General features: G+C 43.8%; 1 protein-coding gene across 1 annotated transcript; it reads right to left on the bottom strand.

Annotated features, from left to right (window-relative positions):
- Positions 1-31,159: 31,159 nt before the first annotated feature.
- On the bottom strand, positions 31,160-56,891 carry LOC120844876 (caveolin-3). Its single transcript, XM_040216873.3, has 2 exons — positions 56,715-56,891; positions 31,160-31,522 (listed from the first exon to the last, which is right to left on the bottom strand). Exons 1-2 carry the CDS (start codon positions 56,889-56,891, stop codon positions 31,160-31,162), a joined length of 540 nt encoding a protein of 179 aa, XP_040072807.1.
- Positions 56,892-61,658: the final 4,767 nt, after the last annotated feature.

Raw genomic sequence — 61,658 nt, forward strand, 5'->3', positions numbered from 1 at the left:
CTCCCTGCGTTTCTTAAGCTGTCACTAACAAGTTCTCCATATATACGAAATGCAGGGTGACCCAAGAGCACGTTCTTCTGTAAAATGAGCCAGAAAAAAAAAAAAAGAAAAAGAAACGGCGCTTGCACATTGAAAGTTCGACCCTTTCTCTGATGTGATATGAGCAATTCAGTTTTACTGTATGAAATTTCAAGGCGCAGTTCTCTTTCCGTGATAAAAAAAAAAGTAAGCAAAACACTTTCGCGCGTTCGCAGACGACTGAGTTAGCGACGCTATTTACTTGTGGCGCCATTTCCCGAAAAGTGCAGCGAGCAGACAACGCACCTCGTTGTCTGCCCGCTGTTCCTATCGCGAGATGGCGCTTCAAGTAAATAGCGTTGCTTACTCGGTCGTCTGCAAACGCGCTCAATCTTGACTTTGGCAAGTTTATTTGCTCTCATTTTTTTTACGTGAAGAGAGCTTACTTGGAAATTTCACACGATAAAATTGACGCGCTCATTGCACATTCGGTGAAAGTTCGAGCTTTCTTTGTGCAGGCGCCAATGTTTCAGGCTCGTTTCACAGTGGAAGTTCCGCTTGGAAAACCTTATATTTTTACTAATTGTTTTTTCGATTGGATTGAAGTGAGAATGACTATGAGTGAAATCGCCACGAGGACCACCGTGAGAGAAATTTCCAATTGCAGCTTATCGTTTGAAGCAGGATACCCTGCATAACGATATAATGTCTTAACGGTACGTCCTTGTTCTCCTGTTTGTTAAAAGTTATGCTGGTCATGGCCTGTGCTGCCATACTTATGGAACTATTCAACATCTCTGCGTCTGCTAGCATTTTCCACGCCATACGTCACGTAAGTTGGTCACCTTCATTTTTGTACTTATATAATATAAATGTACGTGATACCTCCATTTCGATTTCTTGTCGTAATACGTGGTTGACAATTACCTTGTTCCAGAGAAAGAAAACGCGGTTAATGTATTGCATTATTGGCTTGACATCGAGTAACCTTTTGGAGGTAACGTTGGGAGTGGCGACATTCTTTATTCCGCCGTTTCTTCCCAGAGTAGTAAGTATTCATTTTAATATTTTCTTTCATACAAGTCGGAGAAAGATAATGCGTTCTACACTTCAAAATAGACTGATCTCACCGAGCATTCCATGCATGCGTGATGCCGCCATACCTGTAGCCCACAAGAGGCAGACGCGACTGAACGGTACAACCCATGACGTCTCGTGTCCTGCTCGCACAAACCCTCAACGGGCTTGTCTGGCGTGCGGAAATGCTGCAGTTGCCAGAATGCATGCCGACAGCGGTAGCGTAACGACACTGGCTGGTGAGATCGTTCTATTAAATGAGGGCGTCCGCCCTTTTTGTCAGTGTTTTAGCACGATAGGTTTTAAAACATTTCGAAACACAATCCAAATGAGACATTTCATTCTTTCCGATTCCAGCACGGCCTGCCCAGGGTGGCATGGGTCAGCAAGGTACTGCTTTCGGTCAGTCTGGTTGAGACACTGATTTACGATATTCCCATCTCGTCAATCGATCGAGTTTCAGAGAAGAAAACTTATATTAGCATCAACGGCATTCTGAGGGGGAAATGAATACACAGCTGTTTTAAGGCCACTTTACTCTGCTATATTCGCTGACAGTTAAAGAAACGTAGGGCGTAGCTTCTTATTTTCGTGTTTCTTGATAGGGAATTTGTCTGTTGTCGTTTTATCGACTAATGGCACAATCGGATTGCCTGCGGAGAGATGATAAGATTTGTAAGACTTGCCAAGCCCTACACTTCTTAAGCTGTCACTTACTAAAATTTCAATTAAAAACAAACAAATTACCTCTCCCACCACCCCCCCCCCCCCCAAAAAAAAAAAAAAAAAAAAGAGGCGGGAAGAGGGAGGCACTGTACCGGCCAAGATATCGGACCTACACGAATTGCTAACCTAAGCAAAAAATAAAAAAGCATAGTTTTATGTATTTACGTCTTTTTTAAGAAGAAATAAAAACAACAACGATTCTTATTGCGCAAAAACTAAAGGCTAAAAAAAATATAATAAAATAAAAAAGGAGCGGAACGTTTTCGGTTATCTCTTTTCTTCGACTATAAAATTTTTGTTTTGTTTTTCTTATCACGGTATTAGACACCACCTTCAATCGTTGTCACCTGAAAAAAAAAAGTTTTGCGCGTTGTTTGTATGCCGTAAGAAGTAGTTCTTGCAAGATTTGGTTGTCGGAGGAAGAAGCGATGCCTTTGGCGTTTGAAACACTTGTATTACGTCTTGCTAAGGTAACATGTATCTAATCTAAAATGTGTCTACATATATCTTAGTTCTCTACATACAGGAGGAAACTAGTAATGCTCCACAAAAAGTCGGACTTGTTCTTTTTTTTTTTTTTAACTGCGGTTCTTGAAGTGAAAAGAAGTACAGACAGAAAGTAGTTCGATAAACGTTAAGACGTCATCTACCGCAGGTTACCGCGGGTTACATGTACTGGACACGAGTGCTGTTTCCGCATTCAGCAAGAACTCGTTTTCTCACTCACTGAACGCGAGTTCTAGCTGAAAACATGCGTAGTTCTCCCGTTCATAATATTTCCCTCGTTGGCTCTTGCTAGGCGACGAATAAAATGTAACAATGTGACATTTTGATCTGTACACTGGTTACACGCCAAATTCGAGCTCAGCCGAAGTTGCTATCGGATGAAGCGACTCAACCAGCGTCAAGTGTGCATCGCCACGGTGCTGCTCGTCATCCTAATATGTTCTACAGCGCCGACTAAACCCACGCGCAAAAAACGCGGTCAGGTCCTGCGTTTTATTTTGTGTCTGGTTAGTTAACATCGAGCACCGTGTTGATGCGCCTTTGGCGGGTCGGCACCATCCAATCATATATCGTTGGCTACAATCGAAGATAGCATGGAATAGGCAGTCTTGGTTAAGTCAATTTTAAAAGTAATTCGTTACAGTTACAGTTACTTTCAGAAAAAAGTAGCGAAGTTACCGTTACAGTTATCGCAACAAAAGAGTAACTCGTTAAGGTACAGTTACTTTTAAAAAGTAACGACGTTACTTTTCAGTTACCTTTCTACAACAAAAAATTAGGAAAAACTAGAAAACGCCTTTCACCAAGTTTTATTGCATAAAATTAAAAAAGTACATTTCTAACGTTTTTGTTAGCAACCACCTTCACCACAGCAAGATACTCTTTGTACGCCGGCCATGGTAGTTCTTCTTTGTTCCCATCAACATCTCTATCCTTGGTAGCACGCACATTGCTGGCTCGTTGATGGTTGCGCTGGGTTCATAGAGCCCCTGGACATACTTCAGTTCGTACCCGGCAAGCCAGAAACAAAACCCGCGCAAGCAGCAGTAAAGTTTGCCTCGACTGTTGACACCACGCCGGAGTAGTGGCGCAAATCAAAATACGAAACATGCGCAGTACCCTCCGCGTGTATCGTTGTTTCACGGTTCATTCACCCGATTAAAAAGCGTTTTCGAAGAAAAAAAGAAAAACCGCAGCATAGATAGGGCTTCAAGATACTTAGATGGAAGTGTTGAGTCACAAAGCACAAGCCCGTTTTAAGCTAACTAGATCTTTTTTACATAAAATCTACACGTGGCTATATTCGGGTCGTGACTCGCGAGAAAGAACGTATTCACAAGTTTGTGCAAGGCCGACTTGACACTCGAAATGTCGGAACAGACAATTTGGAAAGTGCAAGGAATAGCTAAATTGTACTTGTTCAATGATATATTATTCATAAAATACTGGAAAGTAACGACAAAAGTAGCATCATTACTTTGAACGTTACCCGAGAAAAAGTAGTAGAACTACAGTTACAAGTTACATTTTTATAAAGTAACTCGTTACAGTTACGAGTTACCAAAAAAAGAAACGAAATCACAATAACTCATTACTAGTAACGCGTTACTACCTAAGACTGGGATTAGGTGGTAGGTTGAGAGCAAGTCGTCTGCTTCTTCCTCATGGCTTGCGGTGACGTGAGAACAATGTCCAGGTATAACTGGCTTTAATTGAAAGGATAGTAGGTAGACTTCAAAGCTAGATGCTTCGAGGTCTACCCACTATTTTGTTCAATCAGCCAAAAGGAGCTTGGCCTTCTCACGTGATCGAAACCCCTGTGCAAGTAGCAGACGAACTTGCGCACCGCATTGGTCTGCACAATGTAGTTACCTTCTACCGGCTTGCAATACACTTTTCGCCGGAATACCCAAGCATAAAATGGAATTCTTAAAAAGTAGATACTCATACTGCAGGTGTTTGTATTATCTGTGGAAAAGATGAGAAGTCAATAATTAAAATAAGGCGTTCACGAACGTGCGTGCAAAGCGCCGTAGGTGCTGGGTACTGCTGCAGACGCCTGCACGCGCAGCGGGAGGGACTACACTCGCGCACGCTCCTTGGCGCGTTGTAGTTCAGCAAAAGGTCTACCGTTTGAACTGCACCGAGCAGGCGAATATTCGTGTAAACAAACAAACACAACAAATCTAGTTTATTTTCAGACCCTGTTTTCTCGCAAGATGCTTCAATACCATCAGCAACTGGCAAAGGTACGACTAAAGGCGAGGTCTGGAAGCTCTTTAAACGTTCCCGCCCCGAATGGTGTTTTTTGGCAGTGGTCTGACTCGTATGACTCCCTTCGCGTGCAGATACGACCGGCGATGAGTCGACTTTGCGATCAGCCCCACTCGCAAGTCGAGAAGATGGCCTCGGAACACGAAATGGGGTCGGAGGATGAAAGAGATAGGCGGTCAGCGACGGGAAACAAGAAAGCGGAATCGCCGCCGTTAAAAGTCACACACGGAAAAAAAGCTGCGAGGGCTGCCAGCGGTGGACACGACCACCGATAACAGTTCTTGGACAACCTTCGTTTCCGTTAGCTCGTCTTTTATTTTTGTCTTCGTTTTCTGGCGTGCTTGGACGGAAAACACGCTTTTAGTTAAAAATCATAAGGGCAAGGTTTTATACACGACGATAAGGTCGAAAGAGGTGTTGAAGAGAATCGCTTCATCCAACAAACACACGCCACACGGGTGGACGGTGGCTTGTGTTGTGTAATGTGACAGAAATTAGAGTTCACTGATATGAGTATCCAATAAATACGAGATATACAATGCTCTCTACAGGCTTTTGTCGAGCTATTTGGTACGAGCTTGTTAACGTAGGGGCTGAATATTGACGAAACACTGAGGTAAAGGAGTCTTTATGCACTCCTTTGTCTCCGTGTTTCACCGATATTCAGCTGTCCGCATTACTAATATGGTCTTTGATTTTTTTGTTATTGGTAGCATTTTATAAAGGCGTTTACTTGCTCGCTCACAGACACTGCGTTTTTACGAAGCTGCATCTTTATTGCGTTGCTGCGATTTCGTTGACGATAACGTATAAATAACATCAGGTATAGGCCAGCTACAGATTTTGACGTTTTAGGGGGTTGTAATCAGTGTTTACCTTATATGTAATAGTGGGTTTAGAAAAGGTGCCAAAAATCCTTAAAAAAGAAAAAAGAGAAAACGCCACCCAAGATTGGCGTTTAAAAGAAAGCACGACATGTTTTTATATTTTTAGTGTTGTGTGCGAAAATAATCCTCCGTTTTGTTAAATACGTTTTTTTTTTCTTATTTTGAGAATTTTTTCCTGCTTAAAGGAGCGATGCAACAATTTTTGTACTTTGCGCCAATACCGCTTAAAACGGATCCCTAACGTTAATGACCCATGAAACACGCGTTCGTTTTTCACCCCACGCAATAGAAGTCCCAGAAAAAAATCAAATAAAAACGAGCAGCGTTCACCTCCTCAACTCGCAGTCAGAACAAGCGGCCACGTGATCTGGAGCCGATTATATGCCGCCAGTGTTGATCATAGCCACGCGCTGAGGTTGGCAAAGCGCAGGACACGCGCTGCGTTCCAGACATTGTTATGGCTCGGCTGTTGTCGTCGTTGCAGCGATTGGACACGGGTCACTACCCGAATGCTTCTCGAGCTAGCAACTATCACGAGCCCGAGTCGAGTGCCCACGCGATGCTCGGGTCCAATCTGTGAACCGCATTCAAATATCGTCACTTGGGAGTACTGCGATCCCCACGTTACGTCATCAAATTTTGCAAAGGAGAGATTGAATGAAAATGATCGCCTTTGTCCTTGGAATTACACCGCAACAAAGGAGTTTCTTGGCCAGTGGCGTTGCGTGTGACTATCCTTGAGTCCCAGGTATGCCAGTAAGCTCGTGTCAAGTGAAAAACATTCCAACTGAATATCGTTGCACCGCTCCTTTAAAGGGGCCATGAAATGATTTTTCAACTTCTTCCTCAGCTAAATTCCTTAGCTCAAAAACGAAATGAGAATTCGCGTGGTCGTGATGTGCTTGCTTGGGCACCAAATGCGATGACTCCAAGCTACCACCAACTACAACCGTGCTTTTTAAGCCCACCACTGAACTTGTAATTCGCAAGGGATGATAAGTGTTGTTACAGCACTGATTGGCCACGGACGCCAATACAGACACTCGTCGACGGATTGATTGTTGACGAGCGCACACGTCTGGGTGACGCAGTGTTCGTGTCAAATACGTGAGCTGGGTTCGGTTGACGAGCTTGGGAATCCCGGATGCATTCATGCATCATAATGAAAAGGCGGAAAGCTTTCATAAGGAAGGAGGCAAGAAAAATTCCGCTATTGCTATATTTTCACATTTGCATACCGAAAAGCCTACCCTAGTGTATACAGTTTTCATTTGACCACTAAACAATATGCGACTGTTAAAATCCCAATCCCAAATCTTTAATCTCAGCCCAAAAATAATTTCATCGTCCGTTTAATATACTTTAATCAAATAGTTTAATAGAGGAATACAGGAGACTTCATGAGAGTACATAAAAACTGTTGACAGCGAAGATCTGTGGAAACACGCGTGACGACAACCGCGGTATTCTCTTCGCATCCACGACCCTGTCAACCTCACCTCATACCGAGGCGTCACCTTCGCGGGCTTTGGCGGCGAGAGGAGGGGGTAGGGGAGAGAGACGTCGCCAAATATACCACTCAACCAGGGTTGGTACATAACGCAGCTGTCGTTCTGTCTAAAAAAATTGGGATCTGTGTATGTTTATACAGCCTAGAACTTAGTCTGCCTGAACGGGCAACTTGTATCCCAGCTGTAGATGAGCAATTTAGCCAGTGCAGTACAACCGCTAGCGTGGGGTCTTTAACGTGCACCACGCAGTAGTGATACGGACCGCACGCCGGTACGATGCTCATGCAGATCGAAAGGGACATGGGTGGGGATTGAGCCCAGGATCCCTGGGTTCTGCAGCGCGAGCTTTCGCTCCACGTGCTCCGAGCTGGTGTGCGCTACACCACTCGATTCCCCCTGTCGTTCTGTCTAATGCAAATGAGTAGCGAGTCTTGTACTCCCCTAGTAAAGCACTGGCTTTAATATACGTTGATTGAAAGGGGTAATAACTAAAATATTCTTAATCTGCAAGGCCAAATAAAGACAATCGATATATACACATGGTTGCCGCCTCAATCCCATTTTGCTGACGGACCTCCGCTGTCAAAATTTCGATGCAGTAAATTTGACTTTTGGTTCAAGGAGGAGCAATATCATCACACTCATATTAACTTTCTCTCCTAGACAGAAAGCCGCCTCGTTGGCTCTGATCGTCATTTGTATGCTAGGGTTGTCCACTGTCTCTGTTTCACTTTTGTATCTTCCTACAGCATTTTCGTTTAAATATAATTCATGACGATAACGTACGTGGGTTTAGGTCGCACTCTAGTGAAGTAAAACCTTTGACATATGCCCACGATGTGGCTGTTTTTTGAGTAAACAAGGAGAGCGCGAGCAAAGTTATAGCGATAACTAAGGAATTTTGTGCCACAACCACCAGCTCGGTAAAGCAGGAAACGTGTTCTGGCTTTTGGCATGGAGAGTGGGCGTCCGCACCAATTTTTTACGAAAGCATAAAGTAGTACACCATGCCGATAAAGTATCTAAGTGTGCCTTTAAACTGCTATCGAAACAGCAATAAATTCTGGTTCGAAGAAACAGCAAAGCTGCGCGAGAAATCAACAAAGTGGGGTGTGCGCGGATCATCAATCTTTGCTAAAGCAACAGTTTGTAATTTATTATTTCCTGCGAAAATTCGATGTGTGATGCAAGTGTTGCATGGCTTCCAACAGTGGGTCCAAAAGATGCCCCGTACTTTTCCTGTGTTTGTGTGGAGCTCAACGTGGGAGCGGCCTAGTAGACGTTGCCTTTTCCGTTATGTTCACTCCGGGGGAGTCGGTCTGTCCCATGTCTTTCTACGGCAGATTGTCAACCGTTTTCTGCTTCTTCGAAATGCAGCGGATATTTTTAATGCGAAAGCCCCATGGAGGGAGCCGACGTCATGAGTTTGAAGTGCGAAAACGGCACCTAGTTTCCCTGATCCCAAAGGTCCCACTGGCTGGCGCGCGGCGACGAGGTTCCCATTGGCTGCTGCGCGCGCGTCAGAGTCAACGACCACCGCCAGATGGCGCTGCGTGTCCGTGCCACCTAGGGTGCCTACATGTCTGTCTGTCTCAGGGTGAAGACATCCATTGTTGCCCCGAGTGTGCCAGCGCGTGACGCTCTCGCGCACTCGGCGCGTGACTTAGGCGGTAAAATGGCGTCTATGCATTAGCCAAAGCTACGCGCTCGAGCTGAGCGGCACCGGATTGCGCGCGCTTCAAAATGCATAAAAAAACGATTGGGCGGAAAAATGGCTGAGATGTCACCACTCAAGCAAAAGCGCGCGTGTGTATGAAGGCACTCTAGTGCCACCAGCGCGCTAATAAAACTAACCGCCGCAACCCCTTATTATGGGCCCCGCGCCGGTTAGAACGGACACGTTGGCGCGCGCTCGGAGGCTTCTGCTCGTCTCGCAGCCGTACCAACATGCCGTCGCCTCTAGCATCCACATCGTCGCCGGTGCTTCTGCCACAACTCGAAAACATTACTCGCGCCACAAAACTCCGCGGATCACTTCGCGGCGTTCCATTGGACATTCATGCTTTCGCATTCACAACTCATCAAAAATGCTTAAATGTCTTCCGACTTTTTTTTTTTTTTTTGCGACGATTTTTTTAAGTTGTGTTGCCGCAGGAGCGTACTACTATACGACATGACAATGTTGTCGGGTCTGCATGCCATATGACGGTGTCGCATGGTGGTGCGTCATGCTGATATTGAATCGCAGCCGGTTAAAGGGTATTTCGTCCAAAGTGTGTGCTTGTTGAAAGAGGTTGATATGATGCACTTTCTTGAACTTGCGTGGCTGCCAGTCTTGGAAAACTTGGCAACTTGCAATCTAAAGGGGTTTTGTATTTGAAGAGAAACACTAAATCGTCTTCAATTGGCCTTTAGGATAACGCATATTGAAATTATTTTTCAAGTTGGTGCATGGAGGCTGCAAAAATTAATTTTCAAAGTACCGCTGAACCGGGGCGTGACGCTGGTACCGCGGCGTAACGTCATGTTAGGATTTTTCGGAATCTCCGCTCTCGCGCATCTTCAGCGCCTGTCAGAGCTATGCACGCACACTCTTGATGTTTTAAAAAAATGTCAGAAAGAGATGTCAAGACAGCTGTCAGTGCAGGGGATTATACCTGGTAAGCTTGCAATTGCACGTGCTGCCCAAACGAGCGACACGCGCTTGGCGGCCCAAAGATCCTAGTATAACGTCACGACAAGTCGGATGTATTTAGTGTTGTCTCCCCTTTAGTTACATCTTCAGACAAAACGAATATGATACTCAGATTCATGGAATAAAGATATGTCAAAATTTAACTCCAACTCGTTTTTTTATTCAAGAAGTGTTTCAGCTTTCCTTTAAAAGTGTTTGAACATTTCTTGTCAACCAAAATCAGGTTAACCGATTTCAGCCTTGTACATGTGTAAATGTTCCTACGAAAGCGATAAAAAAAAAGAAAAAAAAAAGCGTCGGCTCTGAGGCATAGAGCCGGCCTACGGATCCCCAGGTAGTGGGTTTGAATCCCGGCGGAGGATCCCGTACTTCGACAGTGGCTTATTGCAAAGAAAATGCCGTGTAACCGAGATTTCGGTTGCACGTCGAAAGATTAGACCACCTGGGGGGTGGACTAAATTAATCCTCAGACATCTATGTGGGCGTTCCAGATGCCCTTCGATGGCTTAGCACGTAAAACTCCCGAATTGGACTGTTCCTATAGACGCTTTCAGGCAGCTGTGCATGGGCGCCGCCATAACCAACCTTCAGTCTTTGTTTCCTTTTATTCCGTTCGCCTCACTTCATCATTGCCACCGCAGGAAAGGTTATTGCCATTTTAGGTGCTACTGTGTCCTTCTCCCTAGCATAGGCCTTTGTGGAGGCTCGTCCACGCCCGCTTCAGTAGCTGGACATCTCGGTAGGACGCGTGTTTAAAGCGTTTATACTCCTTTCACCCTTAAAGGGGCGATGCACTGATATTTCTATTTTGCGCAAGTACCGCTTAGAGCGAATCCCTGACGTTAATGATCTGTGAAATACCCGTTCGTTTTCACCACACGCAATCGAAGTCGCAGAAAAAAATAAAGAAAATCGAGCAGAGTTCACCCCCTCAACTCGCAGCCAGAATAAGCGGCCCCGTGATCTGGAGCCGATGATATGCCGCCAATGTTGATCATAGCCATGCGCTTGGGTTGGCAAGGCACAGGACACGCGCTGAGTTTCAGACATTGTTATGGTTCGGCTGTTGTCGTCATTGCAGCGATTGGACACAGGACACTACCCGAATGCTTCTCGAGCTCTAGATTATCACGAGCCCAAATCGAGTGTCCACGCCATGCTCGGGTCCAATCTATGAGCCGTATTCAAATATCGTCACTGGGCGGTACTGCTACCGCCCAGCTATGTCATCAGGTTTTTCGAAGGAGAGATTGAATGAAAACACTCGTTTTTGTCCTCGAAATTACAGCGCAACAAAGGAGTTTCTTGGTCAGTGGCGTTGCGTGCAAGTATCATTGAGTCCCACTAGAGCCAGTAAGCTCGTGTAAAGTGAAAAACATTCCAATTGGATATCGTTGCACCGCCCCTTTAAGCTGAGACTCGAAGCTCCTCCTCTAGCGCGAGCTCGCTGGCTTGCGCAGTGCTCTGGTTACGCGCGTGCCTGCGCTTTCACACTTGCGTTAACAAGGGCAGAGAGCTCACGTTGACGGCAAAGCTAGCGAAGCTTCTAGCTTTCCGTCAAATATAAAAGAGGTGCAAGAGCACTTGATGGAGATTTTAACAAGCGGCACTTTCTATTGTAATGTAGCAGAGATATCACTACGTTCAATTTAGAGTGTGAAATTGCGACGTAATGTTTCGTCACACCATTACGTCATCATGAAGTCACCTGGCAGTGTGACGTCGTGCGGTCAAAACAACACTAGGAAAAAAGGTCCGTGGGGGGCACCCACAGAAAACTGTCTCTTTAAAAAAAAAAAAAAAAAACACTTACGAAACAAAACGCAGTACAAGTTAGTATTCGGTTCGCAAACATCGGGGTCTCCATTGGAACGCCAACTTCAACCTTGTCGCATTGTTCCTCGCAACACTGCTGAAAAAACGACACCCGAACCTGCAATTTGGGGTTGTGACCGAGCGCCGTCACGCAGGCAGGCAAGAACGAACGTTACCTGCCCCCCCCCCCCCCCCCCCCCCCCCCCCCCGCTGCCTAACGTGGTGTCATCAACGCGCCCTGCCCCCTCCCGTAAAGAGAAAGCTGAAAGTAACGAATATAGGCGTGCACGGAAGCCCCGGCGACCGTCTCGCCATCTAATAGGACGCGGCAGCGTGGCACACGCCTTTACCGACCGTGACGGCTCGTGAGGTCACGTGGTTGCGGCTGTCATCACGTACCCACGTGACACGGTCGCTCTTTGACCTAGATCCACGGGCGCGGGATCAATGGTCGCTCCGCGCCACCGCGACACCGCCTCAGTTGCAACTGTAATTTCGGTGCCCCGAAGAAGCTAAGCATTCACTCTGAGGCTTTGTGAATATTTCACGGAAAGCAATAAAATAGTCACTAAATATGCCTCGCTTCAAACTAACGGTGCTTCAGCCAATTGCCTAAAATCATGCTTGCCAGTTTTCCGACGATTTTTTTTTTTTTTTTTTTATCGTAGGAAACGCTTTTCCCTTCTCTAGAAACGTTAAAACAGTCCGCAACAGAGAAATGCGATATCGCCTGAGCTTTGCGACTCCATATGTATAGCTCAGGAAGCTGCATTTTCATGTAAAATCGTCAAATGCGCCCGCTCTGCAGTAAGCACCGAAATGGCGGCACCCGCAAAAGAATCGGGGAATAGCGGAGCTCATTTATGACCCGACCCTATAATAAACGATACTGTTGAAATTTATGTCAATCAGATGCCTTCCTCCTTTTTTTTTTGTTTTCCTTTATTTTATTTTTTTCATGTGCGAATTTAGGTTCCCTGTTTATGGTCCAAAGGTAAATGTTCACTTTAAACTGAGGTCTCTCAAAAGATCAACTAAAAGTTTATAGTGGTTTCTTTATATTCTTCGGGAAAATGCATGGTTACAGGGTTGGCGCAATCTCTGTTAATTCTCGCCATTTGCTTCGTTATGGAAAAGTTTGGTTTCATACATGAGTGTAATTTATTTGCTCTCTTGCATAAAAGCAGCACGTGTAAAGTAATATCCTCGTAGCGAAAAGATTTTAAATACTCCCTGCTGTCAATTTTAACTTTTATTGTGGCGAACTAGACAAGCGCAGCCGTCGTACCATGCCATTCCCCCCCCCCCCCCCTCCCCCCCTTTTTTTTCCCCCGTTGAACTTTGGAATTGTCTTGTTGTAGAAAAAGAGGCCCGGAACGGGAAGGAAACCCTTTCTACAAGGCACATCTTTTCTTGCTTTAGCGGTCTTTTAAAAAGTTAGAAAGATGACAAAAATTAGACTGCGGAACCTCTATACTCTGTTTCACCTTATGATGTACCGCAGGAAAGGCTACAAGCGCTAGCTCCTTGCTCTAGGGCATGTCTCGGCGGCACAAGCTCTCGTGCGTTAAGAGCAGCTCCCAACGCTATGAGCTAGCGCTTTTAGCCTTCTCTGTGGTACAACATAAAATAATAAGCATAAAAAAACTGATTTTTTTTGGTGTGCTGAGCGCGTTTACACAAGAAGGATTTCGTTCCCAATCGGAATAAAATAGACAGTTTTAGTAGATCACGGTACTCGGTAACGATGCGATACATGCGCTAAGGCAGCTGCGGAGCATCGGTATATAAGTAACGTTATCAGAGTCATCGAAACGATAATTTAAAACTAGATATTATCTCGCACAATAATCCGATAAGACACGACTAAATGCATAATACATATAAGCAGTAGTCTACATTATAATTGGGATTACATTACCAAAGCCACTTTTGAGGCATGCATTTAACATAAATCCAACAATACCCGGTAATATACAAGGGGATCGAATGTTGGTCTTCGTGCTTGGGATTGTGATGTCCCGTGCAGGTCATCATAAGCGTGACGCTGCGATGTCTCAATGACGGCACACAATATTTGGGGTCATGATGTCACTTGACGTGACCTAAGCTACCACGTGACACTGTGACGCCATGTCACGTGATCACATGACGTATGGTGACGTCACACAATATTTGGTGTCATGATGTCACTTGACGTGACCTAAGCTACCACGTGACACTGTAACGCCATGTCACGTGATCACATGACGTATGGTGACGTCACACAATATTTGGTGTCATGATGTCACTTGAAGTGACCTAAGCTACCACGTGACACTGTGACGCCATGTCACGTGATCACATGACGTATGGTGACGTCACACAATATTTGGGGTCATGACGTCACTTGACGTAGTCTAAGCTATCACGTGACACTGTGACGCCATGTCACGTGATCACATGACGTATGGTGAAGCCCGATGACGCCATGATGTCGCAGAGGAGCCGTAAATGCTACGCATTTATGTCGCCTTTTTTCCCAAAAAGGATTTACCCTTGCCCTACGCAGTCAAAAATGCGCACGCATTAATCGATGAAACAGCCAATACCCGTTGCCTTTACAACGCGCGACAATTCTCCTTCGCGTGCGATTGGGAGGCAAACATAAAATTATGAAAAATGCGAGTGCCGCTTTCACGTGTGCCGAGGTGAATTGTGTCGACCTTTCTCATCATTCATAACGGGCGCCCCTAAAAGGGCCTTTCGGATTTTCTCGGGACATCGTTCGATAATTGCGATGGAACATTTGTTTCACTCAAGCTCACAGACAACGCCCAGTTCGGATGGCAAACGCCGGACTGACTTTCCGTGTTCGGGATAAAACTGTCGGACGAGCGTGATGGAACGGGTCGGCATGACGGGGACCTCGTAAAATATTCCGCCGCTGGCTTAGGCGACTCTTCTCGTAAGGGCTCATGCCGACTGATTCGTGCAGGTGGGATTAGACGCTGGAATCGAGGTCGTTGTTGCCAGATTATATGTACGGTTTAAGCTAACTGAATAGCCGGGATGTCTGCATGAACGAATTCTGCTACGTCTGGGCCGCGTGGTGTGGGCCAGTTAATTGTTGCCTAAGCTATTGTTGAAGGGTCTACGCTTCTCACATTGAGGTTGTCATTGACCATGTGTTGGTCGTGCTATCATGGCCTGTTCAAAAGGGCGGACCATGTTTCGAAAAGCAATAAAAATAACAATTGATAACGCGTGTTATCCTTAAGAGATTGGCTCGACACTATTTTTTGTTTGTATCTGCTTCTTTTAATTGCCGAAGAACGTCCGAAGGTTATTTTGTATGAGAACTTGCCACTGGCGACAGCTAATTTGTAACACCGGCAAAATAAAAAAAGTATAATTTCGAGCATTCTTCAAGGCACACAAAACCTCAATATCAATAAATTATGAACATTCTATAACGTAAATATTAACGACGCTTTTTTGTACTTAGAGAAATCGGGTTTGAAAACGTCTGTCTCAAATGATTCTACAAGAGTGAAATAATTTTGAATTCTACATGAGGCTGAAACCACGTTGGTAGCATCCACATAGAAAGTACGCCGGTGACGGAGATTGCTTTCGGTTACATCATAGTCCGAACCCTTAATATTTTTTGAAAAAATGCACTGGAAGATGAAAACAAGGTCAAGCGTACAGGGCCCGGTCACAAGGTCTGTAATGTGTACAGTCCCGAAAACTCCGTCGCACGCACGTACGCACATGGATTGTAGAATCTTCAATTAAAATAAATACATTGAGAAAATAACTTTTGCATTTGTTCCACACTCTTAGAACCAGTAATACGGGGGCTGTTTGAGATCCATGAAGTAGGGAAATTTAATATAAAAAAATTAAGCAAAAAAAAAAAAAAGTTAAAAATAAAACGGGAAACACGAAAAAGAAAATTACACTCCGCAGTTGGACGTTAGTGTGCATCCAAATGAGATCACTTGCATTTACGCTGTGAAGGAATTATTTGATCGGTAAAGTTAAATGCTAGTTTGAATAGTTAGAGTGCGCTGCGTAGAAGAGATTCTATTTCGTGAAACGAAAATAAAAGTTTTCTTACGAAAGCTATACATCACATACACACACAAAAGATAATAATGCAGTGTTGGTCACTGCCAAGGACCCGTCTCAGGAGATGCAAACCGCATAGTATAATTGATAGATAAGTCACCTTAAGCTATTTTCCATGGGGAATCTACAATTTTAGTGCGCTCCAAAGTAAAAAAAAACAAACAAAAAACCTAGCAAACTTTTTATGATTATTGCCACAGCTAAAAGAAAACCGAAATCAAGCCGGAGTTTTACAACTGGAGCCCATGTGTATGGGACGCAGTAGGACACTACATTTCGGTTTAGATTTGTACAAAAGGGTCCCTCCATGCCAAAGGAGACGGGGCAATTATTTTCATGTCTGAGATTTCTACTAAAAAATATTTTGGTAATAAAGCCCCTGAACTCCAAAAAAAATTTTTTTTTTTTGTGAAAAGATAAATTTTATTTTTGCTGATATTATGCTCTAAATGTCTGGAATTTGCATAAAACCCAAGTAATTGAGAAAAAACATTGCAAAAAAAAAAAAAAAAGGTTGCACACCACACAAGTTTGGGTGGGCGCCTAATTACGTAAAGGAGCTGGAGAACAATTTCGGTGCTCTGCTTAAATAATTTGGGAGTTGGTGTCTCGACATTTCTTAAGTAAAGACCAAAAACCGCATTTGCCTGCCTGTCCTAGTTTTTATTTTAAAAATTGGCGAAGATTGAGGTTTTCGGCACCTCTCAACTCCTTCACCATCTGAAGGAGTTGAGAGGTGCCGAAAAGCTCAATCTTCGTGCTCTGTGACGTGAATGGGGGACGCGCGGGGTTCCGGTGAAGCTCTCCTTCTAAAGCCATCAATGAGCAGCGAGAATTCACCCGCTCGCAACCACGTGACCACGTGCTTGCGCAGCGCGATCACTTATGGCGAAAGGAGGAAAGTCTCGTCCGGCTCCGCCCCCGTCCCCCTCCGGCTTCTGACGGCGGTTCGCGGTAGCAGATAGACGGTTTTGTTGACCTCGGATAGATGGCGCCACTAAAAAAACGGATAATAAAAGTTTTGCCGATGATATCAGGTTTATGACGCATTTATATTTATGTAAGAACGACAAGATTTATAGAAAAATTACCGTTATCGAGCAAGTGTTTGCACAACTTCCTATATTTTTACAAGTCCCCCATTGACGTCATGCTTTGTGGTTCTCATGACCGCCGCTCGCGGCTGCAGGTCGGGAAATATTCTAATTTTTGCCTCGCAATTACGCGGCGGATTTGTAACATTTCTGAAGGAAGGAGATGTGTTTTCGGTCCTTTGTGACAAGATAAAGAATGTCAAAAGTAAAAGGTGCAAATTCTTTCAACATTATAATCGTTGCACAGCTCCTTCAATAACATGACCTATCATACACTAGAATAAAAACACTCAAAGACGCCATTTTGAGTGCAAAGAGGAGCTCCAAAAAGAAAAACCTTAAGATCTTAGTTTTTAAATTTAACTTGGAGTTGGGTGTTAGCTACAGTACTTTTTTCGTTTGTTCTCATCGAACTAATAATTAATTTGTATGTGTTAAATTTTCAATGTCTCACAAAGTTTACCCTTTTAGAGCTCCTCTTTGGTGCTCAGCTGAGCAGAATTTTGACTTATGTAAGGTTTTCTATTTAATGTTAGTACTTACCTCAATATCTGAGCGCCAGTGAAGCAACAATGTTTATCCTAATAATATTTATTTATTTGGCACTGGCGTGATTTGCAAGGTGTGTGAGCTTCGCCCTATGTATCGACGGAGAAGATACGTATACCATCTAGACTCCCAGACAAACTTAAGTTAAGAGGAAAAAGTCTAAGTAACCCGGCATGAATCACTGAAAATAGAAATGAAACTTAAACACATGACTAACACGTTGGAAGCCTTACACGCTACAAAATGCTTTTTTATTATACGAAAGAGTCCGTATGCACACAAAATAAACCGTACTTCCTAAGCGTCAGATTAAATGTCGTACATATGTATATGCACTGCATATCTGTTTCACATAAGAAAATATGACAATTACATGTCAAGTTCGGTATTTCAAATTCAAAGCCGAAAGCAAAAGGCTTCAGAGGAATTCTCTAACGATCTGCATTCCCCCGTATTGGGAGGAAGTAAGCGCTGGGGTGCCCGCACTTGTGGATAGGGACTTCGAAGTAAATTTTTTTAAGTACACTACTTCAAATTTTATTAATATTTATGGTTGGACATTGAGGTAACTGCCAACGATAAATAGAAAACCTTACATAGACCACAATTCTGCTCAGCAGAGCGCCTGTGCGAAGTTCCGTTCAAAACGCTCATAGCACGAGATTCGAGTTTTAATAGCGGCCAATCAAACAATATATTACAATTTTTGTTGGTAGTTTCTGATAGACTACTATATTTACTAACTGTGAATAAAAAATAAATAAATAAATAAAAAGGACTTTTTAAAAAAACGATTCCAAACTTGACAGTTTTTCGAAATTTTCGTTATTCATTCACATGTAGCGCATTAAATACTTATCACAATATATTGAAATTATACTAAAAAATAAGAGCTTATTTGGAGCTTTACGGTGCTATAACGATCATAAATATATGTTATGTCACACAGCCCAGCTTGCTGAACTTCATCAAATATCGTTTCAGAGAGGCGGTTTGACAAAAAAAAAAAAAGCATAATGTATGACCTAGACGCTTAATTAGCATGAAAAAGTCTATGTCTACAGTGTTCCCAAAAATTATATTGATTCAACGTAAAAAGTAGAAAAAAGGGATGGAGTGAAATATGGCACCTCCGATAAGCTGGAAAAACGTCAGTTTCCACCTTGACCGGTTCAACGGGCCATAACTTGAGAAGAAAAAATCCGAAGAAATTGCCGTTTGCGTCTTCTTTTATTACACGAATTTCCCCAAAACATATATTTCTTTTGTATAAATTAAAAATTCGACCCTAAATCCGTGCCTGTGTTGAGATGAAATCACCCATATACACAACAAGGCGGTAAGTTGGGCTAGTTGGGTTAACATCGTCAAACGTGAAAATGTGTGAGCGTACCGTCGGTGCACTTGGGGATGATGAGGTCCTTTTTATCAGGGAGAATGGCAGGCATGTGTGAGGGTGATGACGTGGTAGAAATCCTGTCGGTTGGGTTGTATAATTTTTTGTGTCTTTATTGGTTCTTTCCTATGCTCTGTGTTTATTTTTCTGGTGCGCCTGAAAATTAAACTTTTGTTGACAGTCAGCGCTTTGTTCGTGCACTTCTTTCACTTGTCCTTTGTTAAATTTTTTGCGCTGTTTTCACGTTTGACGATCACCCATATATATATTGTTTTTGCAATGCGCAGTTTTTTAAACGACTTTGTTTTCCGTTTTGTAAAACTCATGCGCCTAACTAAAAGAAAGCATTGGTAAAGAAATAAAACAATATATAGAAGTGCAAAACACAATTATAAAGAAATGTTCAGGGGATCGGTGGCCGAGTAGGCTAGCGCACACCAGCTCGGAGCACGTGGAGCAAAAGCTCGCGCTGCAGAACCCAGGGATCCTGGGCTCAATCCCCGCCCCTGCCCGTTTCGATCTGGATGAGCATCGTACCGGCGTGTGGTCGTCGTGTAATCACTACTGCGTGGTGCACGTTAAAGACCCCAGGCTAGCAGTTCTACTGCACTGGCTAAATTGCTCATCTACAGCGAGTGACTCGTCGCAACTTTAAACGGGTGACCAACTACACGCTGTATAAATATCCCCACAACCACAACTAAAGAAATGTTCATTACATGGAACAAAAAGAGCGACAGAAATTACTGAGACTATTAAAAGAAAATCAAACTAATGAAGAGGACATTACGCAGTTTGGGCAGAGTTTCAAGAACAAAGCCTCCCGGACGAGTCATGTGATCATCTGGGTTTTCCGATTCTCAGAGTTAACTTTATTGTAAAATGGGATGAAAATTGAACAGGATACGAGGTCCAGCAAGGTTACAAACTGGACGGCTAAGTAATTACGGCCCATTGCATCCGGTTTAGCTGGAGCTGGCAAGCAAACTCAAAGAGAATCACAAAGTAGCCTGTCTAGCTAATATGGGGTTTTAACGTTTTATTTCCCACTTGGGTCAACATCAAACAGACATAACAAAAAATGTATCATCTGAAAACATCACGCTTCTATAGAAAAAAGAAAGAAGAAAAATACACCTGGAGTTAGTCGAACACAAAAAAGAAAAATTGAAAACATATTCTTGTTACAGAATGACGACTGGGGTCTGTACTCGTAATCACCTCAAGAACCAAACTAAGATAGAAAAAGAAAAACGTTCCGTCTTCTCGCGGAAAGATACTAATTCCCCCCTTCGTGTGTTGAATAAAGATATATGTAGCAGGGGTGTACCTTAGATTAGCTTTATGCTAATTTATAAGGCGCACACGTTTCAAGCGCCAAAAGAATCGTTGCTTCCTTCAAGAACCAAATAATGTAAAAACTACTTCCCGCATCGCACGAGTATTGCGCAAAACATTTTTTTCTTTTGTCTTGGTGTGGCAACGAGTATAGTTGGTTCATTACGCACTAGGAGCGCCAAAAGACAGCGGCAGAGTAAAAATGACGACTCAGGGCGAATTATTGGTAGTACATAAAAATAAAAATTATTGTTTTATTTTGATGTGCTACCAATGTAAACTATCATTGTTTTATTTATATGTACTACGCGGCTCAAACCGGCCAGTTCTCGATCGGCAGTTTTCTGGCGGAAAGAAAACGAATTTCGATCCGCAAATTGTGTTCTGGGTAGTTTGGCTCTCATATGTCATGCACAAATAAAAACCTTGGCGAGCGTAAATACCCTGTCAGTGTCCCTTTAAGTGTATACCATACGCTGCTTTTGCGAAGTGACGTTACGTTTACTTTACACGATTTAAAGCGAAAATACTTACTCGATCTTTCTGTTGCAATCTCGTAATCATTCTGCACCGCTGCGCTCTTGAATAGATTACGGCTTTAAATGCGATAAGCATCTTCAATGATTGCGTGAATTCGCTTCGATCCATACACAGTAGAAGAGACAGCGTGTAGCCTCCCCCAGCACTATAGAGAATACGCTTGAGATCCTTCAGGTCACGGTCAACGTTACGGTTTGAATTTTAACGAAGTGTGTCACGGCGGCGAAGTGAGCTCTTTCGATGCCGACGCAAAACCTGCAGTAGCAGTCCTAGATATGCATGACGAAGAGGTTGCGATGACCGCTTATCAGTTCAATCAGAGGATATCCATTAAACGGTTTCACAAATTAGTTGTAGAGATAAGAAAAAGGTGAGAGCAATATAGTTTAATCCGATAAATTAATAAAGGCTTTTTAAAATGCACCTCGTCTTGTGTTGTCAATACTTACCCCGTTCCTGCTTTTTTTTAGCGCTTTTAGTACGTAATGAGCCAACTAGCACCTTTCTACTTTGTTTCACTTTCTGAAGTCATGGAAACAGTATTGGTTTCGTGAACCGAATAAGCAAGCGTCTTTTGTAAGTTCTCAACTCAGTGTCATAGCAGGATTGCTGCAGAAATGACTTGATATTACTACAAGTTATCTGAAATGACAAGTTCAACATTATATGATTTAACTAAAAACTCATATATGATGGAAAGCAGTCGTATATACCATTTACCGCAATCGCGCTTGGGGGAAAATGATAAAAGCGTAATAAAGTGCCTCTCAGTACTGGTACTGTACTTTCTCCGACAATATAGGCGACAATAGCTCCCGCGTATCTGCGAGATTTTGAAAACCTGTGGTAAACATTAGGCTGGAATGCGCAGTTTAGGCCCCGTTTTTTCAAATTCTTAACAAATCAAGGGATAATTGGTATTCTGGGGCCCGCAGACGTGACAACATGTCCCCGGACAAAATGAACTCTGCTGTTCATTTTGTCCGGAGAAGTTGACGGGTGCATACACGGACAATTAAATTACGCTCATATGCCTATATATCAGCACATATTCATTTGCACATACCGGCGCAATAATAAACATATTATTGTTTCAATTAATCATTCAGTGCTGCGTTGGTTTCATCGAGGAAGTCACAAACAGCGGCGTGTGCTAGCTTCTGATGTGCGTGAAGGTGGTCAAAATCTTAGCAAATTCGAGAGCGTGGTAAGTGGACTATTTATCTTTATAAGCCGATCCGATGTATTGTGCGTCCTCAGTCTTACCGCTATTCGGGACTCTAACTGCATATAGGTGGCGCCACTCGTTGTACATTTCGGCTATAATGAGGGTCGGAGCTGCTGGTTTACCAGTCCCTGAGCTTGTTTAGCGTGCTGACCCCACACTGAGCGACACAATTTATTTTTGCTGATACGAGGGAGCTAGGGTGTGACGCACGCAGGTCACCTCTTTATCCTGAAAACAGCAACCACGCTTAGCTTAATTTTTACGCCAGGAGGCAAGTTTTAAACCAGCAACAAATCCTAAGGCTAACATCTAGTTCAGACTAAATTTCTCAATATATGTGTTAATTTCGGTTTCTCTCCTAACTCAAGATATGTCTCACAGCGTAATTATTCGGCTGAACAAATTGTTTGCGGAAACTTTATTTTGTGACATACGTGTCCAACCCAGGAACTTAAAACGTTCGAAAAGTTCAGTGTCCCTTTAAAAAACGGTGTCTTTCATACCTTGGAATAAATACAGTACATTCGTTTTAACATACATTATTGCATTTGGTGAACAAAAAAAAAAATCAGTGGTGATATTTATTTGTGAGTTCTTGCTGCCGTTACTCACTCAGATAATTGCAATGTAAAACATTGAACTACGGGCCCTTTAATTGGTTTTGAGGGCTTTATCATCATTCCTAGCAGTAGAATAACAAAATACATCTAAATGAACTTGACAAAAATATCTCCACGGGTGATGAGCTTAAAATGTGTTCACAAAACATATAAATTGAGGAATGCTGTTCTCACTACAAAACCCCCAAAATGGAACCCGAGTGAGACAGCTGAAGTGTGTGTCTTTTTTGAAGGCAACGCGTGGCGCATGAGATTTTATATTACATCCAATGTTTATGTCTATCTCTATAACGATGTCAGACGTTTTATATGCCAGAAACACAACAAAGTGACACCTTTGTGGAAAGAATTTTCTGGTTGAATGGCGTATTTCTGCGATTGTGGCGTTTATTGTGGGCCTACATGACCGGATTATTTCTTAATATTTATACAATTACGATATCTGAATACGTAGTTCTTCAAGCTCTGAAATAATTTGTTCATTATAATCTAATATCCAAGCGAGCGAACAACTATAGCTATGTGAAGTTGCCTAATTATCATCACTGGTGCCAATTCTAGTATTTTTAATTCGCAAGTTATAAAAAAAACATTCTAAAATTAAAGAAACAATTTTAGGTAGTTTGAGAAATTCACGTAAAAGCAAATTAAGGTGATGCTCTAACTTTCGCTACTTTTGACGATTGACAAAACTTCCAAATTAGCCGCCAATCATACCAAACCAAATGCCCCTAAATACAAAAAAAAAAAAAAGTTTCCAATTTTTTTATTACAAATATTTTTAGACAATTAATTTCCTTCCATTTTTACGCGCCGTCGTTTTTGCCAATCTCATCCTTTCCAGCTCGATTAAACAGGCACCGTCTTGAACGTCAGCTCACTGCAGCATGTTTCGTTGGCGTTTGAAAACCGTTGAAACAATAGTGAGTTTTAGTATTGCGTATAGGAGCAAATGCAAGCAGTGTGTTTGCTTAAGTATTGCGTGTTCCACACGGAACGTTGGTGAAGCCCAAAATTGTGGTCCTGGATTGGCGCATGGCGACAACGCGCTTGCGCGACGTGGAACGCGCAACGATAAGGCACAGTGCTTGCGCTTGCTTCTATACGCAATACTAAAACTCTGTAGTAAGATACAATCTTATATTGGCTGCAGCACTGCATTGGGACAGTGAAGTGTGTTGTTTCAATTCAGAAATGACTGCTCGCGAGTCATGAGAGCGAACAGTTCCGCCATACCCACCGAGCATTAGAATAAGGAGACCCTCACCAGAGCGCTTACCGTTTCTGCCGCGAAAGGTCGAGCAACAAGCTGGAGACGCGAATATTCCATCATCAGCATTGTGCACTGCGTTATCGAAGCCACCAGGCCGTGTGATCGTTACTCTATAATAATTCTTTATTTGCGCAAGCACTGGCATATGAAGTGCTTTTGAATGTATCGCGCGAAGTCGCGTGTGCCTAAGGCCGTACACTATTCTAAGGATCAATATGATTAATTCCAGCTAGACGTCATTAGATCCTATTTTGCGACTTCGCGCATTAACTACAAGCGTACTGAAAAATTGTGAGGCGGTCACTAATAATGGGCTTTGACATATGCTTGCTTCGCTCACTTATGGTCAGTGACACGTTAAGCACCCACTAAATCCGCCTACAGCATCCGCTCGTTGTCTTCCCGTCAGTTGTTTGGCTCCGGGCGCGACGAAGTGTTATCAAAGGCACATAGCTCGCGCTGGAGGCGGAGCATCTACTTTAACTTGCCGTAGACTGTAGTGCAGTCTAAGCTTTGTACCAAAGTTTTTAGATCAGGGTTAGATGGGAAAGGAGCGCGGGAGGCCATGGCAACGGAGCGCGCCCTGGAGTAGCCGGCGAAGCGGTGGTGCTGTGGTTCCAATAGGATCGGTCCCTTGCGAGTCGTCTGCTAGCCTCCTGCTATGAAAGGCGCTGGCACGTGGCCAACCTAGCCGCCGTAGTAATTGGAAAGCAAATAATTACCACTGAATGAAATGTATTTAAAGAGAACGTGTGGACCAAAGCAAAACTAAAATGCTAGTATATTATACAATGTTTTTTCGCCACGAAGTGCACCTATCCGTGGTTTTTGCTCTTTTCCCTGGGGCACGCCTGAGAGCATCGGTCACATCATGGAATCTTCTGCTCGCGCGTCCGGTTAGTAAAGTAGGTCGCTGATAAGTAACAATGGGGACTTTTAGCAAACCGTTACCGTGCTCCACGTGCCACACTTTCGCAGCCTTTCAAGCATGCTTTCAAGCGCACGCCCGAGTGATACCGTGACTACTTAGCGCGTGCTTAAATCGCAACGGGACGCTAGAGCCGTCTCTCGGAAGCGCTACCAAAGCGCTACCGCCGCCTCCCCGGGAGTTTCCCAACTGATCCTAATCTTAAAACTTTGATTTGTACACAACCACAAACATAAAGAATAAAAAAAGACGTCAATACCTTTGTGTTTGTAACTTTGCTGCGCCTTGTAACCGCAACATAAGGTTGCAAATAAACAAAAAAAACAAAAAAACAAACAACTTCAACAGGCCGATTTTATTGAACGTTCCACTCATGCGTGATGCCGCCACCATAACTTCAGTTGAGAGGAGGTAGGTGGTAGCACACGAGGCGGTTTGTGCCGTCTCGTGCTCTGTGCGAACAGAGGGTTGCCCCACGTGCAGAAATACTTAAGTTCTGTCAATGCATTGCGGCAGCGGCGGCGAGACAAAGCTGGTTGGTGAGACCGGTCTACTGGCTCTTTCGTTGACATATATTCATCCCGCCAACTCGCCAGCGCCTAAAGCCGGGGTCGCACTGATTATACATCATACAAGAGACAGTCTGCATAGAGATTCGAACGCGAGTCACCGCGAGGTCCGCGCTTTGGATGCCGCATGGCAATGAGTTCAAGGAGAAAACTGGGCACGCGGCATTCGAACCACGTGTTTACAGACTGTCTTTAGTAGGATGGTATGAACAGTGCGGGACCCCGGCTTTAGTCTCGGTTTTCGCATGTATTAGATAATTTTAGATGCCTTCTTCTTGTGTAGATGTCATGTTCTGTAGGACGAATAGGCGGTTTCGTAATACGTATCAAGCCTCTGATTGGATCCTCCAGTGGCAGAGGCTGTTTGTGCGCAAGCTCCAGAGAAAAACATACCTTTTATTCTCTTTATCACATCAAGAAAAAATCGAGTCTTGCGCTTTCTTCAGACACTGGGCGAAGTAGTTATTGCAAGATTTAGTTGTTGAAGAACGAAAGGGTGCTTTAGTCGTTTGAAGCGTGTACGCCCTGATGGAGCAGCATATATCTAATCTAAAGTGTTCATACTCACATGTCACTTCATCACATAACGTGGGAAATTATATAGCAATGCTTCATGTGGGGGATGGCCATTTAATACTACGGTTCTTACCGCTGACCTACAGAGTGTTCTTCTACCGGGAAGAAAACCAGTTCCCAGTTTCCTCCTATCTATTCCCTCTCGCACTGTTCTCTCCTCCTCTCCCCAGAGGAGTGGATCTTTGAGCTGCTCCCCGCAGAGAGGAGGAGGGCCTCCTCCTTTCTCGGTCGGAAAAGAGAAATCGAGAGAGAGTTGCCGCCTTACTCGGTGGTCGTCGGGCTTTAAAGTGATACGAGTATAGGTGAATATGGTGGGCGGCTACAAATGCACCCTCTTTCGCCTCCATACTCCTAATGAGCCTCAGGTTATACTTAGTTCCGGCAAAACAGGAGATAATATTTTATACAAAAATGAAATTTAGATCAAAAGTCGAAATCACATAATCGATGACTCAGAAAAGTGAGTACGTGATTCGTTGCTGTAACAGCCACGAATCACGTACTCACTTTTTTTCTTCAAAGTAGTGGACTGGGTACAATATCACGCGAAGAAGACACTGAATTTGATTGATCCATGACGATGACCCGAATCGGTTGCGAGCATCATTAATTTCCGCATTAATGATCTCCATGCACGTACATCGATATAAATAAAATTACACGAAATAAGGCTGATCCGTCAGAGAATCATTTGATACTATCGTCCTACCAAAAAATAAAGTAGAAAAAAAAGAAAAAGAAAACATGCGTCATTTCTTTTTTTAATTCACAACTTTCGCGCGATTACAAAAGGCACGTTTCTTTAGCTAGGTAACTTTTATGGTCGGCGGCGAATTCGCTCGCGATGTTCATTCAAAGAGAAAAGATGAGTAAATGAGTCATGAACGTCATACCGAGGCAAGTGCAACAGACGCATGTTTAATATCGTATAAATTGCCTCATTTACACTCGCTCACGCGCGTTCGTGGACAAGTACAAGCATATATGGAGGAGTTACACTGGTATGCAAGACACGAAGTGTACTTTGACGCGTTGTGTATGTGTGATGAGTTTGTCGCAGAATGATGAATGTCGAGAGGAGAGACGTGTTAGTACTAAATGCGAACTTAATCAACGCTTGAGGTTCGCTTTCGCTTGGAGAAAAATGCAAGTTCTTAGTACAGGCGCCACTCACTTTCGGAAGGTATGGCACCTATTTCTTTACTTTTTCTTGTTGATTTAATCGGCACAATCTGACTGCGAGTTGTCAAATTGTTTTTATCAAGTTCGTCTTTGTAACTACCCAGTTTGTAGCAGGTTTTGCTGGCTTCTAGTGTATGCCGAGAGCTAGTCGTCTGCTTCTTGCTCAGGGGTTGCTGTGACGTCAGAACGACGCCCAGTTATGATTGGCTTTGATTGAAAGGATAGTGGGTGAACCTCAATGTTGGATGCATTGAGGCTTACCCAATATTTTTCTCAATCAGTCAATAAGAGCTGGGCGTTCTGACATCATCGTAACCCATGTGCAAAAAGCGCACGAACTCGCGTTCCGCTTTGATAATGATAGTAGTTCTAGTAACAGTTCCCTTAACGAAGTAAAACCATTCCTGTCATATCATTAGATGCATCATAAAGTATAGTTATCAAACTTGAATGTCCGATTTTACTATTTCAGTAAGCGTTTAAGTTCAAATCTATTGAACAGGGGTCACAATTTAACGTTACAATAAGGGTAATTGTCCCACTAGGCACAACTTCCAGAATTTAAAACGATGGCACGATATCCCAATTTAAGATATTTCGCAGCAAAAAAAAAAAAATCGTGGTTCTAAAAGAAATTATGTTCATGATCATCAAACGCAAATGTTTAAGAATATAAAAACGCATGACACTTTTTTCAAAAGCCCATCAAGCAACATTGACTGTCGCCATCTTTTTGGGCACGAAGCGTGTGATTGGATCAGAGTCCTCGCCGAACGCTGACGTAGCCCTCGTATCCAATACATGCTCAAAGTACGTGCCCAAAAAATAACGGACTCGTATGATTTGCGCTGCAGATACTAGATGGCGCTGACTTTGGAGAAAGAAAAAAAAAGGTTTATTAAAACTAATTTTGCATTTTTCTATAGACCTCCTGTGATAGTCAAACAGAATAAAGCTGGTCAAAGTCGGTCGTTCTTAAGCTATCCGTGATTATATTTAGCTCAAAGAACATATCACCGGGTGTAGCGCGGTTTTGTCTGACGCCCATTTATGGTCACTGACAACCCAAGAGATGCAGGAAGTGGTGAGCTTCGGCTATCCTGTTATGACTCCACGGCCAATGAGATTCCTGCTCCAGTCGTTGGGAATTCGAAAAAGCCAATCATGAAGCAAAAAGGGGCGAACAAACTGAGCCACGCCGTGCGTTTTTTTGAAGTTGGCAGTGACCACGGTCGATAATCACGTAGAACAATGTTTAATTCGGAGGCGTAGTTGTAGGATGAGGCCAAGTGCCATCTCAAATACAAAGGAGCATAAGATGTGGCGCTCCACACGAAGGTTCGGGAAGGAACGCCAGAGCTGATGTTGAACCGGACGTAATGGATCGAAGAAAGCGATCAAAGAGAGCGGACGTGATAAAACCTTGTTAATTGCTTAGGAAGACAAACATGAAGCTTACCGGCACAACACTGCTGACATCGATAACCAACGAGATAGATAATTCAAGTGATCGAACATAGCCTTGTTTGGTATTTTTTGACAACGGAGTTTAAACGATCATACGTACAACAACGTGCGAGCACGTGATGATTCATAAGCTAAAAGCATGCTTCCTCGGGCATTTCGGCTATATACTTCGTCTTACCTTAAGGTAGAACGCAGCAAAAGCTAGAAATTCGAGCGGGTAGCCTCAGTAGAATCTCCAGCAGCACGAGCAGTTGGGCAGATTAGACGTCTCAGAAAACAAAGCGCTCGCGCTCAGCCAACGTTTAGAGGAAACGTAACGCGTAGGACCTTCTTGGGCGGTAACGAGGTAACTTAAATGTAATCATCTCGGTAAAATGCTTGCACAATATTCCTTCTTTCGCGTCAGGAGCCTGGTAGAACGCCATATTTATAAACTCAAATAACGCAACTTTGGTTGTGCCGAGGTGCGTGACCACTGAATATGTGTCCCTACAGGCAACAGCCCAAACAAAGCTTAATCCAGCGGTATATATTCTCTGGCAGAATCCTTTATGTACATATTTTTTTTTTCGCCAGCAGAAACAAAGCGAACTTTTTCTTAAAATATGGAGACACAAAGATACGCAAAATAATCGACTTGAGGGTACATTAACTGCATGCACCATTTCTTAAAACACGAAAATCATGCTCCTTCAATATTAAACCACGCAGGAAAGAGAACGCTATGAACCAAATTGTTTGCCCATAAATGCTCCTCTACGAGTACTTAGAAAGTGCTTGTGTTGCTCGTGTGCCTTCCAAACTTATGAACTAACATCTGCTTCTTTCGCAACGCCGTCGACCTTAATGAGAAATTAAGCGTTTTTCTATTTGCCTAATTTTTTATAAAAATACATCTACACAGAAAGAAACTCACTAGGGCCGGGTTACAGATAAAGCGCATCGCTGAGCTATAGGTATGAGTCAGCCTTCGGAAACAGCGCCGATGCAGTGCTGTCTTCAATATAATTAGCTGGGATGCAGAGTTGTGTTAGCACCGTGCACTGATTTAGCGCAAAGTTGGCGCAGCATAACCGCCGACGCCAGCGCTATTTTCCCGCGCTGTTTTGGTACTTTGTTAGTTGCGCTGCATGTGTGGACACGGCCTTCATTATTAAAATATTTAATCAGTGTAGGCAGTGGCGTACCAACTTGTTTTTGAGTGGGAGGGCTGACCGGACCCCCCCCCCCCCCCCCCCCCCCCTCCCCAGGGCCGGAGAGCGGTGCCCTTGGTAGTCCTTGGGCGCCGCCAGCCAGTGTTTGCCCTGCCCAGTGGCGGCTGTTTCAGAGGGGGGGGGGGGGGGGGGCAAAACACATGCCTTGCCCCCCTCTCTGAGAACTGGGGGGGGGGGGGAAGCGCCTTGCCCCCCCGGTTGGTACGCCCATGAGTGTAGGTTTGTTTGGCCAAGTCGCTGCGTTTTAAAATTCTCTCTCATTTCGGCTAGTGCAAGCGGCACTGATAAACGTGGTTCAAGAGAAGTTCCGACCTGTACACCGCCGATAAAACTTAATCTAAGTAGATACCGTTCATGAAGAATGATGCCATGCATACATCGCGGAAACGTTTTGCTTTAGTTTAGACGGCAGTTAAACGCTATGTGTGTGGACTTGATGCATCGAAAAGCGCCTCGGCTGCACGAATGTGTGAACGGTGGATGCATTTGCCACATCAGATTGGGCTCGTAGATTTTAGATGCTCACTTCCAGGTTAGAATGGGGAGGAATATATAGTTCTTTAATGTATTCGTCTGCGTACTCTTCAGCTGTGTTGCCTGTGAGGTACCTGAATCACCACCCAAACAAGATAAATTGCTAAAGTGATCCAGAAACTCTTGCCATCGTGTCAAGGATATTTTCAGTTTTTTTTTAAGTAGTTACAACAAACTTCATCATAAGATGTAAATACATTTTCTCAAAAGTTGAGGGGAATGGTGTAAAATAATTTAAATGTCTGATATAACTTTATGAACAGCACAAAGTTTTAATATGATCAAGGACTAATATAACTTTATATTTAAACCTAAAGCGCCAGTACCATAATTCAATTCATAGGAGCCTTCTAAAAGTAGAAATGGTCCAGTGGCACTCTCGGCGACAGACGTAATATTCGTGGTAATAAAGCTACCGCGTCAACAGTATAAAGCACATGCAACGTTATCAGTAGATGTCAACACCCATGGCCGTTGATGTATACTAGAACACAATATTAGTGTAGTACAGTAGACTTTCGACGCGTTTCATGTTTATGAATGAGAAGCACGTGAATATTGACCCATCCACAAGATAGAAGTCGATGACCAAATATAAGGAAAGTTCCTGCAAGTTACGGTACAAAACAGCGACGCTGTGGCTATGATATATCAAATCTCGGTTCCGATGACCTGTGTTGAACTCTTGCAAAGAGATATTCAAGTGTATAAAGCGGCAAGGTCCACAAGGGGTATGATTCGAAGTACGTGACTATTGACCAATCACGAAGAGACAAGCGGCCAATGACCCAAAGCAAATTCCTGCTAATTATGGTACAAAATACTGATTCTAAAGCTATGGTATACCAACGTTTGGTCCCGTTAACTGTTCTCAAACTCCTGCAACGAATGACTATACATATATATACTTATATCAATCAACATAGTCCACAAAGCGCATGATTCGCGGGTTCAAGAAAGTTTTCGTGTCGCACGGCACGCGAAGCCGCCGATGGGTCCGAGCACGTAGCCTCTGCGACGAGCCTTTATATAGTCTCAGTGCGGCGGTCTGGGCCGTTGACGTGCTGCACCCTGATCCTGCTGAGCACGAGCCCCATCTCGGAGAAGCAGGGCGCACAGCAGGACTCGAGGATGACGCGCATGTACTCCCGCACCACGTGGCAGTTGATGCGGCAGTGGCGGATGGCCGGCCCCGTGCACCAGATGTGCTGGAAGGAGAGGCAGGCGAAGCTCACGCCCACCACCAGGGCCAGCGGAATGGCGCACACCAGGCTGAGCGCCTTGTAGCACACGTTCTTGGTCTGCGTGAAGGTCTTGGCGGCCGCCTTCCAGACGCCGTCGATCGAGTAGGTGCCCTCGGGTTCGGCGAACACGTCGTCGAACTCCACCTGCGGGGTCGTGCCGTGATCCGGCCATAGAGAAGACGAGGTTAACAAACAGGCGAGCTGGTTTTGACATAACATTTAGTTTAAAATCGGAGACAAACGAACGTCCAGTAGGGGGACAAATACACAAACAAAAGATTTCTTAGAACTATGCGTTCGACGCGGTCACACTCCCAATACACATAAAAAAAAAAAAAAAAAGAAACAGTCTGAGGACACTGCCTAGGACGTTCCTCGTGTGACGGCCAGATTAGCCATTCAAATACAGTCTGCAGACAGTTCATATTCATGTATCACGAAAACCCGCTTAATTCAAACATATGCTTAAGGCGTGCCCGCTTATTCTTTCGTCATCGTTTTCGCAGGGAACACCGTACCTTTCGTATGATGCGTCAGCAGTGCTACTACGGCTTGAGCCTTCCTGTGTATTAAAGAGCCCGGCGCATAACTTGTGTGAAAAGCTGATAGCGCACTGCGCTTAAAATTAAAAAAAAATATATATCAGGGGCAGACGTAATTACTTTATTGAGTATATTTTTATTCACTTCCTTCAAACGAAGATGAGAAAGTGTGCTTAAAGAAACCGAAGAGAAGGCCTAAACTGGGACTAAATGTCTCTCTCCATAAACTTGAACGTAGTCAGTTCAGGTTGGGGTTAGTTGAAAAAATTCCGGTCGGGGTTAGTTGAAAGAAAAATAATAAAAAAAAAAGTAGGAGTAGAGGCAATGCCTTTACTGACAGTTGTCACGTGTCTCAAAAAAAAAAAATGTGTGGTTACACACAAAAAAATGTTCTCGATCGTCAATGTAAATTAACGTAATATTTCAAAAGTAAAAACTGCGAATTGATATATTCGAAACAAACTCATTGTTTCGAAAATTGAGAAACAGAATAAATGTTTCAATGTTCATTTCAAGTGCTCAAAAAACTTTTTTCTTTAGTACGAAGTTTAAATTTTTTTTCCTTTCCATCTAGAGTATGCATTGTACGAGTGTTTTTAGGAAGTGGTCGGTCCTGACTGGGTGACCGGGGAAATTAGACACGTAAACTGCAAATAAACCTCCGTTAGAAATTATTAGAAACATTCAGGGCAGCAGCTCGTACTTCGAAGCCCAAAAAATAATCGAGCGATCGGTTTTGGTATATCACCATGCATCCAAGTCTATACTTTAAAGGTAAACTGAAGCGGTTCTGTATTTGAGTATAAGAACTTGGGTCGTCTTCATTCGGCCTCCGTGATCATGCATATCGAAATTATTCTTTTAATTTGGTGCACGGAGGTTGCAGAAAAAAACGTTTCAGTACCGCTAAAGCCCCTCCTTCCCAGAGTGTTACGTAACAGTGCTCAGGAAGGTCGAATAGTGGCAAAAACGAAGCCAGTGCCAATGGGAGGCGCTGCTGCGAAAAAAGCGGACGATAATATAAATATAAAAGTTTAAAAAGCTCGCTACGCTAGAGCTTTTTAAACTTTTATATTTATAGTACATTTACCTTTGTGACTGTAAACAATAATTTTCTGCACCTTCATTATTATTGACAATGACAAAGGTCGAATTCTAAGTAATCATAGATAACTAGATTAGTGATACCTCGTCGTGACGCCAGCGCTTTTTAATATTTTATATGTATAGTGAATTCCCTTTCCTTTATAATAATTATCTCCTTTCCTTCTTTGAGAACGTTGAGACCTTGGGGGCGGTTTTATCGTTGTGCCATTCTATGTTGTTGCTAAATGAAAGATGTCCTGTTCCCGTCCTCGTCCTCGCTGTTTTATACTTTCAAGTTTTTTATCACTATCATCCTCATGTAGAATTGAGCCATTTTCTTGAGCCGTTAAAAGTGAAATTGTAGGAACTTTTGCCCTTTATTATTTGGACGTGTTCTTTAGCAGCATTCATTTCTAAGTATAAATAAGCGTTACTCGTGGTCAGAGCGGAAAAAATTAGTTTTTATAAAAAAAATCGAATAAATCAGATTTGTTAGGTATAAACCATATTTATTTGATTTAAATCAAACATACATGGTTTGAATCACTTAAGCTAGAAATCAGTGACTTTTTTATTACTTGATGTGTTTTTTTATGTGTGATATAAATTCCTTCTGCTTCATCATTATTTGATTCAAATACAAAATAAATGCCTATGGGAAGCAAACACTGTTAGACAAACGTTAAATCGAAAATATGTTTAGTATAATTTTGGGTAAAAGTGTTTCATCTAAATTATTTTAGCCAACTAGGTTTACTTTAGATTATTATAACCAAATAGGTGTTATTTAAATCATGATCTAAATTACGTATTAAATCCTAATTTAAATAATCTTGATTTTTTATTATTCCTCTTGTCCTGGTACACTTATGTTGAAGCATGTACTGAAATCCGTTGCTTTTATGGCCATGGCAAAACAAGGAAGAAAGTATTTTCACGTGGAGCTACGACTGCATGTCAGTAGAATACTAAGAATTTAAGAACACAAGCGTTCAACAACTTCCTGATATATGAACAGTGAGCAGCATAGAAAACCAGGCATAGCTTAGATTTCCGTCTCCAACTTTCAAGCCAGTCCGCCAGTAAAGAACATGACACTAACATAAGTTTGGTGGATCAGCAGGTTTTGGTGTTTTTCTCGCCTCAATAATTAACTACCCAACACCGAACCCACAATCTACGTCGGAATGTAAAGCTAGGCTTAGGGATTCGATTTCATAACAGGGCGTGCATGCTTCAGTAGAGGATTGCCGCCAACAGAACCTGTGAATGCAGGGAGGTGAATAGCGTGCGGGTACTAGAAATGGACCATTTTTTCATTAAAACGTTCCCTACTCTACTCATAACTCATTTATTGCCCAGTCATGAAACTTGGCATTTGATCCGAACCGCTAGAGCTACATTCGGGTGGAGACTGAGCTGACTGAGCATTTGCCCAAATGCAGTTTATTTTTGTTGCAGCTACATAGCCGTAGAGTGTCTAATACTTGCCACCTGTGCCGTGTTGAACACCAAGAAACACATCGTCACCGCATGGCATCTTCCAAGCATCTGAAACACTCTTTCGTTAAGTCTGACGAACGCAAAACTCATAAGATGGTGCGTCGTAATAAAAATACCACGAGATAGGACCGTGAGCGAGTAGCCGACACCCCCTCTTGCCAGAGCTACTGGTCGGGGAAACTACGAATGTCTAACGGAGAGCGCGCCGCATTTGCCTCTACTCCCCTTCTGGAACACTGTAGTTACGTCATAAAAAAAGTTTTTGGAGTCTCCGCTCTCGCGAATGTCTAGCGCGTATCAAAGCTATGCACGCGTACTTTGTTCTTTTCAAAAATCTAAAAAAAGAAAAGACGTCATGACTGGTGTCAGTGCGGGAAATAGCTTGCCCACACAAGCGACACGCGCTTTACGGCCGAGATATCAGTTTTATGACGTAACCTCTGGTCGGAGGTTTTCCGTGTTATCTGGCGTTTAGTTACTTATTTTGGGAAAACGAGCGTGATATTCAAATTCCCGGGATAAAATACTTTAGAATTCACATCTAACTCGTTTTTTTCAAGAATCTCTTTTGCTTTCCTTTAAGCGCAAAATAAACTCTTTTGAATAATCCACGATTAGTTCAGTTGAACATTTGGGAACAAGATAATAACTGTTCGCCTCTGCTTGGTCAGGAACAAAACCCATCCCAGATATCCTGGAAGCAGCCACGCCCGTAATGAACTGAATGAGATGAGAAATAGGATTAACAATGGTGGAGATGAGTTGTGCAATATAGCGACCTCATCCCAAATAAGCTTTTGTCACGCGAACAGATCGCTCGGAGATTAAACATCCCGTTTTTCACATCAGTACTTCACGGCAGAAACGTAAAATACAGGGCGTTTCCCAGAAAATGCGAACTTCGTTCTTCACTTCGGCTGGAACGAGCTGAACATTGGAAGAAAAGAAAGGGAAAAAGACAACCATCCTTTCTTCCAATGTTCAGCTGGTTCGATCTGAAATTAATAACTAACTAGCTCAGCTCATTTCCCTTGTTCGTTCCGCACTCCACTTAAATAAACCACACTCAGAAAAAGCGTAGCCCTCTCACGAAATGCAAAACCAGCAAATTGAATAAGATGCAAAAGTTTCGGTCAGAACTTTACATTATGACAATCAACAAGAGTCTAAGCCATCAACGGAACTTTTAATAAGGAAAACAACAGCTAGCGGAGTCGGAGTTTGCGAATACATGAAAACAAATATCCTTCCATGCTATAAAGAAAGCGCTTTTCAAAATGGCAAAGCTAACCTAGATCTTTTGAGAGAATTCTTCAATAGCATGTACTTACTGTGTGTCGATTCTGTCACTAAGGGGTCACCATTAGAAATATTGTAAAATATGTCTATTTTTACCCCAAAAGACGCTTTCGGGCATAGGGCTGTATTTTACTACCATCTAATTAAAATAATATTCCGACGACCAAATTTATAAACGTAATTAATAAACATAATATTAAAAAAAAACGTAGGATATGAATTTGTAACACCGGAACAAATAAGCACAAACGGACGAGCTTCTTCATTACGAGATTAAGCAGTTTGATGTGGTTTCTACACTATTCACGATGCAGTGAAATATTCAGAGGTGGAACTGGGTGCAGAGGTTTTTCCGCTGATGAAGTTTCGATCATCTTCCGCCTAGTATATATTTGTGATCTAACGTCGGCACTTCTTCGTCTTCCAGCTGTTGGGCCATTTGAGGCCAGGAGGGCATATTTGACCTTGTCATTTTATGCCTTGGGCCGCATACACCTTAAAGGCATAACCAGTTCGTCTGGGCCTTCGTACCTGGCTCAAAAAGTAATTTCTGTTGACGCTTCACCTATACACGATTCGTGATGGCAATGTGTGGACACAGTATACACAAATTTACCTTGTTTTTTTTATTTTGATCACTTTACGTTCTTATAATGTTCACCCAAAAGGTTACTGCGTCTTCAGATACCCCGGCGGTTTTGTCGCCCTTGCGAGCTTTGTGTGGATTTGTTCTTGCCAGTTTCAGTGCCTCGTCATTTAGGTGAAACAATACACGAGACTTTCATTTGAAGTTTTGACGTGAGCTACAAGCATCAAATATGAGTTAGACAACCGTGTTTTGGCAGAATGATACTGACATCGGTAACTTTAACTAACACTCTGAAGCATGCTTTAAAATCGGTACCGTATGAGGCATTTGAAAACGTTTTGGTGCGGATCGTTTTTAGGAATGTATTTTTGATGAGCTCCACATATTCTGTGGAAGCAATATAGTTTAGCATTAACAGCTCTTTTACCAATCAGGCTTCCTGTCGCATCAAGATGTTGTTGCGGAGCTGGATCTTGCGTAAATTGACAATTCACGCTCATACTCACATTTACAATGACAGTGACAGCTGCAGCCTCTATCTTTTCAAACCACAAAACGTTCGCAATATCGTCCTGTTGTGGTGTCACTGGAAACATTAATCTTCACCACAACAACTACCTAAAAAGCTAAGCCACCTCGGTGGCTCCGAGGCGAGAGCGTCGGCCTACGGATCCCCATGTGGCGGGTTCGAATCCCGGCCGAGGTGCCCGCAATATGACGGAGGCTTATTGCGGAGAAGACGCCGTGTAACCGAGCTTTCGGTTGCACGTCAAAAGATCCCCAGGTGGTCGAAATTAATCCTCAGTCCTCCGCTGGGGCGTGCCAGATGCCCGCCGTTGGTTTGGCACGTAAAACCCCCAAATTTGACTTTTGATTTTACCTAAAAAGCTAAAAGTATCGTTGCTATACTTTTTTCACCGGTTTTGCTCTTGTTTCTGAAGATTTGTGAAGGTTACGTACAATTTCATTGCGAATCGTCTCTTATCAAGGGTTTTCATTACGACTGGGTATAGAGTGCTGGAACACTCTACCTGACCACGTTCTTAAATCCCGCAGATGAATCTGCGTCATCCACTACCCTTTTCCTTTCTAACCCACATTCCTAGCTCAAACTGAATTTATTATGGAGTTACAATTGTGTTATGATATTTTTATGTTTCCATATAGTTTTTTTTGAGAAACGGATGGTCCCTCAAAAGTAAAAAAAAAAGTACTGGTGATAATAACGACTTGGTCTGAGTTCATACGCGAGGATTTCTGCGTCCAGATTCACATGCACGTAACCCAAAAACAAAATTTTTAGTTAATTTGGGATGCCGTATAAGGCAAACCTGGTATGTAAGCATACCCCTAAACATGGTCTTTCTTTTAAACATATACCGTAGCCATCTTGGTTGTTTCAAGCCTGCGCGCCGACCTACGGATTCTGGCGTTGGAGCACTCGGATTATACAGACTCTAGATATCCAACCTGGCGAAGGTTTATTGCGGTGAGCACACCAGGAAGCCGGGACTTTAGTTGAATGATAAAGGTACCCAAATAATCAAATGAATCTTGAATTTTTTTTTTTTATGGGGTCTATTGTTTCTATAACTTAACCGCACAAACTTTTTTTTTTTTTTCAGTCACGTATGAAAACCGTACTGGCCAGACTGATTGTGTACACTTTTTTTAGCACTTATCAACCAGACACCGAATTTTGGAGTCCCCGGGTTGTGGACGCACGCGCGGCATCCACTATTTTGCAAAAAGGAAATGCAGCTGCGCATGCTCACAGCAGGCAAAAAACGGCAAAGCGCAGAACGCGATTAATGAAGTGGCCCACCAAGGGGTTTCTGAAATGACTGCCGACCTTTAGCAACCTTCAAACCATCACAAAGTCACCTCCCCAATGTCGAAAACGCCCAACGACAACCCGCACCGCACAATAAGATCCCCAGGGTTTTCACGAACCTGCTTTCTACTCGCCTCTTGTTGGGAAAAATATAGTACGTGCACTCGCGGTAAAATAAATCTGGCTTTCTGTTTCCATGTACGTAGAAGACAAAAAAAAAAGTAGGTCAATAGCGGTTTTTTTGGCTTTACTTAGTTTCGCGAGGAAACAACAACAACAAAAAATACCTAGATGACACCGACCCGGCAGTTACGGGTCAGAAAACTGTAAGGGCCCGTGTGAAAATACACCGGCGATCGATTCGGACGGTAGAGGTAAGCACAGGGACCGACCACGTCGAGAGTTACCCGACTTGTGTAACACCGTGCTCATCCGTGGCATTTCAGGTCCGCTTAATAGAACACGAGTGAGCGTTGCGGATGAAAAGGGCATTGAAGCGTTGCAGAGTGCCATCGAAATTTCCGTGTTTAGAAATTGGCCCCGCACCGTCGCCCTGCAATTTCAATCGGCTGGAATGGTGTGGGCAGCGATGAAGACGACGAGCAAACACGCCTTTTTTTCTTTTTTTTTCTACGGTTTGAAATTAGAACTCGCGGATGGGCACGCCTCTCTGACATAAATATTGGCATATTGTTCATCTACATTTTAGCGTCTTATTTTGTTTTTAACCGAGATTATAGTTTTTAACTATATTTTTTATACGCCAGCAATTTTCACATACGATACCAAAATTCCAGCGTGCAAAACTTTTATTTTAATACACGACACACTAAAATTCATCTCAGAAGTGCCGCGCGGAATTTCAGTCATCAACGCGAATACGTTGCTGTTTTGTAGACATTGTTTTGTCTGTGCCCTCGCGCAAATGAGATCATTTTCTAGCGCACAGACTTTGTACCTGTGCCTCCAGCATCGCTGCACAGTACTCTGAGATGAGGTGCTGAGAGATCATTCACCGAGCTGTGCTGATCGCGCTCATTTTTGGGGATTATTAAGTTCACAATAAAGGTTTTGTTGGTATATTCCTTGATTCGAAAATAAATGGTTAAGCTTTAAGCCGGGGTCACACTGCTCGTTCATCATACAAAAGCCAGTCTGCAAACATGACTCACCGCAATATCCGTGGTTCGAATGCGGCGTGCCAAGTTTCCTCCTTGTATTCATTGCCATGCGGCATTCGAAGCACGGATTTTGCGGTGACTCACGTTCGAATTTGTATGCAGACTGTCTTTTGATAAAAGCAAGAACGAAAATGGCTTGACATAACGAGAATTGCAGTTTAATTAAACGTTTCGCCTCCCATGCGGGAGTCTATAAATGGTGAAGGTTTAGTATACAACTCATATTTGACATATATGGCAGTGCTTCGCTACCAAAACCATTAAGCCGGTTTCACACTGCTTATACACCATAAAAAAGACGTTCTGCTATCAGATTCGAAAGCAAGTCACCCCAGAGTGTCCATGACAACCAGTTCAAGAAGGAACTCGTCACAAGGCATTTGAACCACGGATATTGCGGTGACTCGTGTTTACAGACCCTCCTTTGTACGAAATATGAGCAGTGTAATCCCGGCTTGATGCCCGAGTCCCACTAGAGCGACAAACAGAAACAACCGACACCGACAAGCCTCAAGTCCGTGCAGCGTCCACGCGAAGGTATCTTTGGCAGGCTTGCAATCACCCGTGCTTATTTTACGAGCAGCTAAAGCCTGCAAGCCTGTCAAAAGTATATTCGCGTGCATGTTCACGTGCTTGAGGCTTGTCAGTGTGAGTTGTTTGTGTTTGTCGCTCTATATCTCCGTTGCTGAGACTGCAACCAATGCCATAAGCACGAGAGCTCCACGTCAGCGCTTTGAAGCCTTCTTCTGGAGGAGGATGACTCGCGCTAGAAATGCACACCTCAAAGCCAGGAGCGCGGGCTAGCTCGCGCCTCTAACTTTGGCTGTAGTCTCAGCTTAAGGGGTGTTCAGACGAGGGAGAAATCCCGGGGATTTCTCCCCGGCACGCGCGCATCACGAGACGAAAACGCGAGGCTTTTGCACATCTCAAAGCCTGACGTTTTCGTCGCGGTACGCGCGTGCCGGGGAAAATTCCCTCGTGTGAATACCTTAAAGGTGAACGGAGTATAGTGAGAACTCGGGTGGGGGTAATCGTAGATTGCTGTCCCTCGTTGATCTCCAAGATGGCCACAACTCTGATAGACGCCATAGAGGGCCCGCAAGGTCTTGTAAAAATTGCGAATAACTCAAAGCAATAGTGCAAATCATTGTGTGCATGTTTATACAGCCGGAAGTTAGTCTGCCTCAGTCGGCATCTGGTGTCTCAGCTGTAGATAAGAAATTTAGCCAGTGCAGTACAACCGCTAGCCTGGGGTCTTTAACGTGCACCACGCATATATAGTTACTGCCAAGATGAGAATCAAATCAAATCAAATCATTTATTTGCATCTGCAAGTACAGATGCCGGTGCCACGGACAGAAAAGCCAATCTTTGTTGGCTTGACGAGGTCCGGGCCCTGAGGGCTTGGCAGATGGTGTCAGATATTCAGGAAAAACAATCAGGGTAATAAATATGCAAAAAACGCGTTGACTAAAAGGTTAACATAATACATATTACACAAAAAAGTAGGTACATTGATTTACGATCTAAACTGTAAATGTCAATATTATCTCAAGAATATTTATTGAGTAATGTGGGTAGTTTATAATGAAGGGACCGCAATCCGTAATTTGTACGATAACGGGACACCCTACAATGGCAAGGAGAATGGCAAGGAACAAGGTGTTTCGGGTGTCCCGCCTCCAGTGGGAGCTTTCTTCTTCCGGTAAAATTTCGCTGTCTTGCGAGCCTTGAGTGTGCACGCGCAGCCAGTGCACGACAGAGCACAACGAGTGCGAGCTGGAGGACGGATATTCTATGCGACATGTTTAGGAACCACTCTATGATCAGATCTTGTTGCGTTTCGGTTGGCGACGTCGTAGATACCAGTTGTGGGAACTCGTGATTTGAGAAACGGGAAACTTTTACCAGCAGTTGGAACAACCTTCTTATCGGACATACGCCGCAGGTAATGGGGGAAATTAACAATTATTTAATTCTAGCGGTGCATGAATAGCGGCAAACAGTGGTGTTACGACAGATCCTTTAAAGCCTGCCATGAATACTGAGTCGATTTTTACATACAAATACAACAGCTGTTGGGACAATCAAACCGTGAGTTTGCATTTTGCCGTATAAAAATCTATTTTATGATTGTTTGCACAGGAGGAACAATTTATCCAATGAAGTATCTTTAACGTGCACCACGCAGTAATGATACACTAGCGCAGACTGGTACCAGGCTCATCCAGATCGAAACGGGCAGGAGCGGCGTTTGAAATCAGGATCACTTGGCTCTGCAGCACAAACTTTCGCTCCCCGTGCTAAAACACTCGGCGATCGATTCCTTTTTTGATATATATATATATATATATATATATATATATATATATATATATATATATATATATATATATATATATATATATATATATATATATATATTGCAAATATTTATTTCTTGTCAAGCTGCGATCGTTAACTTGGGTCGAATGATCGTGCTTATTAAGTATTTATGCCTCCTACTTGCTTGCTACTGGAGTAATGGTCGCAAAGGTGTTATATTCACCCAGCCGTAGCGAGGAGCCGACATGGGTCACCGTTAAAGCTGCACTAAAACAGCCATATTAAAAGGAGACACCCCGACTGGTTTGGTCGTCGCTATTAGGAAAGCAGCAGAGCATAGCCTGATCAAAACAAAAACGTGGCTACATGAATGCAGCCGGGAAAGGGAGGGGGGGGGGGGGGGTACTGGAAATGGGTTGTGGGCGTACTGAAATAAATAAAATAGTGCTATTCCCTTCAGAGTCAATACCCCGTGAGACAGATGAATCTAAGCCACTTTGTATCTATCGGAAAAGTTATCTTGAGCTGGGGCACTGATCGAATCCCGGACCATGGCCTCCGAAATTTTTGGCGCGGAGGGCTCTCCTCACGCCTTCATTAGGCTACTTCCATAAATCCATCACCGCTCGCGTTCCATTCTGGTAACCTGTGGGCCAGGAGCCGAAAGCTTATGAATTTTCCTTCCCACTGATCGCCACAATGAATGACGTGGCATTACACCGCGATGAGGCACTTCGAGTTTTGGAATAAGTCTGTTCGCCGGGAGAGACTGGAAAAAATAGGTGGCCTAGAGTGCCTTCATACACACGTGCGCTTTTGCTTGAGTGGTGACATCTCAGCCATTTTTCCGCCCAATTCTTTTTTCATGCATTTTGAAGCGCGAGCAGTCTGGTGTCACTCAGCTCGAGCGCGTAGCTTTGGCTAATGTATAGACGCCATTTTACCGCCCAAGTCACGCACCAAGTGCGCGAGAGCGTCACGCGCTGGCACATTCAGAGCAACAATGAATGTCTTCACCCTGAGACAGACGAACATGTAGGCACCCTAAGGTGGCCACGCGCGTTGCGCCACCGTGCAGCAAAAATAGTCGCAAGCCGCTCTTATTTTTTTTTTTTTTGATCGGGCCTATTTGTTTGTTTGGGTAGCTTGGGCCTGCTGGCACGCAGGGAGTAGTAATTGTTTGCTGGGTGGGCAGTGAAAATGCGCTCGTTTACGCAAAGTATACTCGTTGCTTCTCCTCTTCAGAAAAAGGGGTTGTTTGAAATCCTAGGGTCGCTCTTCTAAAACTAGGAAATATGAGGAATAGGCCTCCTGCGTTATCCAGCAGCGAAAGGGGACTTGTTATTTAAGACTTGTTTTGGGTAGTACCAAGTTGAGCGTCTCAAAATGTCAAGTAGGCCAGTTCGATTTATCGGCGCCTTCTGCACCGGTGCAGAAATGTGTAGGCAGTCTACTTCCGGTATATGTATGGAGATACGCCCGGAAGTACACCACCCTACACTTCTTTTCACCAGTGCAGGAGGTGAAGGTAAATCGAACGAGCATACTGTAGAAGCATGCCTGCTCTAGTGCGGAACGCAGTCACGAGGAAAATAGAGTTTGTTCAATGTCTAAACACAGATTAACATTACTAAAACACCCAGTTGGGAAACTCACCTTTGAAACCCGGGCCGCTCGCGTCCACCGAGACCGAACTAAATATGATTGCAGCGGCGTCTTTTAGCGGCGAGTAAAAACAAACATTAAAGTTGGTTTATATAGCTACTGCGAGATGGCGCTGCGAGATGGCGCCCCCGGCGCTTGCGCGACTCGATCTGAACCTATGCGTGCAGCCGTGCCATTCCCAGAGTGGTCGCTGCGGGAGAAATGGCGACGTTCCGATTGCGTTTAGTTCGGTTGTCGAGTGCGGATCGGAGCCACTCTTTCAAAGCAGGCTGGTATGGGAGTTTCCCAACTGAGTTGTTCTGGTAACGTTGACACAGGTACACAGTTAAAAGCTAAGAGGCTGAGAGCGTGAGCCATGAGACGCCGTTTCGCGCCTTACAAAGTGAAAAGAAAAAGAAAAATAATTAATAAAGCGTCCAGACGCGAAATATTCTCACGTCACCACCCAGATGTAAAAGACCCGTACCCTAGCGACAACTGCGGCATCTGAGGAGGATACACTAGAGCAGTGGTTCTCAAATGGGGGTCCGCGGACCCTTCGGGCTCTGCGAAGGTTTTTTAGGGGTCCGCGAAACCCAGCCTCGTCAGTGAAGTTCGGCAATGAAAGTTGTATTTTCTCAGACTGAGAGGAAACGTTCCAATTTTCCGGTCAGTTTTTTTCGTGTATATGTCAATAAAGCGAGTCTACTTCACACTAACCCTTAGTTACATCCAGTTATTAAATCACTATCATGATTAACCTACAATTTTTTTCTTCCTCTCACCACTCGACTGGGGTCGTGTATATCATCTCCACCGATCCAAAAGCGGTCCGCAAAAAATCAATGGTTGAGAACCACTGCGTTAGAGGAAATGTATTGCCACGCACACCACGAAATGTGGCTGAAAGCATATTGCACCTCCACACTGTATTGCGGCCATTAAGTTCAAATACATTTCACACACAGTGATGCCTATTTAAAAAAAAAATTAAATGTGCCTAAGTTGAAAACATCCAAATTGACTGCAACAGAGCTCAATGCTTCAAAAGTGAAGAAGGAACAGTAAACCTTCTTTCGGCTTATTGTTTCCTGTCGTTATACTTTTACCAACATACTCTTACTCAAATTTAGAGCCCTAGGCTTTTTTTTTTTTTAAACTTGGGTTTGGGTTGATTGGCTCATACCGAATTAAGCGATTAAAAGCGCGAACAGAGCGAGGAGAATAAAGAGCCAAAAATGACAGGACAGGCGCTAACTCTTCATTAAATGATATTTCACATCAACCATTTTGCATTCACACAGTTGATTTCAAATTAATTAGAATAATTTATATATAATATTTTGGCTAGCAATTTTTTTTGCTGTACTTTTAAATTAGGGGGAGGGGCACAACGCCACATGCCCGTCGATCTCCTGCAAGAAGGACGGTTGCTTCCCGCGATCCTAGGATGGCATATAGCGTACCATTGCAATTCACAGAATTACCAGCGACCTCCAGGCTTCCACGCACCCCATTGTTCGGCAGCGCCATGAGATAAATTGTAAATTTTACGACATCGTGAAAAGCGGGACATTTTCAGCGTTTTTGGTGTATCTTGCGGGACGCGGGGCACAAGCCGTCGATGCGGGTCAGTCCTGCGAGTCACGGAACGGGTGGTCACCCTAGCACCAAGCGAACCAAGCCCGCACCACACGGCTGCACGTGTGCACGCCCACGCGTGGCACGTACGCCGCCCACACGCGTGTGTGACTCTTGGACAACATAACTATAAGGGTATCTATTGATACTATTTTTTATGACTCACAATACTTGCTATTAGTGTTAGAAAACAGTAAAGAAATAATAAATTTTCTAAATATTTGTAAGGTCAGGTGACATATTAACTTTAGAATAAAAAATATAACCTCTTTATTGTTACATCCTTTATTTACTTATAAAAGGCATAATATGTACATAAAACTAATTGTATTTTTTATATTATAAGTCACTTGATCTTTTGCGTGGATGGAGCTTTATCTCCCCTCGACTTGGCTACGTTCCCGCGCGTGAATGCAGCCTCTGGCAAACATAATACAAATTTTCATCCTGCAAATAGTAAAAAAAGAAAAAAAAAATTAGAGGGGAGTCAAAGCGATAATGAATGACCGATACGCTTATATCCTAAATGTATTCTATTGGCTTGGCGACGGCAAAGGAATGTTTTCGCCCATACTGGAAGTGACGACACGCAAGGTGGCGGTGCCCCTGTGGAAAAGGTCGCGCCAGCTCGAGTTTAGATGACGCACTATATATGTCGCGTTTTGCTCCGTGTACAATTTTGAACATTGTGATGTCGGTGTGGCTAAAGCTTATTCATGTTTTAAAAGTAGTGCAAAGTGCGTCGATGCATGAGGCACGTGCAGTATGCAGCTCTTGGGAGCATCAAGAAGGCACAGCGCAGCGCTGAGGTAGATTTCAGACGCTATGTTTTTCCCAGAAGTGGCGCGCGGCACGCGTCTCGAGCATTTCCACAAAAATGAATAGACCGATCTCCCCAGCCAGTTTGAGTACGCCACCGCTGCCGCCATGCATCGTGGGAGCTGTAGTCTTTCTGCACGCGCGACAACCCTGCTGGAGGTCTGCGCGAGCAGAGCACGAGGCGGCATGAGCTGTCTCGTGAACTGGCGTCTGCCTCCTACGAACTACAGCGATGGCGGCGTCACGAACGCGTGGAGCGCTTAATGAGATCGGTCTATTGCGCCACTTTTAACAGGATATAGGGGCTTTAGGTGTGGCTCTAGGGTGCCTGCATGTCTGTCTGTCTCAGGGTGAAGACATCCATTGTTGCACTGAATGTGCCAGCGCGTGACGCTCTCGCGCACTCGGTGCATGACTTGGGCGGTAAAATGGCGTCTATGCATTAGCCAAAGCTACGCGCTCGTGCTGAGTGACACCGGATTGCGCGCACTTCAAAATGCATAGAAAGAACGATTGTGCGGAAAAATGGCCGAGATGTCACCACTCAAGCAAAAGCGCGCGTGTGTATGAAGGCAGTCTATGTTGCTCCGAGAACTCGCCCCACCTTGCGGAGCTTTGGAGACAGACGATTGCAAGCGGAGTGATTGGCCGACGCCATGTCTCTGCACGTATTAGCATGCATGTGCGATTGCAAGCTTGCCAAAACAACGCCCACGTGCACGCTTCACGTGCTTGCCCACAAGGCGCACCAGTCGGGGCTTGAATGTTCCCAGAGTACCGAAACTCCCAAGCTTCGTTCCAGAACGGAATCGGAGCTCAGCGGTCGCGATCCCCAACATGGCGCTTCCCTGTTCGCAGAGCCGTTTATGCAGAGAGTTTGGTCATTCGTTGGGAATTATAGGAGACAAATGAGGAGGCGCCATTGGCCGAAAGCGGGCTGGGCGTGTTCCAGGGCGTCTTCACAAATTCGAATGTGGCCAACCAGAAGCCGGAAATAATACCCTGGCGGTGGTCGCGAGAAACGAACTTAATAAGTGCGTCGGAGTAACTCTCGGCGACTGAAAACATGGTGCACGTGATGTTTCAATCACGGTCATCCAAAATCATGAAGTAAGATTTCGACTAGCGGAACGATCGACATAATGCGTACGCCAAGCGCTGAGAATCTGCCGTCCGAGCGGTCACAATCTGTCCGAGCGAAACAGAGTTCAGCGGCGCATTCGTTTCTTACATCTTTCTGCACGATCATGATCGGAACATTACGTGCACCATATTTTCAACCATGAAGGGTTACTAAACTTCACGCTTACGCGCTTATTAAAACCGTAAACCAACATATACCTTTGATTAAAACAGTTTCTCGCTACTACCGCTGGGGGATCATTTTAGGCTTCTGGTTGGCCAAGAGAGCATGTCAAGCCCACTTTCTGCGTCTGGTGCACGCTCTAGCTCTGCCCGCGCCTCCTATTGACCATACTCTCTGTATACACGGGAAGCGAAGCGCGTACGGTGTAGCGTTCGTTCTCGTGAGCTCTTCAATTCATGTTCCTGACCTGAATCGACACTGGTCTGATTGTACCAAAGTTCTTTCCTTCGTTCCGAGCGGTGCGTGACTTGCCCCTCACTCGTCTCTTAATTTCTAGCCTCGAAGCACATCAAGTCGAGTGTTAGGCTTAGTGTCTTGGTTGTAGAGTTTGAAGTGCAGCACCAGCACAACCGGAACGAGCAAACAAGGCGGCAATATTCTTCGGCGAACCAGATTAGCGGATACTTATTATATATATAAAAAAAACCAACAGAAAATCAACGCCCTTCCGTTGGTTTCTAACGCGTCGATGGCTAAAGCTCTTATCCGTGCGTACCTGCCGTAGCCGTGGTAACGCGGAGACGTTCGACATACGTTTTTGTTGTTTTGGGCCAATCCACAAAATGGCCGACTGATAACTTCCGCCACGGTTTAAACCAGCCAATCAGAGCCGGATTCTGCAGGATTGATCTGCGATATGCGGATCGAATGGAATTGGGTACTCTGGGAATATTCTGTGAATTTAGTATATACGCTTGTTTTGCTGGGCAGCCGAGCGTTTGGAAGGGCCGGAGAATAGCTTTGCGCGCCAAACATTTTGGAGGCCATGCCCGGATTAGGCGGTTTTCTTTAGCGCTTGTGTTAACAGGACTTCCAAGTGTATGTAATGCACACATCGACGGATACTCACGGAGGCGACTTGGCGGCAAAGTTTCCTGACGGACCCTCTCTACGCAGGAGCGCGCTTGCTCCTTTCGGCAAGTAATTTGTTATGGAGGCCGAGTCGATAGAGTCCAAATGACGAATATTTGTTTTTTACTTTTTGTCTCCCTTATGAAGATTGAGCGCGGTGGCCCGTGGGCAAATGGACGTCGATTATTCAATTTCCTGTGCCACAGAATGCCGAAATCAGTGCAGTCAGCGATTTGCTTTATACGAACCATTACGACAACGATTACAGGGTCGTGAATTCTACTGCGAATACGCGGTCAATATTGAGCGCAGTGCTAGAATAGTAGCATTCTAAATGGAGGATAACTGGGTTGATAGTTTTGCGGTTCTTCGGGCTTCGATTCTTCGGTTTTCAAATTTAAATTATGTTTGTAAAATCTGGTAAAGAAGTTAATTTACTGTAATGTAAACCCGCTCCACGTTTGCCTAGCAAATGTGACTACTATTTTTCCATATTTTTGTATGAAAAAAGAGCTGGTAGGTTAAACATGAATATTAACTGATTTAAAGCTCTCGATCAGTCTTGAATAACAAACACAATAAATTATTATGCGTCTGAATTAAATTTTGAAATGTGAAGAAACAGGGGTGCGCCAGTCGCGCTTAGGCCCGAATGTCCATCGAGACAAGATCCAACGAGTCGAAAGATCCAATTGGTCACGTGACAGGCGAGACGGAATATCCATCGAGATGAAATGTCCAATTGAGACGGAATGTCCCACGAGTCTTAATATCCAACGAGACAGAAGATCCAACCAGGCCTGAATACCCAACGAGACGGAAGATCCAACCACGTCAGAAGGTCCGGTGAGACTGGATACGTAATATGGCAACCGTAGAGACATAGAATATTAATGTGCTGTACAGCGTGACAAGCTAGAGCCTAAAGTAACAGTTTGGTAAAAATAAGTTTGCAATTCGTAGTTGAGTAGATATGTTTCTGAGGCGACTTTGCTTTCTTGTTAACAAACCAGTGGTGAGGAAAAGCATCCCTGAAATAAAGCGTACCTGGGAGATCTTCGTAATTCTGTGACGGATTTAGAATAAATGTCCCCGGTGTCTTGGCTTCTCAAAGAGAACGGCTGTCTTGGGCAAAAATATACAGTGTTTCTCATTTAAAACAAACTAAGCTTTCAACAAAAAAAAATCAGACAGCTCTACGCGATGAAATCAACTCTGCTTTGCTTGTAAGCGTCTTCCGAAAGCGCAAATATACAATTTATGAAACCAAATGAATTATTCCCGACTAATTTTCCAACTTTCTGCTGTCACAGTACTTTACCAGTAGTTACTTTTAAAAAAAATTAAACTGTTCATTGGAGCCTTTATTAAACAAAAATCCAAGCAAAAGACTGCCAAATTTCTAAAGCAAATACGTGAACGAACCTGAATTCCTTCAGGGAGCGCAGCACGCCCCACAAAATCAAATCCAGTCTGTTTTGCTGGACCCATTTGCTGCGGCAAGACCAACATCAAACTCCGTCTCAGCAAGAAACGAGAGGCTCCACTCAATGGATGCGTTTGCCGCATTCACCAGCGACCATGCTGTCATCTACCAGGACGTCCGTAATTACGTGGACATAATTACGAACATTAATGTGCTCCGAGGGGCTACGTAACAGTTCTTTCCGTAGTCGTTTAGTGACGACGGATAAAGTGAATAAATAGTTCATGTTTTTCGCTGACTATGTTGTCCTCTTTCGAAGAGGTGGGGAGAGGTGCCGCATGCCGAAAGGAGAACCTATATTACTCTATGAAGCATCGTCTTCATAGTATTTTTGTGTAAACAGTTGGTCTGGTGTGCACAAATCACTCATCGTTGTGCAGGTTAAGTTTTATCCTTGAAGCCTCTTTCTTTTTGTCTTAAGATTTATTAATAAAACGATAACCTACATCAAACATCGTTCTAAAATAAATATTGGGTATTCGTGCACTTGAGGCTCCGCCAAGTTGTACGTCTTTTTTTTCTCAGCAGTTCTAGATGTTTCGCAAATTTAGAGAAATTTGACCAGCTTGCTACAATCCGCCTGAGCGACCTACATTCTCGTTGACAAATTTGAAGACCTATCAGCTCGAATACTTAAACATTGCGAAACGCATTGCTCAAATCAGGTAACCAGAGAAATAAGATAGTGTGCCTCTCCGCATACGATATCCGCTTGGCCACGTGGCAGGCTAGATGGAATATTCACTGAGAAAGAATATCCACTTGAGACTGAATGTTTAACGAATCTGAATATTCAACGAGGCGGAAGATTTAGCCAGGCCGGAACATCCATCGTGACTGAACGTCCATCGAGGCAGAATGTCCGATTGAGAATTAGTGTCCATCGAGTCGGAGTGTCCAACAAGACGAAAGATCCAACCAGGCTTGAAAATCCAACGTGTCTGGACATTTAACGTGCCTGAATATCCACTGTGGGTCTTTTGACTCGCTGGATCTTCCGACTCGTTCGATATTCAGGCTCTGCATCATCCGCCAGTCGGTTCATCATCCTTTGAGTAACAATTGTAGATAACAAACTTGAGATGAATGCAATGAACAAAGAAACCACATTGAGTGTCGATATATCACAATGCAGGATATTAAGGGATACTTTATTACAGACGCTTCTGGTAAATATTTATTTGTAAGCCTCAGAAACTAGACATTGAGCGTTGGCTTCAATGGCAGGCACGACATAAAATGAGTATAATACCTAGTTAGCCAAGCGTGAAAAAAGGGTTACCTCCGGCACGCTCGTATTGGTGCCTGGACATTTCACGCTACATTTAGTATATACCTAGACTAGTTTTCCTTGTAATCGCAATGACCATAAAAAAGACAACGCTACAATCTTATTTCAAAAATAATGTTTACATTTGGCTTTAAGCTTCACTGCAAATCAAATATCAAAGTCTGCGAGATAGAGTGGAAATCTTAGAATCGAACATTACTTACAGGGTTCATAAAACATTTTGTTTCACTTTAACGAAAAGAACAGTAAAACTTATTTTGAAAGTTGTTTTTGGAGCCTACATTATTTAAACACGTATATTGAAGTTTCTAAAACTTCGACGGTTGACAAGCCGCCATTCATAAAACCCGAACGTTAAATCGATGGGTCAGTTAAAAAGAAAAGAAAAATCAAACGAAACGAAAATATTTAACTCTGTCGCGCAAAAAAAGAAAAAGAATCCTTTATGAAAGTTAATCATAGAGAGGTGTGACTAAGCGTTGCGAAAATATTACGTAACTAATTTTGGCACATAAATAATTTTTGCAACAAGTGTGTACTTCCGAAAACCACCATAACCGTCCGGAAGATACCTTGTTTGTAGCTTTAAAAAGATCCCCACACTAACGTGGTTACTGACAGATCCATTCTACAAAGGGGCCAAGAAAAACTTAGCAGTAATGGCACTGGCACTGTTGCCAAACGTAAGAAACCGCCACTTCAGAAGAAATAAGAAAATTCGAGCTTTGACTCATTCACGTTCAGTGATAAAAAGGTACAAATGGCACTTCACAAGTCATAAAGAGCGTTGCGCATTGCAAATAACTAATTTAACTCTCTAGCTTTAGATCATCATAAAAACTTCGATGCGTTGATTAAAAGATAGCTGCTACGATGCGCAGATACATAAAATGTAACAAAAGTTAAGTTAACGATATCAATACCTGCTGCATAGTTTAAACTTCAAGCGGTAATCAAGCGAGACATCTAGGTATCTCCGACTGGAACACACTTTGTTTAAATGTTTTATGCCTCGAACCACGGTGAATGTTCTTGCGTGTACGCCGTACCCGTTCAGGACTGACGATGTTCTGAAGTTTACTGCTATCGTAGCGCTTACCAGCGACTGCGATCTTTGTTCTCGACAAGGAAAACAAAATCAAACGAAAAATCGAACTATCCAGGAAAGCATAACCTAGCAGCAGATAAAAGAAAGGAATTGTGTCGAAGTTAACAGCAAACATCTCTCCGAGGCCGATCGAGGACAATAGAAACGCTGGCAAAGCAAAATTGCTGTCCCTGCTTTTTTTTTTTTGCTTTTGCGGGAAAGGAAAAAGGGGACGCCGTGCACCCACGGCCTCCCCTTTCGCGGGTATGCTTTTGTCCAGAACAAAACTGGGGCATGCCGCTTTTGGTACGGGCATCCTTGACGCCGAACGACCTGGTCGATTTGTCGATTTAGATCGACTCTTGAAATCAGAGAACGAGCAGACGGAAGGAGGGCGAACAAAGGCGCTTGACGTCTTTTTGTTGTCTTTGCTTTGTGAAAACACGGAGAGTCACCAGACGTAAATCAAAAAACAAAAACGGCTATTTGTGCGGGAGGGCGGATTGCGACGAAGAGTCGTACCTCGAGTGCACGCTATTTTGTGTTGAGTTGTTTTTGTTTTCAAGCGCTTGTGCATGCATAGCATAAAATACAAATAAACACACAAAACAGGGAAATAACGTAAAAAGACCAACAACAACAGCAATAATAACAAACAAGAAGTTTTACCATATTTTGAAGAGAAAACCGCTTGGCATTTTTTGTAATAATGATTCGCATTTTTGTATTATTCTGGCTCCATATCTATGTTGTTTTCCTATTCTGTATATTCCCAGAAAAAATATATGCCCTCCCCTAAAATATAAGGAACTGATAGTATTTTAAAATAAATAGTTCCCTTTCGTCTAAGTCAGCAAAACAAATGAAATTAAGAAAAATGATCACCACACTGACGCATTGCTGTTTGTCTGTATTTTAAGGCTAAATCGTATTTTTTGTAAGTTTGTTGAGTGTAGAATTCCAAAACGAAGGATGCGCGTTTCTTGTTTTAAATAAATAAATAAATAAATTTCAAATACCCTCAAATTAGGTCACGGGGGAGTTGCAGAGGGAAGTGGCCGTTACAGGTATAGATAAAAGAAACTAAACAACAAAACCTAAGAATGCAAACACATTTATGTTAATAAGTTTCTACAATATTAGCATAGTCAAGGCAGATTTAAAAGCGACGCTTTCAAATAAAGTTACCACCGACGCCGGAAGGTGGATCCAAGAGAGCGTATTTCAGGGTATAAATGAATTTTTAAAGTTGTAGTTTTACACGATGGTATGCCTATCTTGTGTTGTTGATCAAGACGCGATGATTCTATGTAGAAGGGAGGGCTTAATAGCTTGTGAATAAAATGAGTACTATGATAGATTTTGTGAAATAAACACAAACGAGAAAGTTCTCTACGCGATGCCAGGTTCAAGCTGCAGTTTATTAATGTTACGCCGACAGTGGGGTGATAGTAATTTTCCGTCATAATTAGTTGCTTGTACAACTAATTATGTGACATTAGGCGTCATATTTTAGGAAACATTGTCTTGGGATAATCATATAAATTCAGTGATGACTAAACTGTCGCAGATCCTTGGCGTGACTTATCGGAATAGGTATATACTCCCACGTAACATTATGAAATGATCCTAATATATAGTTCACTATTTTCTTCAAGACTCAACTACTGTCATTTAGTCTGAGCTTCGTCCACACAAGAAAATCTGCTGAAAATACATATTATATATTCTGTGTGGTGCCCTTGGCAATCTTACCTATCTAACAAACTTGAATCCATCCAAAATAGGGCTCTTCGTTTTATTTTTTCTGATTACTCACCATTCACGAGCATATCTGGATTGCGCGAAGCAGCTAACCTTCACACGCTTTCATTGAGGCGCCGAGTGTCCCGTCTCTCTCTCCTTCACCGAATCTTTCACTATAACATGCCTCTTCGTGAATCTCTGCTTTTACCCCCGTGGCAGATTTTCCCCCGCTTTGACCACTCCTGCAAGTTGCGGCCCATTTTTTCGTCAACTACTTCATACAGTAATTCAACTTTACCTTTGGCAATAAACGATTGGAACATACTACCAAATGACATTGTTACCATAACTGACACACATAAATTTGCCGCCTCTGTAACCACTTTTATCTCTTCATTATCCGACTAGTTCCCTCTTCTACTGTGTTAAAATTGTGTGCGGAAGTGTTCGATTAAGGAAAATAATAACAAATGTACCACTCCCTTGTGTAATGCCCGTAAGGGCCTTCAAGGATAATAAATGATGATGATGATGATGATGATGAAAAAAGGTTTATGAAAATGGTATAAAAGGTGCCCAATCATTATCACACAAAAATCGCAATTTACAAAATAAAATGTAATGCCTATAACAAAAATGTATGATTTCCGCCTCTGTAAGCAATGTAAACAAGAAGCAAGAAATAACATTTGCATTTTAAGAAACTTGGCAAAACTAAAACCACATGTACACAACACACGAAAAAATGAGCCTTGGAAAATAGACACTTGTAGAAAAAGATACGGCTTAGAAATGATACAAATAAAATTACCAAGATTATTAAATAAATTACATGATAAAAATATTCAGCCAGAAGATATTTATTTTAAAGAACTGCGTAACTTTTTTCAGAATGCTTCAAACTCTTATACTGCAAAAAAAAAAAAAAAGAGAGGGGGGGTTATAATTTGTTTCCAAGAACTTCTATTGTTTAATTTTTTGTTGATCTTTTTTTTGTGTGTGTGAATCAAACGACTTGTCACTATATGATAATTGTATTTCTATGGTGTACAGTTTATTACATTTTGTGTGTAAACAGATTCATCATTGTGTGTCCATTTTTATTTGTATTCCTAATATGTATCGTTTATTATATTTTCTGTATTTTTATATTTTTGTGTAAAAAGATTCATCATTGTGTGTCCATTTTTATTTGTATTCCTAATATGTATGGTTTATTATATTTTCTGTATTTTTATATTTTTGTGTAAAAAGATTCTTCACTATGTTTCCACTTTTATTTCTACAGTTTATTATCTTATCTTTGCCCCGACGCCGCCAGTATGGGGGCCTTCGGCTTTGTCAAGCAGTTTATTTCACAGATTTTTCTGCAGGCCTCCTGCATCTGTATTTTTTCGTGCAGAATAAAGCATTATTATGATTATTATTATTAACTAATTACAACCAACAAAAAATTCATTGTTTTTTTTGCCGGGCATAAATTACGTACGGCGAAGACGACGAGCCTATAATCTAATCATTGGCTTGTAAAAGCGTGTTTTTATAAAGAAAAAACACGAAAATAAGATTTCTGAACAATTTTGACCTTCGGAGGACCTAAACTGTGAGTAGTATCACTTCGAAAAGTTCAAGAATGAGGTCTTTTGCTTCCGTACGTAGGAGCACTAAATAGCATATTTACTTTCACGTGTTCCTTATAAAACACCTAGAAGTGGTTAATTTTGGAAAGAATTTATTAGCATGCAAAGGAACAGATCAACGTTTCCTGCCCTTTGTAATGTTAAAGGAAATTTGATCGAGATTAGTTAAGGCAATATTGTTTTGAGGCATCAATGAAGGTGTATCAGAGGTAGCAAAATATTTTTAGCATTCAGAAGCAAACTTGGCAATTTTAGTCTTCCCAAAATCTTCTGCGAATATCGCTGATAAAGATGACCTAGAAATGCGTGATCTAATTAAAACAACCTGTAATGGCTTTGGGGGAATATTTATTAAAATTATATATTACATTACTTTGTTAATAAGGATTATTAGTTCAATATCTTCGGAATCTAAATGTATACTTGTCGCAAGGAGACACCTTAACTACAGAGAGAGAACAAAATAATAGTGTTTCCTGTGCATGTATTACAAGGTAATGTAACGAAACTGCATCAATGCAATAATAGCTGAGTGTTTAATAGATGAATTTTTCAATTAAATGCAACAGTTACAAACGCATAACAGAAACATTTTGAATGAGTAATCGCAAGACTTGAAACCCTCAATCGTACTTTGAAAACGAAGATCTTGACCCATTAAACATGTATACACAATAACTATCAGTTGTCTTTTCAAAAATGTCACCACCGAATTACTTTCGAGAATACATCTTCAAACCTTTTAAAGTAGGATTCCGTTTTTCAAGTCTCGGAGTAGCCACCAAAAAAGCTCTTAGTCTAGCGTTCCTTCAATAAAGTTCAAAACTGAGCTACTTGATAGTCGTTATACATAGTGACCCAAAGAAGCGTAAAAGACTTGGGCAAAAGAGGAACCTACGAAAGGACAAGCGCTCGCTCGTTCGTAATTACTTGTTTTTCCTATCGATCTATATATCTAGCTGTCATGGATGGAACATGCGTGTGAATCTGTGCGTTGCGTGCTTTGTTCCTTTTTTTTTTTCTAAATGTAACATTCTAATAATTGCGAGCCAGCATTTGTCCTGTCGTGTATGTTCCTCTTTTATCCTTCTCTTTTGCGCTGTATTGTTCTTTATGCGCAGCGTTCCGTTCATTGGCGAATATTTCACATGTCTGAACCGCAAAAAAAGTTTGAGGTTCGTAACAAAACCCATCTAGCTGAAACAACGGAAGATAGTCCAGTAGCTCACCCTTACTTTGCAAAAACCATACCCGTCAACGTTAACCTACACTAAACCCAAACTACCAAAATTGACCACAGACCCAGATGGACTTCCATTAACTTGTAACGTGCATTTACTGTAATACAAGTATTGATTGATTGAAATCAGACGGGTTTACTGAGGCCCCTCCCACGAGCACTCACCTGTAGATACTCGCTGAGCACGTTGGGGTCCCTGTCGCCTCCCCGCATCGTCCCTGAAGGTCCAACGCCCCCAGCGCCGGGTCTTCTAGCCCCCGCCGCGTCAACGACCACGATGCCTCCTCCTCCGGTGGGTGGCGCGGGCCCGGTCCCTACGAGCGTGGCGGCGCTGCCCAGCATCTCGGGCCTCACCGCAGCCGTGGATCGCTTCCTCTCGGCGTTGATCGCGAGCGCGGTGACCCTCACCGCTGCCGCCAACCGCTTCTTCCTCGCCGCCGACGCCGCTGGTCCGGACACCGAGTTGCGGGGCTTGGCTTCGAGCGGCGCCACGGCCAGCACTGCCGGCCGCGCGTCGCCGCGCCGCGATGCAGCCAGCGCGCGGGTTCGAACAGGCCGACGCCCCTCGGCCGCTTCCTTTATTCATGCGTCATTAGGGATCACGCATGTCGCCGGTCGCAAGCCTCCCCTTTTTTCTTCTCCTCTCCCAACGAAGACAACTGGGAAGACACGCAGTCGCGGAGTTCTTTTCCTCTCTTTTTGCCTTCCCTTTTATCTTCTGTTTCCTTTCTTCTTCCCTTTTCTTCTTGCTTTCATCGGCTTTCCTTTTCTTCCTCCCTTTTCCTTAATCTCTTTCTCTTCTTCCGAGAGATTTCTTTTTAGCTTGCTCAGATGCGACGGTGTCCGCTGCTTTTGGGCTTCTTTTTTTCTCACTCGTTACCTTCTTGCCGCCTTGGACCGTCGAAGGAAGAAAGGTGGCTGGGGTGGAACCGTCTGTCCTGCAGAGCGCTCGCGTCCCCGACAAGGCACCTCCCTAGATTGAAAACGGAGTGAGGTCCCGGCTTTTTTGGGGAGATCGGGGAAGTTGGGGGGTGGGAGGGACGCGCTGAGGGAAGGGTGGGTGGGGGAGGGGAGGGGGGTTCGTGTTCGCCCGGTGACCGGCGATGATCCATTTTGAACGGCGGCCTTGTTTCGCCCTCGATAATTCTATTCAATTTTGTGTGCGCCTCTTTTGTTTCGAGCTCGTCTCTAGGGAGAAAGAGCGGGGACCAACGTCTACCTGGTCCATAGACCCGCTAGGGGTATTCGGCACGTCGTTCGCGGTTGGAGCCCACCAAAATAAATAGGACGGCTGTGGGGGGTGCTCTCTTTCAATGCCTCTCTTTCACGGGTATGTGTGAGAGAAGTTTTTGCTTCTCGCTCTCCTAAATGAGTTGTTTGTGGATTTACGCGAGCGTGCGTGGGTTGATTTGACGCAGGAAAGGCTACGAGAATGGTTCAAGGGAATAGTACAGAATGATCTGACCACATTTTCTTGTTTTATATACAATTTATATCGTTCATGCTTCGCTTTATTTTATATTTTTTAGAGCGCTCACTCTTTCATCCACTCTTCATTTTCTTTGCCGTGTCCAGCGCACGTTTTCAGGCAACGAAGTGTTTTTTTCTTATTTTTTTTTGTTATGTCTCGCAGCGAAACGGTCGCAACGCGCAAGTTAAAAAAGTGGGTTGTCATAGAGACCGGTCGACATTTTCTCTGACTTTATGTATACTTTTCATTCTCTGTTTATATGTATACCTATATACGAACGCAGTTCTCTAGTTTTACTTGTCCTGTCTGCACACGGAAAAAAGAATAGATACTGGGTTGTACAAAACTCACTCGGGTAAAAGTCGGGGAAAAAAAAGAAAAAAAGAAAGAGAGAGCTTCAGAACGAAGATAAAGAATATTAATCTCCGGAGATTTCCTCGGGGAGTTCCAGCCCGGGGCAGGTGTTCGCGCGTTGACGCCCCTTTGTTTTCTTCATCCCTGTGCTCGAGGCGGGGGGCACTTCAGCCGCGAGGACACTGGCTATTTAACTGGACCGTTTTTACTCCGGCCATACTTCGTTTCAGCTTACGATGGACCGCAGCGAAGGTTACGAGCCACCCCAGCCACATACTGTTTTTATCCTTTTCACATCGAGTCCGACCGTTGCCAACGCTGCGATCCGGCAGATTGAGTCAACCAAGCAGCGTCGAAAAGTGCATCGTCACTGTGTCCGTCGTCTTTGTGCGTTTGCTATATCCCCGGCTAAACCAATCACAGCCAGTAAATACGGCACGTGATTCTGGATTTTCTTCTCTTTTTTTTCGTGCATCGTTAGTTTGGTTGGTGGCAGTATACACACAAAAAGACGGCGATCGCGCCCCGACCATTGCACCTTTTTGCCGCTGCGGTCGAGCTTAATACAGAGTTTTAGGGAACCTTTTTTGCACATCGGATAAGGTACGATGGGCTCTCCGATGCAAATTGCGCGTGCGCGAGTTTTATGCGGTACCACACGTGCAGTTCGTACTGGAGGGCCCATCGTACCGTATCGAATGTGCAAAACAGTCTCCCTAAAACTCCCTAATAGAGAGTTTTATGGAACCGGTTTTGCACATTCGATACGGTACTATGGGCTCTCCGCTACGAACTGCGCGTGCGCGAATCTTATGCGGTACCACATGCGCAGTTCGTACTGGAAGGCCCATCGTACCGTATCGAATGTGCAAAACAGGCTCCCTAAAACTCCCTAATAGAGAGTTTTATGGAACCGGTTTTGCACATTCGTTATGGTACGATGGGCTCTCCGCTACGAACTGCGCTTGCGCGAGTCTTATGCGGTACCACATGCGCAGTTCGTACTGGAGGGCCCATCGTATCGTATCGAATGTGCAAAACAGGCTCCCTAAAACTCCCTAATAGAGAGTTTTATGGAACCGGTTTTGCACATTCGATACGGTACTATGGGCTCTCCGCTACGAACTGCGCGTGCGCGAATCTTATGCTGTACCACATGCGCAGTTGGTACTGGAAGGCCCATCGTACCGTATCGAATGTGCAAAACAGGCTCCCTAAAACTCCCTAATAGAGAGTTTTATGGAACCGGTTTTGCACATTCGTTATGGTACGATGGGCTCTCCGCTACGAACTGCGCTTGCGCGAGTCTTATGCGGTACCACATGCGCAGTTCGTACTGGAGGGCCCATCGTATCGTATCGAATGTGCAAAACAGTCTCCCTAAAACTCCCTAATAGAGAGTTTTATGGAACCGGTTTTGCACATTCGATACGGTACTATGGGCTCTCCGCTACGAACTGCGCGTGCGCGAATCTTATGCGGTACCACATGCGCAGTTGGTACTGGAAGGCCCATCGTACCGTATCGAATGTGCAAAACAGGCTCCCTAAAACTCCCTAATAGAGAGTTTTATGGAACCGGTTTTGCACATTCGTTATGGTACGATGGGCTCTCCGCTACGAACTGCGCTTGCGCGAGTCTTATGCGGTACCACATGCGCAGTTCGTACTGGAGGGCCCATCGTATCGTATAAAATGTGCAAAACAGGCTCCCTAAAACTCCCTAATAGAGAATTTTATGAAACCGGTTTTGCACATTCGATACGGTACGATGGGCTCTCCGCTACGAACTGCGATTGCGCGAGTCTTATGCGGTACCACATGCGCAGTTCGTACTGGAGGGCCCATCGTATCGTATCGAATGTGCAAAACAGGCTCCCTAAAACTCCCTAATAGAGAATTTTATGAAACCGGTTTTGCACATTCGATACGGTACGATGGGCTCTCCGCTACGAACTGCGCTTGCGCGAGTCTTATGCGGTACCACATGCGCAGTTCGTACTGGAGGGCCCATCGTATCGTATCGAATGTGCAAAACAGGCTCCCTAAAACTCCCTAATAGAGAGTTTCATGGAACCGGTTTTGCACATTCGATACGGTACGATGGGATCTCCGCTACGAACTGCGCTTGCGCGAGTCTTATGCGGTACCACATGCGCAGTTCGTACTGGAGGGCCCATCGTATCGTATCGAATGTGCAAAACAGGCTCCCTAAAACTCCCTAATAGAGAGTTTTATGGAACCGGTTTTGCACATTCGATACGGTACGATGGGCTCTCCGCTACGAACTGCGCGTGCGCGAGCCTTATGCGGTACCACATGCGCAGTTCGTACTGGAGGGACCATCGTACCGTATCGAATGTGCAAAACAGGCTCCCTAAAACTCCCTAATAGAGAGTTTTATGGAACCGGTTTTGCACATTCGATACGGTACGATGGGCTCTCCGCTACGAACTGCGCGTGCGCGAGCCTTATGCGGTACCACATGCGCAGTTCGTACTGGGGGGCCCATCGTACCGTATCGAATGTGCAAAACAGGCTCCCTAAAACTCCCTAATAGAGAGTTTTATGGAACCGGTTTTGCACATTCGATACGGTACGATGGGCTCTCCGCTACGAACTGCGCGTGCGCGAGCCTTATGCGGTACCACATGCGCAGTTCGTACTGGAGGGCCCATCGTACCGTATCGAATGTGCAAAACAGGCTCCCTAAAACTCCCTAATAGAGAGTTTTATGGAACCGGTTTTGCACATTCGATACGGTACGATGGGCTCTCCGCTACGAACTGCGCGTGCGCGAGCCTTATGCGGTACCACATGCGCAGTTCGTACTGGAGGGCCCATCGTACCGTATCGAATGTGCAAAACAGGCTCCCTAAAACTCCCTAATAGAGGGTTTTATGGAACCGGTTTTGCACATTCGATACGGTACGATGGGCTCTCCGCTACGAACTGCGCGTGCGCGAGCCTTATGCGGTACCACATGCGCAGTTCGTACTGGAGGGCCCATCGTACCGTATCGAATGTGCAAAACAGGCTCCCTAAAACTCCCTAATAGAGAGTTTTATGGAACCGGTTTTGCACATTCGATACGGTACGATGGGCTCTCCGCTACGAACTGCGCGTGCGCGAGCCTTATGCGGTACCACATGCGCAGTTCGTACTGGAGGGCCCATCGTACCGTATCGAATGTGCAAAACAGGCTCCCTAAAACTCCCTAATAGAGAGTTTTATGGAACCGGTTTTGCACATTCGATACGGTACGATGGGCTCTCCGCTACGAAC

Source organism: Ixodes scapularis, unplaced genomic scaffold (genome assembly GCF_016920785.2).
Source record: "Ixodes scapularis isolate PalLabHiFi unplaced genomic scaffold, ASM1692078v2 PGA_scaffold2__306_contigs__length_199485367, whole genome shotgun sequence".
NCBI classification, from domain to species: Eukaryota; Metazoa; Arthropoda; class Arachnida; order Ixodida; family Ixodidae; genus Ixodes; species Ixodes scapularis.

What these genes read in the sequence shown, in the direction of transcription:
- LOC120844876 (XM_040216873.3), bottom strand. Translation starts at nt 56,891, where the DNA reads ATGCTGGGCAGCGCCGCCACGCTCGTAGGGACCGGGCCCGCGCCACCC. An exon ending in TGCTCAGCGAGTATCTACAG is followed by an intron (nt 31,523 to 56,714) that starts GTGAGTGCTCGT and finishes ACGACCCCGCAG; the next exon opens with GTGGAGTTCGACGACGTGTT.